Source organism: Cetorhinus maximus, chromosome 10 (genome assembly GCF_964194155.1).
Source record: "Cetorhinus maximus chromosome 10, sCetMax3.hap1.1, whole genome shotgun sequence".
Lineage (NCBI taxonomy): Eukaryota > Metazoa > Chordata > Chondrichthyes > Lamniformes > Cetorhinidae > Cetorhinus > Cetorhinus maximus.
In genome coordinates, this window is record NC_135888.1 from 54874354 (window position 1) to 54946442 (window position 72089).

The 72089-nt window shown below is 43.3% G+C and overlaps 1 protein-coding gene across 2 annotated transcripts; it reads left to right on the top strand.

The window, feature by feature from the left end:
* The first annotated feature begins 28200 nt into the window (after window positions 1–28200).
* LOC144685232 (T-cell leukemia homeobox protein 3-like) lies at window positions 28201–58333 on the top strand. Of its 2 annotated transcripts, XM_078549665.1 has the most exons (4): window positions 28201–28612; window positions 28787–28792; window positions 36469–36706; window positions 58123–58333. In XM_078549665.1, the coding sequence occupies exons 1-4, from the start codon at window positions 28201–28203 to the stop codon at window positions 58331–58333; spliced, it is 867 nt and encodes a 288-aa protein (XP_078405791.1). The 2 variants fall into 2 exon arrangements, with proteins under 2 accessions (XP_078405791.1, XP_078405790.1); XM_078549664.1 differs by lacking the exon at window positions 28787–28792.
* Window positions 58334–72089: the final 13756 nt, after the last annotated feature.

A 72089-nucleotide genomic window follows, 5' to 3' on the forward strand; every position in this document is an offset into this window, starting at 1 on the left:
ACTCTTCACATCACCCTTCTCCACAGGGTCACTTGCCAGAGAATTACTCTCCCTAAGATGACCCCCAAGAGGCTCACTCTCCACAGGACCACTTTCTGCAGAATTACTCTCCACAGAATCACACTTTATAGGATCACGCATCACATGATTACTTCCCACAGGATCACCCACCACAGAATCATTCTCCACAGCTTCACTCCACACACGATCACTCACCGCAGGGTCACTCTTCACAGGATCACTCACCACAGGATCATTCATTCGCCAGAGAATTGCTCTCCATAATATCACTCACCACTGGGCCGCTCTTCACATGATCACTCTCCACCGGATCACACTCCAAAGGGTCAGGCTTTGCAGGATCACATGCCACTGGATCACTGTCTATGGGACCATTCTCCACAGTGTTATTCACCAGAGAATCACACTGCACAGGATCAAACTCCACTGTCTAATTCACCACAGGAAACATCTTCACAGGATCACTCTCCACAGGATCACTCACCACGGAATCATTCTCCGCAGATTCACTCTCCACTGGATCACTCTCCACAGGGTCACTCTTCACAAGATAACTCACCACCAGGCCACTCACCACAGGATCACTCCCCACAGGGTCACTCTTCACAAGATAACTCACCACCAGGCCACTCACCACAGGATCACTCCCCACAGGGTCACTCTACACAGCATCTATCTCCACGGGGAAATTCTCAGAGGATCAGTTTCCACAGAAGCACTCTGCGTGTGGTCACTCTCCACAGGGTCACTCTTCACAGGATCACTCACCACAGGATCTTTCTCCATGGATCGCTCACAACAGGACCACAGTCGACCGGCTCCCTCTCCACTGGGTCTCTCTCCATAGGATCACTCTCTGCAGAGACACATCGCAAGATCACTCACCACAGGATCACTCTCCACTGGATCAATCTCCACCTGGCCAATATTCACATGATTACTCTCCACAGGATCACTCACCACAGGATCATTTCCAACAGGATCTTACTCCACTGGTTCATTCACCAGAGAATTTCTCTCCATAAGATCAGTCTCCACATGATCACTCTCCACAGGATCATTTACCACAGAGTCATTCTCCACAGACTCACTATTCACAGGATCACTCCCCACAGGGTCACTCTCCATGGGGTCATTCTCAGAGGATCACTTTCCACAGGAGCACTCTCTGCAGGAACATTCTCCATGTGGTTGCTCTCCACGGGATCATTCACCACAGGGTCACTCCTCACAGGATCCCTCTCCACAGGGTCATTCATCAGAGGATTGCTCTTCATAAGATCACTCTTCACAGGAACACCCTACAAAGAGTCACTCGACAGGGAATCACGTGCCAGCGGTCACTGTACACTGGATCACACTCCACAGGGCCATTCTTCACATGATCACTCACCACAGGATCACTCTCCATTGGACCATTTTCTGCCTGATCAATCACCAAAGGATCACTCTCCAGAGGATTACCTTCCCAAGGATCACTATCCATGTGGTCACTCTCCATAGGATCACTCACTAGAGGAACACGCTCCACAGGATCACTCTCCACAGTATAACTCACCACAGGATAATTCTTCGCAGGATCTCTCTCCATGGGGTCACACACTGGGGAAATGCTCTCCATAAGACCACTCACCACAGGATCACTCACCAGATGATCACTCTCCACAGAATCATTCTCCACAGGTTCACTCTGCACTGGATATCCCCACACAGGATCATTCTCCACATGAAAACTTTCCGCAGGATCACTCTCCACAAGGTGGCTCTTCACAGGACCACTCCCCACAGGATCACTCACCAAAGGATCACTCTCCACAGGATTACTCACCACATGGTCACCCTGCACAGGATCACCGCCCGCAGAATGTTTCTCCACAGGGTCACTCACCATGGCGTCACTTCCACAGGGAAACTCTCCACAGGGTCACTGTCCACCAAATCATTCACCACAGAATCACTCTCCAGACAATGATTCCCCACAGGACCGCTCTCCACAAAGCCATTCTTCACAAGATCACTCACTGCAGGATGATTCTCCAGAGGGTTACTCTCCACAGGATCATGCTCCACAGGATCACTCCCCAGAGAATCACTTACCACAGGGTCCCTTCCAGAGGATCAATCTTTATAGGATCCCTCTCCATGTGGTCACTCTCTATAGGTTCACTCTCCATAGGATCACTCACAAGAGGATCACATTCCACAGGATCACTTCCCGCCATGTCGCTCATCATAATATCGCTCTTCACAGGATCCCTCTGCACGGGGTCACGCAACAGAGAATTGCTCTCCATAAGATCACTATCCACAGAATCAATCTCCACAGGACAACTCAGCACGGAATCATTCTCCACAATATCACTCTCCACAGGGTCACTCTTCACAGGATCAATCACCACCAGGTCACTGTCCACAGGAGCACTCTCAACAGGATAATTTTCCACAGTATTAATCATCACAGGGCCGTTCTCCAGAGGATCATTTTACACAGGATCACTCTCCATGTGCTACAGTTATCTGTGATTAGCAAAGTTATCTGTGATGTGTACAGTGATCTGTGATTGATGCAGTGGCCTGTGGTGGGTACAGTTATCTGTGATGGTTACAGTTATCTGTGATGGGTACAGTTATCTGTGATTGATGCAGTTTTCTCTGATGGGTACAGTTATCTGTAATGGGTACAGTTATATGTGATGAATGCAATTATCTGTGATGGGTACAGCTATCTGATGGGTATAGCTATATGTGATGGGCACAATTATGTGTGATGGGTGCAGTTACCTGTGATGAGTACAGTTACCTGTGATGGATACAGTTATCTGTAATGGGTACAGGTTTCTGTGGTGGATACAGTTAGCTGTGATTGGTACAGGTTTCTGTGATGGGTACTGTAATCTGTGATGGGTATAGCTATATGTGATGGGCACAATTATGTGTGATGGGTGCAGTTACCTGTGATGAGTACAGTTATCTGTGATGGGTATAGTTATCTGTGATGAGTACAACTTTATGTGATGAATATTATTATCTGTGATTGGTAGAGTTATCTGTGATGGGTACAGATTTCTGTGATGGACAAAGTTATATGTGATCAATACTGTTATCTGTGATAGGCAGTTATCTCTGGTTGGTACAGTTACCTGTGATGGGTACAGTTATCTGTGATGTGTACAGTTATCTGTGGTGGGTACAGTTATATGTGATGAAAACAGTTATTTGTGATGGGTACAGTTTTCAGTTATGAGTACAGATATCGGTGATGTGTACAGTTATGTGTGATGAGCACAGTCATCTGTAATGGGTACAGTTATCTGAGATGAGTACAGTTATCTGTGGTGAGTACAGTTATCTGTAATGGGTACAGTTATATGTGATGAAAACAGTTATCTGTCATGGATACAGTTATATGTGATGGGTACAGTTATCTGTGGCGGGTACAGTTATATGTAGTTGGCCCAGTTTTCTGTGATGGATACAGCTATATGTGATGGGTACAGCTGTCTGTGATGTGTACAGTTATGTGTAGTTGGTACAGTTATCTGTGATGGATACAGTTATCTGTGATTGGTACAGTGCCCTGTGGTTAGCAGTCTTCTGTGATGAGTACAGTTATCTGTGATGTGTACAGTTATATGTAAAGTGTACAGTTACCTGCGATGGGTACAGTTATATATGATGAGTACAGGCATCTGTGATGGGTACAGTTATCTGTGATGAATACAGTTATATGTGATGGGTACAGTTATGTGTAGTTGGTACAGTTATCTGTGATGTTTGCACTTATCTGTAATGGATACAGTTATCTGTGATTGGTACAGTGATCTGTCTTTAGCACAATCTTCTGTGATGACTACAGTTATCTGTGATGTGTACAGTTATATGTGAATGATACAATTATCTGTGATGGGTACATGGGTACGTGGATAACTGTACCCATCACAGATAACTGTACCCATCACAGATAATTGTACTCATCACAGATAACTGTACCCATCACAGATAACTGTACCCATCACAGATAATTGTACTCATCACAGATAACTGTACCAATCACAGATAACTGTTCCCATCACATATAACTGTACTTATTATAGCTAACTGTATTCATCACATATAACTACATTGCTGTAGTGTTTCCATCCGTCCCTCCTCCTCAAACCAAAAAAGAAGAGAGAGAGGAAGAGGCAATGCCTTCAGGAGTTCACCAGACCTGCGAGGGACACTTTTCTGAAAGTGGATTTTAAAGAAAAAGCGGCTGATTGGTGAGTAAATACTGGAGAGTTTTTTTTTTCAATCTATTAAAGTTATTCATTGTTTAATACTGAGAGAGGAGCTAAAAAATAAGTATAGAGCAGTACTGTACAAGTACAATTAGTCGAGAAATAAGGTTCCAAGCTAACATAAATAAGGCCCCTAGCTAGCGTATTTTTTTTAAGGGAGTAACTAGCTAAATCGAGAGGGGCATCATGGCAGGAGATCTCAGACCCGTGACTCAGACTCCTCCTGCAGGATGTGGGAAATGAGTGACGCTTCCAGCATCCCTGTTGACCATGTGTGCGGAAAGTGTGTCCAAATGCAGCTTCTAGCTAAACGGATTTCGGAGCTGGAGCTGCGGATGGACTCATTGTGGAGCATCCGCGATGCTGAGCAAGTCGTGGATAGCACATTTAGTGAGATGGTCACACCGCAGGTGAAGATTACACAGGCAGAAAGGGAATGGGTGACCATCAGGAACAGGAAAAGACTCAGGAAGGTAGTGCAGGAGTCCCCTGTGGTCATCCCCCTCTCTAACAGCTATACCGCTTTGGATACTGTTGGGGGGGATGGCCTCTCAGGGGAAAGCAGCAACAGCCAAGTTCACGGCACCGTGGGTGGCTCTGCTGCTCAGAGGAGTGGGAGGAAAACAAGTGGTAGGGCTATAGTGATAGGGAATTCAATAGTTAGGGGCACAGACAGACGCTTCTGTGGCTGCAAATGTGAATCAAGGATGATATGTTGTCTCCCTGGTGCCAGGGTCCGGGATGTCATGGAATGGCTGCAGGACATTCTGGGGAGGGAAGGTAAGCAGCCAGTGGTCGTGGTACACATTGGTACCAACGACATAGGTAAACTAAGGGATGAGGACCTGCAAGCACAGTACAGGGTGTTAGGAGATAAATTAAAATGCAGGACCTCAAATGTAGTAATCTCAGGATTACTTCCAGTTCCATGTGCTAGCGAGAGCAGGAATAAGAGGATAGACCAAATGAACATGTGGCTGGAAAGATGGTGTAGCCGGGAGGGATTCAGATTCTTGAGGCACTGGGACTGGTTCTGGGGAAGGTGGGACCTTTACAAACTGGACGGGCTGCACCCAGGCAGAGCTGGGACCAGTGTCCTTGCGGGGGCTTTTGCTAGTTCTGTTGGGGAGTATTTAAACTAGTGTGGCAGGGGTAAGGGATCCCAGGAGTAGGATCAGATAGATCATATTCAGATCAGAAAAATGGAGGTAGAACATTAGCTAGGGACGTTGTGATAGACATGGAGTTACAGGAGAAGCAAAGTTTTCAAAGTGTCCAGCAAGGGAAATTGACGGGGTTAAACTGTTTATACTTCAATGCAAGGAGTATTACAAACAAGGTAGATGAGTTAAGGGCACAGGTAGACATATGGCAGCAGGATGTCATTGCTATAACGGAGACCTGGCTAAAGGAGAGACAAAACTGGCAGCTAAATATCCCTGGTTATAGAGTCTTCAGACAGGATAGAGTAGGAGATAAAAAAGGAGGGAGGTAGCACTAATGGTTAAAAAATCAATTCCAGTTGTGAGAAGGGATGATATACTAAATGGGTCAACAAATGAGGCTCTATGGATTGAGCTTAGAAATAAAAAAGGGGCAGTCCCACTACTGGGAGTATACTACAGACCCCCAAATAGTGAAAGGGAGATAGAAGAACAAATATGTAGGCAAATTTCTGCTTTTAAGAACAAGAGGGCAATAATAGTAGGAGACTTCAACTATCCTAATATCAACTGGGATTCAAACAATATAAGGGGCACTGAGGGAGAAAAATTCATGCAGTGTGTCCAGGAAAATGTTTTCAACCAATTAGTGACAAACCCAATGAGAGGAGATGCAATTCCAGACCTAGTCTTGGGGAACGAAGAAGGGCAAGTGGGTGAAGTGACAGTTGGCGACCAAATCGGGGACAATGATCACAATTCAGTCAGATCTAGCATTACCATGGTAAAGGACAGAGATAAGGCCAGAGTAGAAGTCTTGAACTGGGGGAAGGCAAATTTTGCAGAAATGAGAAGGTACTTGGCTAAGGTGGACTGGACAGCACTGCTGGAGGATAAAACAGTGGAAAACCAGTGGGAAGCAATAAAAAGCAAGATCCTAATTGTACAAAATAGACATGACTCCGACAAGAATAAGAGTGGTACTGCCAAATCTAGCCCTCCCTGGTCGTCTAGAGGAATACAGGGGAAGATCAAACAGAAAAATAAAGCGTACGATAGGCACAAAGAACCAAGTACTGCAGATAGCTGAGACGAATATAGGAAGTGCAAGGACGAAGTAAAAAAGGAAATAAGGAAATCAAAGAGAGGGCATGAAAAAAGATTAGCAAGTAAAGTTAAAGATAACCCAAAGATGTTTTACCAATACATTAATGCTAAAAGGTTAGTTAAGGAAAAAGTGGGACCTATCAGAGATGAAGATGGAAACTTGTGTGTAGATGCAGAGGCTGTGGGAAAGGTTTTGAATGAATATTTTGTCTCCGTATTTACAAAGGAAAGGGAGGATGTAGATATTGTAGTCAAGGAGGAACACTGCGAAACATTGGATGGGATAGTCATAAAGAAAGAGGAAGTACTCGAAGGGATGAAATCCTTGAAAGTTGATAAGTCACCAGGGCCAGATGGATTGTTTCCAAGGCTGCTGAAGGAAGTCAGGGAGGAGATAGCAGCTGCTCTGAGGATGATTTTCCAATCTTCACTAGATACAGGGGAGGTACCGGAGGACTGGAGAAATGTGAACGTAGTTCCATTGTTGAAAAAGGGATCAAAGGAAATGCCAAACAATTATAGGCCAGTTAGTCTTACATCGGTGGTGAGCAAATTAGTAGAATCAATCCTGAGAGATAGGATTAACTGTCATGTGGAAAGGCACGGGCTAGTCAGGGATGGTCAGCATGGATTTGTTAAAGGAAAGTCTTGCCTCACAAATTTGATTGAATTCTTTGAGGAAGTGACAAGAACGGTTGATGAAGGTAGTGCAGTGGATGTTGTGTACATGGATTTTAGCAAGGCGTTTGACAAGGTCCCACATGGCAATTGTCAGGAAAGTAAAAGCCCATGGGATTCAGAGTAATGTGGCAAACTGGATAAAATGTTGGCTTTGTAACAGGAAACAAAGGGTGATGGTCGATGGATGCCCTTGCGAATGGAAAGTTGTCCAAGTGGTGTTCCACAGGGCTCGGTGTTGGGACACTTGCTGTTTGTGTTATATATTAATGATTTGGACGTGAACATGGGGGGCATGATTGGGAAATTTGCAGATGACACAAAGATTAGCCAAGTAGTGGATAGTGTAGAGGATAGCCATAATCTCCAAAATGATATAGATGGGTTGCTGGAGTGGGCGGTAAAGTGGCAGATGGATTTTAACATAGAGAAGTGTGAGGTCATACATTTAGGGAGGTCAAACAGTTACAGGGATTTCAAAATAAATGAGAATATACTAAGAGGGGTAGATGAAGTGAGAGATCTTGGCGTACAAGTACACAGGTCCCTGAAGGCAGCAGTGCAATTAGACAAGGTTGTAAAGAAGGCATATGGAATGGTCTCCTTCATTGACAGAGGTATAGAATATAAAAGTAAGGATATAATGTTGGAATTGTATAAAACACTGGTAAGGCCACAACTAGAGTATTGTGTGCAGTTCTGGTCACCACATTACAGGAAGGACGTAATAGCTCTGGAGAGAGTGTGGAAGAGGTTTACAAGAATGTTGCCAGGGTTAGAAAAGTGTAGCTACGAGGAGAGGTTGGATAGGTTGGGGTTATTTTCCTTGGAACAAAGAAGGCTGAGAGGTGACTTGATTGAGGTGTACAAAATTATGAGGGGAATAGATAGAGTGGACAGCATAAAATTGTTTCCCTTGGAGGAGAATTCTAGAACCAGGGGACATAGATTCAAGATAAGTGGCAGAAGGTGTAGGGGGGACATGAGGAAGAACTTTTTTACACAGAGAGTAGTGGGTGTCTGGAATTCGCTGCCCAAGTTGGTGGTAGAGGCAGAAACTTTAAACTCTTTTAAAAAGTACCTGGATCTGCACCTAAAGTGCTGTAAGCTGCAGGGCTATGAGCCGGGTGCAGGAAGGTGGGATTAGCAAGGGCACCAGGGTGTCCTCGGGCTGCATGGACAAGATGGACCGAATGGCCTCCTTCTGTGCTGTAACTTTTCTATGGTTCTATGTTTCTAACTGTCGCTGTGACTAGCACTGTTACATGTGATGTGTACGTTTATCTGTGATGTATGCAGTTATCTCTGATGAGTACAGTTATATGTGATGAATACAGTTATCTGTGATGGTTATGGTTATTTGTGATTGGTACAGTTATCTGTGATGAATTCAGTTATCTGTGATGAGTACAGTTATCTGTGATGGGTACGGCTATCTGGGATGGGCACAGTTATCTGGTGGATACAGTTATCTCTGATGGGTGCAATTATATGTGATGAGTACAGTTATCTGTGATGGGTACAGCTATGTATAGTTGGTGCAGTTATCTGTGATGTGTACAGTTATCTGTGATGGATACAGTTATCTGTGATGGGTACAGCTACCTTTTATAGGTACAGATATCTGTGGTTAGTACACTTATCCCTGATGGGTGCAGTGATCTGTGATGGGTACAGTTATCTGTGGTGGATACAGTTATATGTGATGAGTACAGTTATCTGTAATGGATACAGTTGTTGGTGATGAATACAGTTATCTGTGATGGGTACAGTTGTTGGTGATGAATACAGTTATCTGTGATGGGTACAGTTATGTGTAGTTGGTACAGTTATCTGTGATGGATACAGCTACCTTTGATGGGTACAGTTAACTGTGGTTAGTACACTTATCTCTGATGGGTACAGAGATCTGAGATGGGTACAGTTATCTGTGGTGGATACAGTTATATGTAATGAATACAGTTATCTGTGATGGGTACAGTTACCTGTGATGAATACAGTTATATGTGATGGGCACAGTTATGTGTAGTTGGTACAGTTATCCGTGATGTGTACATTTATCTGTGATGGGTACAGCTACCTTTGATGGGTACAGTTATCTGTGATGAGTACAGTTCTATGTAGCTGGTACAGTTACCTGTGATCTGTACTAGTATATGTAATGGGTATGGTTATCTGTAATTGGTACAGTTATCTGTGATTAGCACAGTTATCTCTGATGTGTACCGTTATATGTGATAAATACAGTTACCTGTGATGTGTACAGTTATTTGTGATGAGTACAGTTGTGTTTAGTTGGTACAGCTATTTGTGATGTGTACAGTTAGCATTGATAGATACAGTTATCTGTGATGGGTACAGTTATCTCTGATGGGTAACGCTATATGTGATGAGTACAGTTACTTGTGATGGGTACAGCAATCAGTGGTGAGTACAGTTATCTGTGATGGATGCAGTTGTGTTTAGTTGGTACAATTATCTGTGTTATGTACAGTTATCTGTGATGGGTACAGTTATCTGTGGTTGGTACAGTTGTCGTTGATGCGTACAGTTATCTATGTTTAGTACACTTATCTCTGATGGGTACAGCGATCTGTGGTTAGCACAGTCATACATGATGAGCACAGTTATGTGTGATAGGTACAGTTTTCTGGGATTACCACAGTTATCTGTGATGAGTACAGTTATCTTTGTTGGGTACAGTTACCTGTGATGACTGCAATTATCTGTGATGGCTACAGTTATATGTGATGTCTGCAGTTATCTGTAATGGTACAGTTATATATGATGGATGCAGTTACCTGTGATGGATACAGTTACCTGTGATGAGTACAGTTATCTGTGATGAGTACAGTTCTGTGAAGCTGGTACAGTTATCTGTGGTGTGCACTGTTACATGTAATGGGCACAGTTATCTGTAATTGGTACAGTTACCTGTGAATAGCACAGTTATCTGTGATTTTTACAATTTTCTGTGATTGGTACAGCTATCTGTGATGGGTATAGTAATCTCTGATGTGTACCGTTATATGTGATAAATACAGTTATCTGTGATGTGTACAGTTATCTGTGATGGGTAAAGTTGTGTTTAGTTGGTACAGTTATTTGTGATGTGTACAGTAATCACTGATGGGTACAGTTATCTGTGATTGTACAGTTATCTGTGATGGGCAGTGTTATATGTGATGAATATAGTTATTTGTGATCGATTCAGTTACCTGTGATGAATACAGTTATAGTTGATGAATACAGTAATCAGTGATGAGTACAGTTATCTGTGATTGGTACAGTTAACTGTGATGTGTACAGTTATCTGTGATGGTTATGGTTATTTGTGATTGGTACAGTTATCTGTGATGAATTCAGTTATCTGTGATGAGTACAGTTATCTGTGATGGGTACAGCTATCTGGGATGGGCACAGTTATCTGGTGGATACAGTTATCTCTGATGGGTACAATTATATGTGATGAGTACAGTTATCTGTCATTGGTACAGCTATGTATAGTTGGTGCAGTTATCTGTGATGTGTACAGTTATCTGTGATGGATACAGTTATCTGTGATGGGTACAGCTACCTTTTATAGGTACAGATATCTGTGGTTAGTACACTTATCCCTGATGGGTGCAGTGATCTGTGATGGGTACAGTTATCTGTGGTGGATACAGTTATATGTGATGAGTACAGTTATCTGTAATGGGTACAGTTGTTGGTGATGAATACAGTTATCTGTGATGGGTACAGTTGTTGGTGATGAATACAGTTATCTGTGATGGGTACAGTTATGTGTAGTTGGTACAGTTATCTGTGATGTGTACAGTTATCTGTGATGGATACAGCTACCTTTGATGGGTACAGTTAACTGTGGTTAGTACACTTATCTCTGATGAGTACAGAGATCTGAGATGGGTACAGTTATCTGTGGTGGATACAGTTATATGTAATGAATACAGTTATCTGTGATGGGTACAGTTACCTGTGATGAATACAGTTATATGTGATGGGCACAGTTATGTGTAGTTGGTACAGTTATCCGTGATGTGTACATTTATCTGTGATGGGTACAGCTACCTTTGATGGGTACAGTTATCTGTGATGAGTACAGTTCTATGTAGCTGGTACAGTTACCTGTGATCTGTACTAGTATATGTAATGGGTATGGTTATCTGTAATTGGTACAGTTATCTGTGATTAGCACAGTTATCTCTGATGTGTACCGTTATATGTGATAAATACAGTTACCTGTGATGTGTATAGTTATTTGTGATGAGTACAGTTGTGTTTAGTTGGTACAGTTATTTGTGATGTGTACAGTTAGCATTGATAGATACAGTTATCTGTGATGGGTACAGTTATCTCTGATGGGTAACGCTATATGTGATGAATACAGTTACCTGTGATGGGTACAGCAATCAGTGGTGAGTACAGTTATCTGTGATGGATGCAGTTGTGTTTAGTTGGTACAATTATCTGTGTTATGTACAGTTATCTGTGATGGGTACAGTTATCTGTGGTTGGTACAGTTGTCGTTGATGCGTACAGTTATCTATGTTTAGTACACTTATCTCTGATGGGTACAGCGATCTGTGGTTAGCACAGTCATACATGATGAGCACAGTTATGTGTGATAGGTACAGTTTTCTGGGATTACCACAGTTATCTGTGATGAGTACAGTTATCTTTGTTGGGTACAGTTACCTGTGATGACTGCAATTATCTGTGATGGCTACAGTTATATGTGATGTCTGCAGTTATCTGTAATGGTACAGTTATATATGATGGATGCAGTTACCTGTGATGGATACAGTTACCTGTGATGAGTACAGTTATCTGTGATGAGTACAGTTCTGTGAAGCTGGTACAGTTATCTGTGGTGTGCACTGTTACATGTAATGGGCACAGTTATCTGTAATTGGTACAGTTACCTGTGAATAGCACAGTTATCTGTGATTTTTACAATTTTCTGTGATTGGTACAGCTATCTGTGATGGGTATAGTAATCTCTGATGTGTACCGTTATATGTGATAAATACAGTTATCTGTGATGTGTACAGTTATCTGTGATGGGTAAAGTTGTGTTTAGTTGGTACAGTTATTTGTGATGTGTACAGTAATCACTGATGGGTACAGTTATCTGTGATTGTACAGTTATCTGTGATGGGCAGTGTTATATGTGATGAATATAGTTATTTGTGATCGATTCAGTTACCTGTGATGAATACAGTTATAGTTGATGAATACAGTAATCAGTGATGAGTACAGTTATCTGTGATTGGTACAGTTAACTGTGATGTGTACAGTTATATGTGATGAATACAGTTATCTGTGATGGTTATGGTTATTTGTGATTGGTACAGTTATCTGTGATGAATTCAGTTATCTGTGATGAGTACAGTTATCTGTGATGGGTACAGCTATCTGGGATGGGCACAGTTATCTGGTGGATACAGTTATCTCTGATGGGTACAATTATATGTGATGAGTACAGTTATCTGTCATTGGTACAGCTATGTATAGTTGGTGCAGTTATCTGTGATGTGTACAGTTATCTGTGATGGATACAGTTATCTGTGATGGGTACAGCTACCTTTTATAGGTACAGATATCTGTGGTTAGTACACTTATCCCTGATGGGTGCAGTGATCTGTGATGGGTACAGTTATCTGTGGTGGATACAGTTATATGTGATGAGTACAGTTATCTGTAATGGGTACAGTTGTTGGTGATGAATACAGTTATCTGTGATGGGTACAGTTGTTGGTGATGAATACAGTTATCTGTGATGGGTACAGTTATGTGTAGTTGGTACAGTTATCTGTGATGTGTACAGTTATCTGTGATGGATACAGCTACCTTTGATGGGTACAGTTAACTGTGGTTAGTACACTTATCTCTGATGAGTACAGAGATCTGAGATGGGTACAGTTATCTGTGGTGGATACAGTTATATGTAATGAATACAGTTATCTGTGATGGGTACAGTTACCTGTGATGAATACAGTTATATGTGATGGGCACAGTTATGTGTAGTTGGTACAGTTATCCGTGATGTGTACATTTATCTGTGATGGGTACAGCTACCTTTGATGGGTACAGTTATCTGTGATGAGTACAGTTCTATGTAGCTGGTACAGTTACCTGTGATCTGTACTAGTATATGTAATGGGTATGGTTATCTGTAATTGGTACAGTTATCTGTGATTAGCACAGTTATCTCTGATGTGTACCGTTATATGTGATAAATACAGTTACCTGTGATGTGTATAGTTATTTGTGATGAGTACAGTTGTGTTTAGTTGGTACAGTTATTTGTGATGTGTACAGTTAGCATTGATAGATACAGTTATCTGTGATGGGTACAGTTATCTCTGATGGGTAACGCTATATGTGATGAATACAGTTACCTGTGATGGGTACAGCAATCAGTGGTGAGTACAGTTATCTGTGATGGATGCAGTTGTGTTTAGTTGGTACAATTATCTGTGTTATGTACAGTTATCTGTGATGGGTACAGTTATCTGTGGTTGGTACAGTTGTCGTTGATGCGTACAGTTATCTATGTTTAGTACACTTATCTCTGATGGGTACAGCGATCTGTGGTTAGCACAGTCATACATGATGAGCACAGTTATGTGTGATAGGTACAGTTTTCTGGGATTACCACAGTTATCTGTGATGAGTACAGTTATCTTTGTTGGGTACAGTTACCTGTGATGACTGCAATTATCTGTGATGGCTACAGTTATATGTGATGTCTGCAGTTATCTGTAATGGTACAGTTATATATGATGGATGCAGTTACCTGTGATGGATACAGTTACCTGTGATGAGTACAGTTATCTGTGATGAGTACAGTTCTGTGAAGCTGGTACAGTTATCTGTGGTGTGCACTGTTACATGTAATGGGCACAGTTATCTGTAATTGGTACAGTTACCTGTGAATAGCACAGTTATCTGTGATTTTTACAATTTTCTGTGATTGGTACAGCTATCTGTGATGGGTATAGTAATCTCTGATGTGTACCGTTATATGTGATAAATACAGTTATCTGTGATGTGTACAGTTATCTGTGATGGGTAAAGTTGTGTTTAGTTGGTACAGTTATTTGTGATGTGTACAGTAATCACTGATGGGTACAGTTATCTGTGATTGTACAGTTATCTGTGATGGGCAGTGTTATATGTGATGAATATAGTTATTTGTGATCGATTCAGTTACCTGTGATGAATACAGTTATAGTTGATGAATACAGTAATCAGTGATGAGTACAGTTATCTGTGATTGGTACAGTTAACTGTGATGTGTACAGTTATATGTGATGAATACAGTTATCTGTGATGGTTATGGTTATTTGTGATTGGTACAGTTATCTGTGATGAATTCAGTTATCTGTGATGAGTACAGTTATCTGTGATGGGTACAGCTATCTGGGATGGGCACAGTTATCTGGTGGATACAGTTATCTCTGATGGGTACAATTATATGTGATGAGTACAGTTATCTGTCATTGGTACAGCTATGTATAGTTGGTGCAGTTATCTGTGATGTGTACAGTTATCTGTGATGGATACAGTTATCTGTGATGGGTACAGCTACCTTTTATAGGTACAGATATCTGTGGTTAGTACACTTATCCCTGATGGGTGCAGTGATCTGTGATGGGTACAGTTATCTGTGGTGGATACAGTTATATGTGATGAGTACAGTTATCTGTAATGGGTACAGTTGTTGGTGATGAATACAGTTATCTGTGATGGGTACAGTTGTTGGTGATGAATACAGTTATCTGTGATGGGTACAGTTATGTGTAGTTGGTACAGTTATCTGTGATGTGTACAGTTATCTGTGATGGATACAGCTACCTTTGATGGGTACAGTTAACTGTGGTTAGTACACTTATCTCTGATGAGTACAGAGATCTGAGATGGGTACAGTTATCTGTGGTGGATACAGTTATATGTAATGAATACAGTTATCTGTGATGGGTACAGTTACCTGTGATGAATACAGTTATATGTGATGGGCACAGTTATGTGTAGTTGGTACAGTTATCCGTGATGTGTACATTTATCTGTGATGGGTACAGCTACCTTTGATGGGTACAGTTATCTGTGATGAGTACAGTTCTATGTAGCTGGTACAGTTACCTGTGATCTGTACTAGTATATGTAATGGGTATGGTTATCTGTAATTGGTACAGTTATCTGTGATTAGCACAGTTATCTCTGATGTGTACCGTTATATGTGATAAATACAGTTACCTGTGATGTGTATAGTTATTTGTGATGAGTACAGTTGTGTTTAGTTGGTACAGTTATTTGTGATGTGTACAGTTAGCATTGATAGATACAGTTATCTGTGATGGGTACAGTTATCTCTGATGGGTAACGCTATATGTGATGAATACAGTTACCTGTGATGGGTACAGCAATCAGTGGTGAGTACAGTTATCTGTGATGGATGCAGTTGTGTTTAGTTGGTACAATTATCTGTGTTATGTACAGTTATCTGTGATGGGTACAGTTATCTGTGGTTGGTACAGTTGTCGTTGATGCGTACAGTTATCTATGTTTAGTACACTTATCTCTGATGGGTACAGCGATCTGTGGTTAGCACAGTCATACATGATGAGCACAGTTATGTGTGATAGGTACAGTTTTCTGGGATTACCACAGTTATCTGTGATGAGTACAGTTATCTTTGTTGGGTACAGTTACCTGTGATGACTGCAATTATCTGTGATGGCTACAGTTATATGTGATGTCTGCAGTTATCTGTAATGGTACAGTTATATATGATGGATGCAGTTACCTGTGATGGATACAGTTACCTGTGATGAGTACAGTTATCTGTGATGAGTACAGTTCTGTGAAGCTGGTACAGTTATCTGTGGTGTGCACTGTTACATGTAATGGGCACAGTTATCTGTAATTGGTACAGTTACCTGTGAATAGCACAGTTATCTGTGATTTTTACAATTTTCTGTGATTGGTACAGCTATCTGTGATGGGTATAGTAATCTCTGATGTGTACCGTTATATGTGATAAATACAGTTATCTGTGATGTGTACAGTTATCTGTGATGGGTAAAGTTGTGTTTAGTTGGTACAGTTATTTGTGATGTGTACAGTAATCACTGATGGGTACAGTTATCTGTGATTGTACAGTTATCTGTGATGGGCAGTGTTATATGTGATGAATATAGTTATTTGTGATCGATTCAGTTACCTGTGATGAATACAGTTATAGTTGATGAATACAGTAATCAGTGATGAGTACAGTTATCTGTGATTGGTACAGTTAACTGTGATGTGTACAGTTATATGTGATGAATACAGTTATCTGTGATGGTTATGGTTATTTGTGATTGGTACAGTTATCTGTGATGAATTCAGTTATCTGTGATGAGTACAGTTATCTGTGATGGGTACAGCTATCTGGGATGGGCACAGTTATCTGGTGGATACAGTTATCTCTGATGGGTACAATTATATGTGATGAGTACAGTTATCTGTCATTGGTACAGCTATGTATAGTTGGTGCAGTTATCTGTGATGTGTACAGTTATCTGTGATGGATACAGTTATCTGTGATGGGTACAGCTACCTTTTATAGGTACAGATATCTGTGGTTAGTACACTTATCCCTGATGGGTGCAGTGATCTGTGATGGGTACAGTTATCTGTGGTGGATACAGTTATATGTGATGAGTACAGTTATCTGTAATGGGTACAGTTGTTGGTGATGAATACAGTTATCTGTGATGGGTACAGTTGTTGGTGATGAATACAGTTATCTGTGATGGGTACAGTTATGTGTAGTTGGTACAGTTATCTGTGATGTGTACAGTTATCTGTGATGGATACAGCTACCTTTGATGGGTACAGTTAACTGTGGTTAGTACACTTATCTCTGATGAGTACAGAGATCTGAGATGGGTACAGTTATCTGTGGTGGATACAGTTATATGTAATGAATACAGTTATCTGTGATGGGTACAGTTACCTGTGATGAATACAGTTATATGTGATGGGCACAGTTATGTGTAGTTGGTACAGTTATCCGTGATGTGTACATTTATCTGTGATGGGTACAGCTACCTTTGATGGGTACAGTTATCTGTGATGAGTACAGTTCTATGTAGCTGGTACAGTTACCTGTGATCTGTACTAGTATATGTAATGGGTATGGTTATCTGTAATTGGTACAGTTATCTGTGATTAGCACAGTTATCTCTGATGTGTACCGTTATATGTGATAAATACAGTTACCTGTGATGTGTATAGTTATTTGTGATGAGTACAGTTGTGTTTAGTTGGTACAGTTATTTGTGATGTGTACAGTTAGCATTGATAGATACAGTTATCTGTGATGGGTACAGTTATCTCTGATGGGTAACGCTATATGTGATGAATACAGTTACCTGTGATGGGTACAGCAATCAGTGGTGAGTACAGTTATCTGTGATGGATGCAGTTGTGTTTAGTTGGTACAATTATCTGTGTTATGTACAGTTATCTGTGATGGGTACAGTTATCTGTGGTTGGTACAGTTGTCGTTGATGCGTACAGTTATCTATGTTTAGTACACTTATCTCTGATGGGTACAGCGATCTGTGGTTAGCACAGTCATACATGATGAGCACAGTTATGTGTGATAGGTACAGTTTTCTGGGATTACCACAGTTATCTGTGATGAGTACAGTTATCTTTGTTGGGTACAGTTACCTGTGATGACTGCAATTATCTGTGATGGCTACAGTTATATGTGATGTCTGCAGTTATCTGTAATGGTACAGTTATATATGATGGATGCAGTTACCTGTGATGGATACAGTTACCTGTGATGAGTACAGTTATCTGTGATGAGTACAGTTCTGTGAAGCTGGTACAGTTATCTGTGGTGTGCACTGTTACATGTAATGGGCACAGTTATCTGTAATTGGTACAGTTACCTGTGAATAGCACAGTTATCTGTGATTTTTACAATTTTCTGTGATTGGTACAGCTATCTGTGATGGGTATAGTAATCTCTGATGTGTACCGTTATATGTGATAAATACAGTTATCTGTGATGTGTACAGTTATCTGTGATGGGTAAAGTTGTGTTTAGTTGGTACAGTTATTTGTGATGTGTACAGTAATCACTGATGGGTACAGTTATCTGTGATTGTACAGTTATCTGTGATGGGCAGTGTTATATGTGATGAATATAGTTATTTGTGATCGATTCAGTTACCTGTGATGAATACAGTTATAGTTGATGAATACAGTAATCAGTGATGAGTACAGTTATCTGTAATTGGTACAGTTACCTGTGAATAGCACAGTTATCTGTGATTTTTACAATTTTCTGTGATTGGTACAGCTATCTGTGATAGGTACAGTTATCTGTGATGGGTATAGTAATCTCTGGTGTGTACCGTTATATGTGATAAATACAGTTATCTGTGATGTGTACAGTTATCTGTGATGGGTAAAGTTGTGTTTAGTTGGTACAGTTATTTGTGATGTGTACAGTAATCACTGATGGGTACAGTTATCTGTGATTGTGCAGTTATCTGTGATGGGCAGTGTTATATGTGATGAATATAGTTATTTGTGATCGATTCAGTTACCTGTGATGAATACAGTTATAGTTGATGAATACAGTAATCAGTGATGAGTACAGTTATCTGTAATTGGTACAGTTACCTGTGAATAGCACAGTTATCTGTGATTTTTACAATTTTCTGTGATTGGTACAGCTATCTGTGATAGGTACAGTTATCTGTGATGGGTATAGTAATCTCTGGTGTGTACCGTTATATGTGATAAATACAGTTATCTGTGATGTGTACAGTTATCTGTGATGGGTAAAGTTGTGTTTAGTTGGTACAGTTATTTGTGATGTGTACAGTAATCACTGATGGGTACAGTTATCTGTGATTGTGCAGTTATCTGTGATGGGCAGTGTTATATGTGATGAATATAGTTATTTGTGATCGATTCAGTTACCTGTGATGAATACAGTTATAGTTGATGAATACAGTAATCAGTGATGAGTACAGTTATCTGTGATTGGTACAGTTAACTGTGATGCGTACAGTTATATGTGATGAAAACAAAAAGCTAAAAGCTACTGCGGATGCTGGAAATCCAAAACAAAAACAGAATTACCTGGAAAAACTCAGCAGGTCTGGCAGCATCGGTGGAGAAGAAATCTGTTAACGTTTCGAGCCTTCACGACCCCTTCTGCCGAAGGGTCGTGAAGGCTCGAAATGTTAACTGATTTCTTCTCCACCGATGCTGCCAGACCTGCTGAGTTTTTCCAGGTAATTCTGTTTTTGTTTTATATGTTATGAATATAGTTTCCTGTGATGGGCACAGTTATCTGTGATGGACTCAGTTATCTGTGGTGGGTACAGTTATCTGTGATGGATAGCGTTATCTGTGATGTATACAGTTATCTGTAATGGGTACAGCTATATGTGTTGAATGCAGTTATCAGTGATGAGTACAGTTATCTGTGATGGGTACAGTTATATGTGATGGATACAGTTATTTGTGATGGGTACAGTTACATTTGATGAATACAGTTATCTATTATGAGTAAATTTATCTCTGGTCTGTACAGTTATATGTGATGGATACAGTTATCTATGATGGGTACAGCTACATGTGATGGATATAGTTATCTGTCATAGGGACAGTGCCCTGTGATGGGTACAGTTATCCAAGATGGGTACAGTTATTGGTGATGAGTACTGTTATCTCTGAGGATTGGAAATGTAGCTTAGGCACTGTGATGATATTTTATGCAATGAAAGGTTGTAAGCTGTCATAGAAAGGGGTAAAAATAGCTCAGCGCTGAGCTGAGATACAACTTTCAGTTACTATGTCACAGACATGGTTTGGGGGGGGGGGTTGAATTCTGCTTCTACGTGCTCATGAAGTGGGATTATTTCCTCAGAGGCTGACGATTTCCAGACATTTTCAACAACGGACCATTTACAGAATAATACAGATATCAGCTTAAATATATTCCTAATAAAAACATACTAAAGTCACTTAAATATACTATTACTTACCGCTGCTTTTTGTGATATTGTGCAATAACTGACAATTTAAGATTCGTTTTAAAAGCACCTCATTTATTATTCAAGCCCCTCTTTGCATATCACTCGTAACGTCAGCTAGGCCAGTGTGAAATTTTACACAGTGAAAATTAATATCAACAGCCGCATGTAATAAAAATATAGCCCTGGGCAGCATCCCACCATTAAACATGTGCCCGCCTGTGCTCGCTCCAATTATCTCGAACAAAACCTCTTCTTTCTGGAGGCTGTCTATTTTTGTTTGCTCTCTGTTATTTGGGTACTTCGAGGGCTGGAGCCAGAGCCCCGAGGCTGGGTTAGGGGTCCTTTCTGAAGGCAGGGACCACCGGCTGCTCGGCGGCAGGTTGCTGCTACCCTGACAATCCAATTAGCTGCAGTTGGTGGTAACTAAAAACCAATGACCCGGCGCCTCAGACACGCAATAAGGCGAGCGGGGCAAATCGAATGAGCGCCCGGGGTGCTATTGAACATTTGTGGGCGAGGGTTTAACAGCACTGACCACTCCTAAGGTGTGGTTTCTCACATTCGCCCTGTCTTCTCTATAACATTCTCCAGCACGTCGTGCAATTTACAATTATGTTATAATATAAAATGTAATCGTTTTATGGTTATAAAAGTAATTGCATTCGGCCAGTGTGAAGTCACATGTGTACGTTACAGGAATCTCGCGGAAAGTGGATTGAACTGGTATAGAAAACGGATCATATGAATGAATGTACAGTGTCCAGCAGCTCACTCATTCATGCTCAGGGGATGAAAGCGAGAGGTGGGAAGGGTGAAAATCTCTTTTCAAAACCACACACCTACTCAAATTCACACAGTCTGACACTCAACACTTTAATCATATACACTTTCATTCAGTCTTTCACACACACTCTCTGAAACCCTCACCTCCTCGCGCTCTTATTCATTCTTTTACTCAAACACTTGCAGTCACACTGTCCCTCATTTTCCCACTCCTTTATCATTCACGCTCTCAATCCCACTCCTGGTTCACTCATTCGCTCCGGCCTTCATTTAGTAACTTCCCTTTTACTTACACAATCAATTACTTTCACACTCATTCATGCACACCCTCTCACTCATTCTCATCCTCTCACGCTTATTCACTCTCACCCTCTCACACACTCCCGTCCATTTAGGCTCACTCACTCTCACCCAGCCTCACACTCACTCATTCTCACCCAGTCTCACACTTACTCTCACAAATTCACTCTCGCCCAGTCTCACACTCACTCACTCTCATCACCCATTCACACTCACTCACTCCCACCCAGTCTTACACTTATTCACTCTCAACCACTCACACTCATTCATTCATTCACTCTCACCCAGTCTCACACTCAGTCACTCTCACCTTCTCGCACTCACTCACTCAGACGCAGTCTCACACTCACACACTCTCGAACATTCACTCTCACCCAGTCTCACACTCACTCACTCTCATCACCCATTCACACTCACTCACTCTCACCCAGTCTTACACTTACTTACTCTCAACCACTCACACTCATTCACGCTCAGTCTCACACTCACTCAGACGCAATCTCACACTCACGCACTCACACACTCTCATGCATTCACTCTCACTCAGTCTCACACCCATTCACTCACTCTCTAACACTCATTCACCCAATATCTAACACTCATCCACTCTCACCCAGCCTCACACTCACTCATTCTCACTCTCACACTCATTCACTCTCTCCCTCTCACATTCGCCCTCTCCCTCTCACATTCACTCCCACACATTCACTCGCACTCTCACTCACTCACTCTCACCCATTCTTGCACTTACTCAATTTATATTTATTCACACGCCCCGCTCTCATTCACTCAGTAACTCCAAGGTGAAGCGAGAACCGTGTGGTGAAGGCTAGGGAAGAATGTACTCTTCTCCCCGGGGTTGTACACCTACTCATTCGCTTTTTCTCTCTCCTGTCCCCTCCCGACACAATTCCAATCTCTTTTTGCCCTTTCGTTCCATGGGGACCCCAGGGACAGAACCTACACTCAGTTACAGTCCAGGACGTCTGTGCCCGGAATCAGTGGCTGAAGTTGGGCCAGAGCGGCGGGACTGGCTCGCTGCTGGGAGTGGTGGGGGGCGGGGGGGGGAGTCTCACCCCTTTCCCCACCACCTCACCCTCCCCCCTCCCCCCCCCCCCACCCCGCGCCACTGGGCCGGCGAGCGGGTGAATCTCTATTTTCCCAAACACAACCCTCACTTTCCCTCTGGCAATGCAAAGGCCGGCTGGCTAAACCATTCACATATCAGGATTCTAAAGGTAACTCGTGGTTCAGTTATTGGGATCTTAGCCCCTGTTTTCTGTGCTTTACTCGAATGGAGCGGCGAATCCCACAAGTAGATTGAAAAAGTTTGGCCAGAGCTGGAGCTAATTGTAAAAGTGAAATGCACAATAACGGAAAAGATGTAACAGCTGCTGTTTCTGTTCACAGAGCTCCGCTCGGCTGTCCCAGTCCTTCACTGTCGCATTACAGCTCCCAGTGCCTGTCTCTCTTTCCATCTCTGGCTGGTGTCCTGCTCGGAGTCTGGCCCCTTCATCACAGGGCGGTCAATAAAATACCACCTGAAACAAAAACACAAGGAATGTAGCTTTCATCTGCCCATGTAAAATCGTTTCTAATCTATGAATTTGTTATAAAATGACCCCGAACCAGGGTAGGGATTAACTCTCTCTGGTGATGGTGCTGTGTAACTTGCTAAATTTCGCGGTGAGATTTGTTCCCGTTAGCCGGCGTCTATTTGCTGTTATCCGCCCTAGTGACGCGGTTCATTTCTCCAAACTCTCCTACAACAAACGAGTGAGTTTCGTTGTAACTTTTTTTAAAAAAACCTTTTTTTTTGTAATAAATGTCGAGGTGAGCGCCCGCGCCGCTCTCGCCTTTCTCTTTAACGCAAGCTCTGGCTCGTATCCGTTCTTTTCGTTCCTGCCCACTCCTCCTCTCAGTTTCTTTATAAATAAGGCAGATTCCTCACTTCTGGAAAGAATAATAAAAAGTAAACTACCAGCGCTGCACCCTCGGAGTAGTGTCGGTAAATAAGTGGGTTCTTATTCTGCAGCTGCCATCTCGCCTGACTAAATGTATTTAATACATGTTAAATATTATGGTGCAGCTGGGACGGCTAACGGAGAATGATGTGCGAAAAACTCAGATTCATCCTTATAGATCAACAGTAGGAAAGTACTTATAAAATCGCGCAGATATTCGGGGATTCCAGACAGCGAAACGTTTTGCTCAAACCATAACTGTATTAAATAAATATAATTTAATAATTTAAATTAACCATTCAAACCTTTGCACAAACGACCGAGCACAGTTTGTACATGGCACAGTATATTAATATTAACAAATATACATTGCATGTGTTGTCTGTGTAAATGCCGTGCCCTTGGTACGTGCAAATGTACAAAGCATCATCTGTAACTCTGCGAAAAAATTAAACATTCACGTTGTGTACTAATTTATATATCTGGAAAGTTGAATAGACTCGCGCTATGCAAAATCGTACATGTGTAGACAATCAGAGGTAGTGTTTGTATTTATTCAACACTAAATTATATTACATTCCATCCCGTGGCTGTACTTAAATGTACAAAATCAAATATACGATATAATGCTGTTTATACGCGCTAAATTAAATATACACCGTGGCTGTATGTAATTGTACAAAATTATATATATATATAGTGTAGTTTGCAAATTGTAAATTAAATGTATGTACTATACATGGTGTTTGGATATATATGCAATCTTAAATGTACAAAATAGGTAGTATTTATGTATACAAATTTATAAATCGATCGTAAATATTGTTTGCTTATTTGTATAAAAAGAAATCGACACTATGTAGCGTTTGTATATATATATATACAAAGATTAATTTGTACTATAAGCAGTGTTTGTATATAATTACAATATATATGGTTTGTAAAAAAAAATCAGACTATGAAGTTTCATACGATGTGGAGTGTTTGTTACATAAGTACACTATGTATATATTATGTCCATATATTATTAAACATTATGCAATTGCTCCACAAGTAACATCACTTCATATAAGATTATATAAAATGTAAGTGTATCAAACGTTATACATACGACATGTATCTGTCCATGGGCAATTCTTGTCGCGTAAATAACATCCAATTTACACTTTATACAAAGTGAAACGTACAGTGATCTGCTGGAAGGATATCATCCCGAAATTTTATTCTGCTTATTTCGCAATTTTAAATCAATCGCGGCAGCACGGGGTGTCGCTGCTCATTTCAGCTTAGTGTGCTTAAACTTCCGTGAGTTGAGTGATCAAATTTGCGTTACGCCCCATTACATAGTTTAATTAATCTTCCTTCACAAAGTGAAGAAGACGGGTTTAGTTTACTTAAAGGATTTGGGCGGTCTCAATGTTTGTGAATCGCTCTCTCTAACTGATCAGGTTCACAACAAACATATCGCTTATTGATATACCCCCATCATTTTATTTAATATTGGGTCGAGATATTCTCCGTTCAGTGATATTAAAGTCCTCTCTCTGTGAAGGGCCCTTGGTAGCTGAGTGAGGAATAATCTCTCAGCAAAACTCCATTAGAAATGAGAAAGTGAGACAGACAGAGAGAGAGAGAGGGAGAGAGAGAGAGAGAGATCTCCCCTCTCCCTCCTAGCTGGTGTCAGTAGATGAGCGATCCCTATCCTTAGGCTATAAATCCATCATATGTTCAACATCAGTCTCTTTTCTTTATAGCCTAAACCAAAGTCCTAGTATCAACACACGGATCACAAAAGAGTTGCTGTTTGGTTTTTTTTTGTGTGTGTCCCGCTTTAGAGGGGAATTAAACTCTTTGATTGCCAGTGCTCCGATCAAGTCTTTTATTAAAACAGCCCCAGGGCTCCGCAGATTCTACTCACACTGCCTCCGTGGAAGGTGCAACTATTTATCTAAATGGTTGGTCCGGGGTATCTCCTGGACATTTGTGAAAACGAATATAGATTTGTTATAATCCAGCGCTGTTTGTCCACTCGGCGTGGCCTTCGGTTTTTACCCTGACAATCTCTTTCATTCAACGCAGGAAAAAATATTCAGACAGATATCACCCCTCTGAAATCTGTCGGGCCGGGGGAGATAATTTGAGAACAGAAATCGGGGCGAATGTTCCCCCTGAAATTCACCGCCATATTTTACTCTGTCTCAATATAAGCCGGCTTGATGTATATTTTTATATATGCTCTTTTTAGTGTATAATTAATTCGTACATTTATACACATTCTGCATTAACTGTACATGTTTTAATAGTGTACATATACACAGACACTTCGTATTTATTATTGTACAGATACAGACACAGTTTATAATGTTTATTTAACTTTGTACAAATATGCAAACACTTTAGAATGTATAATTTTGTACATGTAAATACCACATATACCGTATATTTAATATTGCGCACATATACGAACACTAGATATAGTGTGTATTTAACTTTGTGTATGTATAGTATTTAAGTTTGTATATACAGATATCGTGTATTTTATCTTTAACACTGGGGAGTTAAGATTTAGCTGTTGTTAATAGTACGTATATCTATGGTTAATACACAAAACAATAAGAAGTGTTGTTTTAATTCTGTACGTATATGAGAGAAAGAGAAAGAATAAGGTTATTCCTTCCCAGTAAAGGAGTTTACTTTAATCAGTCTTAAATACTTCCCCGTTGGGCCCGTTTTAAAGCATCGCGTAGAGCCGTTTACACTTACAACACTGTTCATGTGGATTTCATATTGTAAAGTGTGTATTTCATTAAACAGCTCTGTGAATGTATTTTAATATTCCGTCATGCTTTTATTGTGCCGGCTTCGTGATCAGAAACGGAAAACCGTTTTAAATAAAGGACCCTCACATATCTGTTTAAAATGTAGGAGAAATGACTCATTCTGAAAGGAGTATTTTAAATAGATTCGAAGCAAATACAGATCAATTTCTGAAAAACGAATAAACACTAAATGTCTTAATTAATTTAATTAAATGTATAATGAAAAATTGCAGTTTAAAATTCCTTGAAAGGGAATTAATTCTTGTTAAGAAGAGCCTTTCAGTTGTAAAGTTTGGAGGCAGTCTATCTGAGGACTGTTATCTGTTTCAATTTTTGTTAAGTGCTCAGCATTTCATCCAACTAATTTTTAAAAACAGTCGGAAAGCACTGGCCCTGACATTTCAGGACCACTTAACCAGTTCCGATGCATATTCCAAACAGCAATCAACAAATTACACAGATCGGTTCTGAAGCCGCCTGTTTTGCGCCGTTTTTATTGCGGTCATTTAAATTATTCAGCGTGTTTGTGTAATTGAATAGGAAGCCTCTGAAAAACTAATAACCATCGCCTTGTTACTGGTTTTATAAAATCACCAAATGGTTTCTAACACGCTGATAAAATGCTGATTGTATTAATGTAAAATTGTGTTCCCCTTTTCATTCCTCTTATAAAGAGATAAGTGACTACATGGGTAAGAGCGTGACAATCTAACCTTGTTTGATTCCCAACACTTTGAGTGTTTATTGGACTGGGCGTGGCTAGGGAGTGTTGCTAAATGCCAACTTGTTTTAAACAAACTTTCCATATAAAACCTCAGTAAATTGGCTTTCCAGCGGGAAATTGGTATGATTCAGGAGTAGAACGTTTCCTTCTCACATCCACCGGCTCATTTAGAAAATGGGGAATTAACCCTTTGCTCGTTCGTCACTCCAAACCTCCTGACACAAACCCCTACAAGCAGGGTCTTCCCCCCCACCTTCTCCTGCCCTGTCCCCCGCCATTGCAAGTTTCCCATGTAGGCAAAGAGGGGAGATTTTAACGGGAAACTGTTGAGAGGTTCAAAACGCGCTCTGTGTTTTCAAATGGGTTGTTTTTTATTGGTTGTATTTATTTATAAACGGACGAAGACGAAACAATACGAACAATACGAACAAGACGAAGCAGTGTAAAAACCGAGAGAAGCCAAAGCTTATTTTGGGAACAGTTGAATAGAATTGTCCGCTTGTGGTTTATTTTGGAATCCGGGACTGTTGCAGCTTTTCAGTACAAGGTTCGAGCCTGTTAAAGGGGACGGTTATTTATTACCTTCGGTGGGTTAGTAATTAATGTACATTTTAAAAATAATAGTAAACTTTAAAAAAAACAGAACGACATATTAAACTTAACTTCTGAGATCAACTACTCCCTGAAAGTGTTTGTAAGGTTTGCCTTAGGAAGAATATAGCAGCAGAGTTGCGGACGCCAAGTCTAAGACTGAAGCCTTTTAACTAAAATCTAATAGGATTCCAGGAATTTAAATTAATGTGGCCGCTATATCGTCGCTGATCAACTCCAGCAGACCGACACACGTCAATGTCGAGGGAAATCCGTGGGACACACAATGAACTTCATGTTGTCCACAGTCGCTCCATTTAACAATCGGGCCGCTGAATAAAACGCTTCATTTTAATAGTTTTCGTTATCAATTGTTTTGCATTGAATTCTCTAGTTAACATTCTTGACAAATCCACACGGCCCCTTAGCTCCCCCTTCCCGTGGATTTGCCAGGAGTTAGCCAATAACAGATGAAGAGCTCTTCGTTTTCAGCCAGTGAGAGGAGTTGTGTGACTGAAGGAACAGAAAGCTAGGAGGAAGCTCCAAGAGTAATGACAGCTCCCTCTCAAAGCCCACCTGCTCCGTCCAACCTTCGCAAAGTCCAACTAGGGAGCATGCTTCGTGGACCAGCTGTACTGCCCAGGCGCTACTCTTAAAAGATTGCCTTTTCTTTGAGGGGAGCAGATATTGCTCGGCTGGGAGGCACAGCATGGATCAGTCGGGAACCACGCAGACACAGCCTCAACACGAGCCCATCAGCTTCGGCATCGACCAAATCCTGAGTGGGTCCGACCAGGAGAACTGCCTGCAATCCAGCGCCAGAGTTTCCGAGGCAGGTTACCTCGCCAGCCCAGTCAGCGGTGCCTACCCCACCCTCGCCACTGCCTATCCGGCCATGGGGGCAACATACGAGGACAGTGTGTCCGGATCTTACAGTGTGAACCTGAGTATGAATGTCAACGGCTTGGCTTCGGCCGGGGTGATCAGAGTGCCGGCTCATCGCCCGGTCCCACAGACTGCCGTACCGACTGTGCCCAGCATAGGCAGCGTGGCTGGGCTGAGTGGCCTGAACTTCCCCTGGATGGAGAGCAGCAGGAGGTTTGCTAAAGACAGGCTGACAGGTAGGGGAAATCAGTTCTGTTTAAATATACCTTAAATCGGGCGGTGGGGGAACGTGGAGGTGATACCGAGGGTCCAGGGTTGGCACATTCCGATGTTACAAAACCTCACATCAATTCTGCTTTTAAATCGCCCGATTTTAATGATCTGCCGATAACGCCAGTCCCCTGCTCGAGCTGCTGGTAAAGTTTATGGACTTCTCGAATTAACAGCCTAACTTTACCACGCCTCTCTCCTTCACACATTTTAAAATTGGTGGCATTTTAAAATTCCTCTGATTTCGAAGTCAATTGTAATCTCTAAAGTTCCTGTCCGCCTGAATGGAATTCCGCTGTGCGAACACATTTGCACCTAAAGAGGTGGGGAAATGGTACTGAGCTCAGAAAAGAAATCGACTTTTTTAAGAAGTAGCTTTAAATATTTAACTGTTTCTTTTTTTTTGCAAAACTGATGAAAGTTTAAAACGGCCAGTCAGGCCCAGACGATAATTTCAAACTGATCTTAAAGAGAATGGTAAGAAGACCACTACACACATCGACACGGCGGAAAGAAATCATCCGGATATCATTTACCCACAAAGATAAATATATATAAAATGGAGTACACTGAAATCATACACATACGGACATTAAAAATGGACTAAGTCAAAGCAGAGAATAAATTCCTCATTATCGCCGTCTTAAATGGGAAGCCCCTTATTTTGAAACTGTGTCACACTAGTTATAAATTCCCCCACCAGAGGAAACATCCTCCCAGCATCGACCCTGTCTGAGCCTCTAAAATCACCCCTCATTCTTCTAAACTCCAATGGGTACAGGCCCAATCTGTCCAACCTTTCTTTATAAGATCTGAGGAAACAGCCTAGTATCCAGTCCCAGCCCAGAGAGAACAGTCCCGGGCCCAGAGAGAACAGTCCCAGCCCAGAGAGAACAGTCACAGACAAGAGAGAACAGTCACAGACAAGAGAGAACAGTCACAGCCCAGAGAGAACAGTCCCAGCCCAGAGAGAACAGTCCCCGGCCCAGAGAGAACAGTCCTCGGCCCAGAGAGAACAGTCCCAGCCCAGAGAGAACAGTCCCAGCCCAGAGAGAACAGTCCCAGCCCAGAGAGAACAGTCACAGACAAGAGAGAACAGTCACAGACAAGAGAGAACAGTCACAGCCCAGAGAGAACAGTCCCAGCCCAGAGAGAACAGTCCCCGGCCCAGAGAGAACAGTCCTCGGCCCAGAGAGAACAGTCCCAGCCCAGAGAGAACAGTCCCAGCCCAGAGAGAACAGTCACAGACAAGAGAGAACAGTCCCAGCCCAGAGAGTACACTCCCAGCCCAGAGAGAACAGTCCCAGCCCAGAGAGAACAGTCCCAGCCCAGAGAGAACAGTCACAGACAAGAGAGAACAGTCACAGACAAGAGAAAACAGTCACAGCGCGGAGAGAACAGTCCTGACCCAGAGAAAACAGTCACAGCCCAGAGAGAACACTCCCAGCCCAGAGAGAACAGTCCCAGCCCAGAGAGAACAGTCCCAGCCCAGAGAGAACAGTCACAGACAAGAGAGAACAGTCACAGACAAGAGAGAACTGTCACAGACAAGAGAAAACAGTAACAGCGCGGAGTGAAGAGTCCTGACCCAGAGAAAACAGTCACAGCCCAGAGAGAACAGTCGCAGCCCAGTGAGAATAGCCCCAGCCCAGAGAGAACAGTTCAGACCCAGAGAAAACAGTTGCAGCCCAGAGAGAATAGCCCCAGCTCAGACAGAACAGTCACCGGCCCAGGGAGAACAGACCCAGCCCAGAGAGAACAGTCACCGGCCCAGAGAGAACAGTCCCAGCCCAGAGAGAACGGTCACCGGCCCAGGGAGAACAGTCACAGACAAGAGAGAACAGTCCAAGCCCAGAGAGAACAGTCCCAGCCCAGAGAGAACAGTCCCAGCCCAGAGAGAACAGACCCAGCCCAGAGAGAACAGTCACAGCCCAGAGAGAACAGACCCAGCCCAGAGAGAACAATCACCGGCCCAGAGAGAACGGTCACCGGCCCAGGGAGAACAGTCACAGACAAGAGAGAACAGTCCAAGCCCAGAGATAACAGTCCCAGCCCAGAGAGAACAGTCACAGCCCAGAGAGAACAGACCCAGCCCAGAGAGAACAGTCACAGCCCAGAGAGAACAGACCCAGCCCAGAGAGAACAGTCACCGGCCCAGAGAGAACAGTCCAAGCCCAGAGAGAACACTTGCAGCCCAGGGAGAACAGTCCAAGTCCAGAGAGAACAGACCCAGCCCAGAGAGAACAGTCGCAGCCCAGAGAGAACAGTCCCTGCACAGAGAGAACAGTCCCTGCACAGAGAGAACAGTCCCTGCACAGAGAGAACAGTCGCAGCCCAGAGAGAACAGTCGCAGCCCAGAGAGAACAGTCGCAGCCCAGAGAGAACAGTCGCAGCCCAGAGAGAACAGTCCCAGCCCAGAGAGAACAGTCCCCGGCCCAGAGAGAACAGTCCCCGGCCCAGAGAGAACAGTCCCAGCCCAGAGAAAACAGTCCCCAGCCCAGAGATAACAGTCCCAGCCCAGAGAGAACAGTCCAAGTCCAGAGAGAACAGACCCAGCACAGAGACAACACTTGCAACCAAGAGAGAACAGTCACCGGCCCAGAGAGAACAGTCGCAGCCCAGATAGAACAGACCCAGCCCAGATAGAACAGACCCAGCCCAGAGAAAACAGTTCCCAGCCCAGAGAGAACAGTCCCAGCCCAGAGAAAACAGTCCCCAGCCCAGAGATAACAGTCCCAGCCCAGAGAGAACAGTCCAAGTCCAGAGAGAACAGACCCAGCACAGAGACAACACTTGCAACCAAGAGAGAACAGTCACCGGCCCAGAGAGAACAGTCGCAGCCCAGATAGAACAGACCCAGCCCAGAGAAAACAGTCTCCAGCCCAGAGAGAACAGTCCCAGCCCAGAGAAAACAGTCCCCAGCCCAGAGATAACAGTCACAGACAAGAGAGAACATTCACAGCCTGGAGAGAACAGTCCCCAGCCCCGAGAGTACACTCCCAGCCCAGAGAGAACAGTCCCAGCCCAGAGAGATCAGTCACCGGCCCAGAGAGAAAAGGCACAGCCCAGAGAGAACAGTCCCAGCCCAGAGAGAACAGTCCCCGGACCAGAGAGAACAGGCCCCAGCCCAGAGAGAACAGTCACAGCCCAGAGAGAACAGGCCCCAGCCCTGAAAGTACACTCCCAGCCCAGAGTGATCAGTTGCAGCCCAGAGAGAAATATTCCCAGCCCAGAGAGAACAGTCACAACACAGAGAGAGCAGTTGCAGCCCAGCAAGAAACAGTCCCAGCCCAGAGAGAACAGTCCCAGCCCAGAGAGAACAGTCCCAGCCCAGAGAGAACAGTCCCAGCCCAGAGAGAACAGTCCCAGCCCAGAGAGAACAGGCCCAGCCCAGAGAGACCAGTCCCCGGCCCAGAGAGACCAGTCGCAGCCCAGAGAGACCAGTCCCAGCCCAGAGAGAACAGTCGCAGCCCAGAGAGACCAGTCCCCAGCCGAGAGAGAACAGTCGCAGCCCAGAGGGAACAGTCATCGGCACAGAGGGAACAGTCGCAGCCCAGAGAGAACAGTCCCAAGCCAGAGTCAACAGTCCCAGCCCAGAGAGAACAGTCCCAGCCCAGAGAGAACAGTCCCAGCCCAGAGAGAACAGTCACCGGCCCAGAGAGAACAGTCGTATCCCATAGAGAGCAACTGCAGCCCAGAGAGAACAGTCCCTGCACAGAGAGAACAGTCCCAGCCCAGAGAGAACAGTCCCAGCCCAGAGAGAACAGTCCCAGCCCAGAGAGAACAGTCGCAGCCCAGAGAGAACAGTCCCAGCCCAGAGAGAACAGTCCCAGCCCAGAGAGAACAGTCCCAGCCCAGAGAGAACAGTCCCAGCCCAGAGAGAACAGTCCCAGCCCAGAGAGAACAGTCCCAGCCCAGAGAGAACAGTCGCAGCCCAGAGAGAAAAGTCGCAGCCCAGAGAGAACAGTCCCAGCCCAGAGAGAACAGTCCCAGCCCAGGGAGAACAGTCCCAGCCCAGAGAGAACAGTCCCAGCCCAGAGAGAACAGTCGCAGCCCAGAGAGAACAGTCGCAGCCCAGAGAGACCAGTCCCCGGCCCAGAGAGAACAGTCGCAGCCCAGAGGGAACAGTCATCGGCACAGAGGGAACAGTCGCAGCCCAGAGAGAACAGTCCCAAGCCAGAGTCAACAGTCACAGCCCAGAGAGAACAGTCCCAGCCCAGAGAGAACAGTCACCGGCCCAGGGAGAACAGTCGTATCCCATAGAGAGCAACTGCAGCCCAGAGAGAACAGTTCCTGCACAGAGAGAACAGTCCCAGCCCAGAGAGAACAGTCCCAGCCCAGAGAGAACAGTCCCAGCCCAGAGAGAACAGTCCCAGCCCAGAGAGAACAGTCCCCGGACCAGAGAGAACAGGCCCCAGCCCAGAGAGAACAGTCACAGCCCAGAGAGAACAGGCCCCAGCCCTGAAAGTACACTCCCAGCCCAGAGTGATCAGTTGCAGCCCAGAGAGAAATATTCCCAGCCCAGAGAGAACAGTCACAACACAGAGAGAGCAGTTGCAGCCCAGCAAGAAACAGTCCCAGCCCAGAGAGAACAGTCCCAGCCCAGAGAGAACAGTCCCAGCCCAGAGAGAACAGTCCCAGCCCAGAGAGAACAGTCCCAGCCCAGAGAGACCAGACCCCGGCCCAGAGAGACCAGTCGCAGCCCAGAGAGACCAGTCCCAGCCCAGAGAGAACAGTCGCAGCCCAGAGAGACCAGTCCCCGGCCCAAGGAGAACAGTCGCAGCCCAGAGGGAACAGTCATCGGCACAGAGGGAACAGTCGCAGCCCAGAGAGAACAGTCCCAAGCCAGAGTCAACAGTCACAGCCCAGAGAGAACAGTCCCAGCCCAGAGAGAACAGTCACCGGCCCAGAGAGAACAGTCGTATCCCATAGAGAGCAACTGCAGCCCAGAGAGAACAGTCCCTGCACAGAGAGAACAGTCCCAGCCCAGAGAGAACAGTCCCAGCCCAGAGAGAACAGTCCCAGCCCAGAGAGAACAGTCCCAGCCCAGAGAGAACAGTCCCAGCCCAGAGAGAACAGTCGCAGCCCAGAGAGAACAGTCCCAGCCCAGAGAGAACAGTCCCAGCCCAGGGAGAACAGTCCCAGCCCAGGGAGAACAGTCCCAGCCCAGAGAGAACAGTCGCAGCCCAGAGAGAACAGTCGCAGCCCAGAGAGACCAGTCCCCGGCCCAGAGAGAACAGTCGCAGCCCAGAGGGAACAGTCATCGGCACAGAGGGAACAGTCGCAGCCCAGAGAGAACAGTCCCAAGCCAGAGTCAACAGTCACAGCCCAGAGAGAACAGTCCCAGCCCAGAGAGAACAGTCACCGGCCCAGAGAGAACAGTCGTATCCCATAGAGAGCAACTGCAGCCCAGAGAGAACAGTCCCTGCACAGAGAGAACAGTCCCAGCCCAGAGAGAACAGTCCCAGCCCAGAGAGAACAGTCCCAGCCCAGAGAGAACAGTCGCAGCCCAGAGAGAACAGTCCCAGCCCAGAGAGAACAGTCCCAGCCCAGAGAGAACAGTCCCAGCCCAGAGAGAACACTCCCAGCCCAGAGAGACCAGTCGCAGCCCAGAGAGTACACTCCCAGCCCAGAGAGACCAGTCGCAGCCCAGAGAGAGCAGTCCCAGCCCAGAGAGACCAGTCGCAGCCCAGAGAGAACAGTCCCAGCCCAGAGAGAGCAGTCACAGCCCAGAGAGAGCAGTCCCAGCCCAGAGAGAGCAGTCCCAGCCCAGAGAGAACAGTCTCAGCCCAGAGAGAACAGTCGCAGCCCAGAGAGAACAGTCTCAGCCCAGAGAGAACAGTCCCAGGCCGGAGAGAACAGTCCCAGCCCAGAGAAAACAGTCCCAGCCCAGAGATAACTGTCCCAGGCCGGAGAGAACAGTCCCAGCCCAGAGAAAACAGTCCTAGTCCAGAGAGACCAGGGCCCTGATATGCTTTTTTTTCAAATTAGAAGCAACAATCTTTTTTATAGTTTGCTTTTCCATTCTGGACCAAATTTTAAAAGCTGCAACATTTAAACATCCCCTGTGTGGTTGACTGCAATGAGTACTATATAACTCGATGGGTCTTTTTTACAATACATTAAACAAAAGCCTCAAGAATCAACACAAATTAAATTTCGACGTGAGCAGAGATTGGAAGCATTCCTGCGCTCTGCTAAAATACACTTTAAACATCTGATTCATTATTCATTATCATTTGGCCTTTTTGAGGTTTAATGCCAGGGAAATGGCCGCTCACACCTTCCTCTCGTTACACTTTCTCATTTATCTCCTTTCAATTCTTGGCTGGAGATTTTTGGTCTGAACTGTGTTGTGGACAACCTGCTCCCAGCGCCACTGGATCAGAGTGTGACTGCTCGCAGTAACACCATTCATAATGTTTGATTTTTAAAATATATTTAATTAATCAAACAAGTTGTTTTTGCCATCTTCAAATGAAACCTAATCGATAAAGAATCCATTTTAGCGATTAAATTAATAAAAACTATTGATTGTGAGAACATTTGAACAGATTTCCCAGGCACAGAAAGCAACAAGCAGCAGTGCCGATATAAAGAGACAAAGTGAATCCAAATGGAAATCATTGGCTCCTCTGTCTGCCTTACTGAATATGAAATTAACTCCAAATTATAACTACAAAACTCTAAATATTATTTTTATTTTCATAAATCTGATGAGTTGAAATACGAATGACTTGGAATCACTTGCCAGTTAGTGTATGTGTCATTATGATTCAGTATGACCATGAGTTAGCACGTGGTTTTTGTGTGATTGTATTTCTGTATGTGTGTATGAGTGTGACTGTGTATTTTGTGCGTGTGAGTGTGAATGTGTGTTTCAGGGTGTTTGTGTGTGAGACCTTATCTATGAGTGTCTATGTGTATTTGTGTGTGTGTGAGAGAGACCATATCTGTATGTCTGTGTGTGTCTCTGTTTGTGTGTGTATGTGTGTGTGTGAGAGAGACCATATCTGTATGTCTGTGTGTGTCTCCGTGTGTGTGTGTATATGTGTCTGTGTGTATGTGAGACCATGTCTGTGTGTGCATGTGTGTGTCTGTGTTTGTGCATGCGTGTGTGTTTGTGTCTGGGTGTATGTGAGACCATGTGTGTGTGTGTGTGTTTGTCTCTGGGTGTGTGCATGTATAAGTGTGTATGCCTGTGTATGTGTCTATAAATCTGCCTGTGTGTATGTATGTATGTATGTGTGTGTGTTTGTGTCTGCATGTGTGTGTGTGTGACCATGTGTGTGTTTGTTTGTGTCTGGGTGTGTGTGTCTGTGAGATTGCCTATGTGTGTTCATGTTTGTGTGTATTTATATCTGTGGCTGTGTCTTGTGAGTCTGTCTGTGTCTATGCATGTATGTGTGTGTGTTTGTGTGTGTGTCTGTAAGGCTGTCTGTGCCTATGCATGTATATGTGTGTGTGTGTATGTGTTTGTGAGTCTGTCTGTATCTATGCATGTATGTTTGTATGTGTGTATGTGACTCTGTCTGTATCTATGCATGTATGCGTGTGTGTTTGTCTGCGAGTCTGTCTGTGACTATGCATGTATCTGTGTGTCTGCCTATGTTTGTATGAGTACGTTTAAAGTTTGTTCCTTATGTGCTTTTTCTTGTCCTGGAAGATGAAAGTCTTTATTCCCACAGGGGAAAGGGACAGGAGTTAAATGTGAATAATATTCAAAAGGAACATTTATTTTAGAAATGAAGCCGCTTTTCGCTCTCCCCAATCCTGCTGGAGATCACTGAGCTACCTGCCTTGTTCTCTTTTCTCCTCTTAGCTGCCCTGACCCCTTTCACAGTGACACGGCGGATCGGTCACCCTTACCAGAACAGGACCCCTCCAAAACGGAAGAAACCCCGAACCTCCTTCACCAGGATCCAGATATGTGAGCTGGAGAAGAGATTCCACCGGCAGAAGTATCTGGCCTCGGCTGAAAGAGCGGCGCTCGCAAAGTCCCTCAAAATGACGGACGCTCAAGTCAAAACTTGGTTCCAGAACAGGCGAACTAAATGGAGGTGGGTGAAAGCTGACTGGAGCAAAATGTGCAGGGTACAGGGAGTGGGGTACAGAGAGAGTGGGGCACAGAGAGACAGGGGAGTGGAGTACAGAGGTACAGAGAGAGTGGGTCACAGAGAGACAGGGGAGTGGAGTACAGAGAGACAGAGTGAGGTACAGAGAGAATGGGGTACAAAGAGATTGGGGTACAGAGCGACAGAGAGATTGGAGTACAGAGAGACAGGAGAGTGGGGTACAAAGAGAAAGAGTGGGGTACAGAGAGAGACAGAGTGGGGTACAGAGAGACAGAGAGAGTGGGGTACAGAGAGAGAGAGAGGTACAGAGAGAGACAGAGTGGGGTACAGAGAGTGGGGTACAGAGAGAGAGAGAGTGAGGTACAGAGAGAGACAGAGTGGGGTACAAAGAGATAGAGAGAGTGGGGTACAGAGAGAGTGGGGTACACAGAGAGAGAGTGAGGTACAGAGAGAGACAGAGAGAGTGGGGTACAGAGAGACAGAATGGTGTACAGAGAGAGTGGGGTACACAGAGAGAGAGAGTGAGGTACAGAGAGAGACAGAGAGAGGTGTACAGAGAAACAGGGGGGTGCGGTACAGAGAGATAGAGTAGGCTACAGAGAGAGTGGGGTACAGAGAGAGAGTGGGATACAGAGAGACAGGAAGAGTAAAATTAGTACACCACCAAGGACGGACAGACAGACAGCGAGTATTTATTATTAATAGTATATTAAATTAGTACATTAAAAAATATAGGGAGTAACAAGAAATTGTCTTTGAATGTTTTTGAGAAAAGGGAGAGAAAGATTGAGTTAAATTAATGAACATAAGAGCAGAAGTGCAATAGGGAGGGACAATTAACAATTAAATATTAACATTCGGAGGGAGTGACAAAGAACTAACTTTAAATGAATATATTTCAAATGAAATAGCAAAATACAACGTATGCTGGAAAGCTGAAATAGAAACAGAAACTGTCGCAAATACCGCACAGGTCAGATTGTGTCTGTAATAGAGTGCAGAAATAGAGTTCACGTGGCCTGACCTGGCATTCCCAGCATTTTCTGTTTCTATTTTATATTTAAAAATACAGTTTAATGATAAGGAGATCGATTATAAATATATATTAAAATGTGCGAAAGTAAAACAGAGCGCGGTGACAAGGAGCAAAAAAGTAGTCAAAATATTTAAACGTACAGCGTAGTATTAGAGAAAGAGAGAGAGAGACTGACATTGATAGAATTAAACAGAGCAGTGCGAGAGAGAGAAAGAGAGAGAGAGAATAACATTAATAGAATATCACAGGGTGGTGTGTGTGTGTGTGTGTGAGAGAGAGAGGGGATAACAGTTGTAGAATGAAACGGTAGTGAGTGGGAGAGAATAGCTTTGATAGAATTACACAGGGTAATGAGAGAGGGAGAGAAAGAGAGAGAGGATAACATTGATAGAATTAAACAGGGTAGTGTGAGAAAGAGCGAAAATTACATTGATAGAACTAAATGGTGGGGAAACATGGGGGGGGCGGGGGGGGCAGAAGGAAAGTTAACATTAAGAGGTAATTGAAATAAAGAGAAGTGACACATGAGAATAAATGAATAAAAGTTAAATACAAGTCTAGAGAGTAAAATATCTCCAATACAATACAGGATTGAAAACAGGGTAAAATTATGACATTTAAAATACAGACATAGGGAGTGAAATAATATATTTAAAATATAGGGATAGGGAGTACAATCAATAGGAGTAAAATATATAGATAGTAAAATTAATTCATTTACAATACGGTGAGAGAGAGTAAATTAATAAATTTACAATACAGGGATAGAGAGTAAAATTAATACATTTACAATACAGGATGAGAGAGTAAATTGATACATTTACAATACAGGGGGACAGAGAGTAAATTTTTACATTTACAATACAGGGGGACAGAGAGTAAATTTTTACATTTACAATATGGGGGATACGGGGGATAGAGAGTAAAATTTACTCTCTATCTCTAATTGTAAATGTACTAATTTACTCTCTATATTAATACATTCCTCTCTCTATATTTCAATACAGGGACAGAGAGTAAAATTAGTATATTTACAATACGGGGGATAGAGAGTAAAATTTACTCTCTATCTCTAATTGTAAATGTACTAATTTACTTTCTCAATATTAATACATTCCTCTCTCTATATTACAATACAGGGACAGAGAGTAAAATTAGTATATTTACAATACGGGGGATAGAGAGTAAAATTTACTCTCTATCTCTAATTGTAAATGTACTAATTTACTTTCTCAATATTAATACATTCCTCTCTCTATATTACAATACAGGGGTAGAGAGTAAATTTTATGCATTTACAATACAGGGATAGAAAGTAAATTAATACATTTCAGTACGGGGGATAAAGAGTAAATTAATACATTTACAATATAGGGATAGAAAGTAAATTAATAGAATTACTATACAGAAATGTGGAATAAAATTGATATATTTACAATACAGAGATAGAGAGTAAAATTAATACATTTCCAATACAGGGGGATAGAGAGTAAATTAATACATTTACAATACAAGGATAGACAGTAAATTAATAGAATTACTATACAGAAATGTGGAATAAAATTAATATATTTACAATCCAGAGATTGAGAGTAAATTAATACATTCACAATACAGGACAAGAGAGTAAATTAATACATTCACAATAAAGGGATAGAGAGTAAATTAATACATTTTACAATACAGAGAAAGAGAGCATATTAATACATTTACAATACAGGGATAGAGAGTCAAATTAATAAAATTATTATACAGAGATAAAGACTGAAATTAAAACATTTACAATACGGGGATATAGAGTAAAATGAATACAATTACAATACAGGGATATTGAGTAAATTAATAGAATTACTATACAGAAATGTGGAGTAAAATTAATATGTTTACAATACAGAAATGGAGAGTAAATTTATATATTCACAATACAGGCATAGAGAGTAAATTAATACACTTTTACAATACAGGGTTGTAGAGCGTATAAATACATTTACAATGAGAGATGGAGAGTAAATTAATACATTTACAATACAGGGATAGAGAGTAAATTAATATATTTATAATCCAGGGATAGAGAGTAAATTAATACATTTACAATAAGGGATAGAGAGTAAAATTAATACATTTACAATACAGGGAGAGAGAGTAAATTAATACATTTACAATACAGGGGGAGAGAGTAAATTAATACATTTACAATAAAGGGATAGAGAGTAAATTAATACATTTACAATAAGGGACAGAGAGTAAATTAATACATTTACAATACAGGAAGAGAGAATAAAATTAATACATTTACAATAAAAGATAGAGAATAAAATTAATACATTTATAAAAGGAGATAGAGATTAAATTATTACATTTTTAAAATACAGGGATAGAGAGTAAAGTAATACATTTACAATACAGGGAGAGAGAGTAAATTATTAAATTTATAATACAGGGGGAGAGAGTAAATTAATACATTTACAATACAAGGATAGAGAGTAAATTAATACATTTACAGTACAGGGACAGAGAGTAAATTAATACATTTACAATACAGGGAGAGAGTAAATTAATACATTTACAATACAGTGAGAGAGAGAGTAAATTAATACATTTACAATACAGTGAGAGAGAGAGAATCAATTAATACATTTACAATACAGTGAGCGAGAGAGTCAATTAATATATTTACAATACAGGGAGAGAGAGTAAATTAATACATTTACAATACAGGGAGAGAGAGTAAATTAATACATTTTCAATACAGGGAGAGAGAGTAAATTAATACATTTTCAATACAGGGGGAGAGAGTAAATTAATACATTTACAATACAGGGATAGAGAGTAAATTAATACATTTACAATACAGGGAGAGAGAGTAAATTAATACATTTTCAATACGGGGGAGAGAGTAAATTAATACATTTACAATACAGGGATAGAGAGTAAATTAATACATTTACAATACAGGGAGAGAGAGTAAATTAATACATTTTCAATACGGGGGAGAGAGTAAATTAATACATTTACAATACAGGGATAGAGAGTAAATTAATACATTTACAATACAGGGGGATAGAGAGTAAATTAATACATTTACAATACAGGGATAGGGAGTAAATTAATACATTTACAATACAGGGAGAGAGAGTAAATTAATACATTTACAATACAGGGAGAGAGAGTATATTAATACATTTTCAATACAGGGGGAGAGAGTAAATTAATACATTTACAATACAGGGGGAGTAAAATTAACACATTTTTACAATACAGAGAGAGAGTATATTAATACACTTACAATACAGGGAGAGAGAGTAAATTAATACACTTACAATACAGGGAGAGAGAATAAATTAATACATTTACAATACAGGGATAGAGAGTAAAGTAATACATTTTTACAATACAGGGAGAGAGAGTAAAGTAATACATTTACAATACAGGGACAGAGAGTAACTTAATACATTTACAATACAGGGAGAGAGAATAAATTAATACATTTACAATACAGGGAGAGAGTAAATTAATACATTTTTACAATACAGGGATAGAGAGTAAATTAATACATTTACAATACAGGGGGAGAGAGTAAATTAGTACACTTACAATACAGGGAGAAAGAATAAATTAATACATTTACAATACAGGGACAGAGAGTAACTTAATACATTTACAATACAGGGAGAGAGAATAAATTAATACATTTACAATACAGAGAGAGAGTAAATTAATACATTTACAATACAGGGGGAGAGAGTAAATTAATACATTTACAATACAGGGAGAGAGTAAATTAATACATTTACAATACAGAGAGTAAATTAATACATTTACAATACAGGGATAGAGAGTAAAGTAATACATTTACAATACAGGGAGAGATAGTAAATTAATACATTTACAATACAGGGAGAGAGAGTAAATTAATACATTTACAATACAGGGAGAGAGAATAAATTAATAACATTTACAATACAGGGAGAGAGAATAAATTAATACATTTACAATACAGGGAGAGAGAATAAATTAATAACATTTACAATACAGGGAGAGAGAATAAATTAATACATTTACAATACAAGGAATAGAGAGTAAAATTTACTCTATCTCTAATTGTAAATGTACTAATTTACTCTCTCTCTATTAATACATTACTCTGTCTATAATTACAATACAGGGACAGAGAGTAAATTAATACATTTTTACAATACAGGGATAGAGAGTAAATTAATACATTTACAGGGACAGAGAATAAAATTAATACATTTACAATACAAGGGGATAGAGAGTAAATTACATATTTACAATAGAGTGAGAAAATTAATACATTTACAATACAGGGGGAGTACAATTAACACATTTTTACAATACAGGGATAGAGAGTAAAGTAATACATTTACAATACAGTGAGAGAGTAAATTAATACATTTACAATACAGTGAGAGAGTAAATTAATACATTTACAATACAGGGAGAGAGTAAATTAATACATTTACAATACAGTGAGAGAGTAAATACATTTACAATACAGGGAGAGTAAATTAATACATTTACAATACAGTGAGAGAGTAAATTAATACATTTACAATACAGTGAGAGAGTAAATTAATACATTTACAATACAGGGAGAGAGAGTAAATTAATAACATTTACAATACAGTGAGAGAGTAAATGAATACATTTACAATAAAGTGAGAGAGTAAATGAATACATTTACAATACAGTGAGAGAGAGAGACAATTAATACATTTTTACAATACAGGGATAGAGAATAAATTAATACATTTACAGTACAGTGAGAGAGAGAGTAAATTAATACATTTTTACAATACAGTGAGAGAGTCAATTAATACATTTACAATACAGGGATAGAGAGTAAATTAATACATTTTCAATAAGGGATAGGGGGTAAATTAATAGTATTACTATACAAGGATAAAGAGCAAATTAAAACATTTAAAATCCAGGAAGCGAGGGTAAAATTAATAGAATTAAAATACTAGGAAGTGAAACGTGGTGAAACTTTAGCGGTGTTACAATGTGGAGAGTGAAATTAATGTCTTTAAAATAGAGAGAGTGATGAAGAGTACAATTAGCAAATTTAAAAGACAGGTAAATGATGTGCAGAGGGTGTAACATTAACAAACTTAGGGTGTGAGAATGAACTAAAAGCATTTTAAATACACTGAAGTTGATGCAGAGGTAGTGAAGTTAACACGTTTTTAATACAGTGAGTGACAGCGAGAGAGAGAAAAATTAATAGAGTTAAGATGCAAGGAAGTGATGTGGAGAGAGGGGCTTAATATGAATATATTTAAAAGTACGGAGAAGTGACAGTGCCTAACATTAATGCGTTTCAATATACAGAGAGTGAGATAGTAAAATAGAATTAAAAATATAGAGGCTGACGGGGGAAGAGAGTAACACTAACATAATTAAGTGACGAGGAGATTGATAAAATACCAGATTTTAAAATCACATCCCAAAGAATTCAAATTGGACAAGAAATGATTTCGTGTTTTAGCCGAAGAGTTTTCAAAATACTTCTTTATCCGTTACAATACAGTGGCATTGCTGAATCCGGAGCTGGGGTTTGTTGCGAGGTTCTGTTCTTTTTCATCAAGTCGGATTTGGGGCTGTGGGCTCTGTGGAGTATAGGGAAGCCATGCTGAAGAAAAGCTCGATCATTCTGTTTCCAGTTCTGTAATTTGCCCCCAAAAAACCCAGCGTGGTTCAGTTTGTTCGCTGGTGAATCCGCGATCAAGATTGTGAGGGATCTGAAGGGAAGGAGAATGTGTGTGTCTGTGTGTGTGTGTGTGAGAGAGAGAGAGAAATACTGCACACATCTGAGCTGCTCGATAAAAGATCCCCATTTACTAATCTTTTCGGCATAGGGCGGGGGAAACTGCAACTGTTCTGAGTTTTTTTTGTAGAAGTTTTTTTTATGTATGTAATTTTCAATTTATTGAATAATTAAGTAAGACTCAGCTGTCTGTAAAATCAAGCTTTGCACCGTAGGGCTGTTTTAATTAACTTTCTCACAAGTAATAACCCCTCTTTGATGGGGAAACTATTACTTTCCAGGAACGCGAATAAGAATGTGAAGACATGGGCTGTATAACACGGTAAATGTGTGAGCTGCAGCCCCGAGAAATGGGGAGGAGGAGGAATATCCTACAATGCAACTAAAAGAGATAAATAAAACCAATTAAGGAAAGTTTCATTATTTTAAGTAACAGCATCGCCCTCAGCTCTTGTTCAAAGTTATCGTTAGACCCCGTTGTAAACAGGTCTGTTTCCAGTGATTGTGAAATGTCCTTCTCTCTCCCAGATATTCCGTCTGTGAAAATGTTATTGAATAATAAATGCAACGCTATAATTTGTTCGGCTGTTAGAAGGGGCCTGAATATGGACGCGCCAAGCCCTGGAAAGTGTAATTAGAAATGTTGAAAGCCGAATATAGCTGGGATCCGCCAGCTGATTTTGAATATAGCTGGGATCCGCCAGCTGATTTTGTTTTTGTTGCAGGAATTTGTTTCTCGAGAATTAGGAATTTGCTTGGACATATAGAAGGTACTTGTACATGCGGAGATTGACACTAATGGCTCGTTAGTGGGGATTGACCCATTTACAGCTCTCTGTCAAATATAATAGATTCTGGACAAGATGATAGCATTCGTAATAACATCAGTAAACAGCAGCAACAGTGTTATTGGACAATCTGTTATCGAAACTGACTGCAGCTCCCGCCGCCAAACAGGGAACTGTGAATAAAGGGATAGTGTTTATTCCGCCGTCTCTCCCACTGTTATAAATCTGAAGGTCAGGGGAGATCTAAAGGGTGAGTGATGGCAGCAATGCACATTTGGATTTCTCTTTCTCTCTGAAATGGGGAAGTCGCCCTTGGTGAATTAGATGATGGAGGTGCGAGTGCGGCATCTTAAATCAGTGCTAAGTATTCCAATACATTTTGTTGTGGAAATACTGCAGGCCGGCTGCGTTAGATTTGTGACTCATTATTAAAAACTGAACAGAACAAGCCTGTAAAATGAATTAAAAACAGAAAGTGCCGGAAAAACTCAGCAAGTACTCAGCTCCTTGAGAAATTGAGCCATATTCCACTCGAAACGTTAACTCTGTTTCTCTCTCCACAGATGCTGTCAGACCTGCTGAGTTTTTCCAGCATTTTCTGTTTTCATTTCAGATTTCAGCATCCGTAGTGTTTTGCTTTTGTTACTATGTGTTTAAAATGTTAGCATGTGCGTGTTAGTGTGTGTGAGAGACAGTGGGTGTTCGATTGTGTGTGTGTGAGTGGGCGTGTTAGATTGTGTGTGAGAGAATGTGTGTGTTAGAGTGGGTGCGTGAGAGTGGGTATATTAGAGTGTGTGTTAGAGTGTGCCTGAGATAGGTGTGTTTAAGTTTGTGTGAGAGAGTGTGTGAGAGAGAGGGTGTGTGAATGTGTGTGTTAGAGTATGTGTGTGAATGTGGGTGTATTACAGTGTGTGTGATTGTGTGTTTATGAGTGTGAGTGCATGTGTGTGTTTGTGAGTGTGAGTGCATGTGTGTATTTGAGTGTTTGTGTGTGTACATTGTATGGGTGCATGTGTGTGTGAGAATGTGTATGTATTTGAGTTGGTGTGTGAGACTGGGTATATTAGGGTGTGTTAGAGTGTGTGTGTGAGTATGGGTATGCTCGAGAGGGTGTATTTGAGTGAGTGTATGTGCTAGAGTGTGTCTGAGAGTGGGTGTGTTTGAGCCTGTTTGTGAGTGAGTGTGTTGGAGTGTGTATGTTTGAGTGGGTTTAAAAATGTGTGTGAGAGTATGTGTGTGCGTGAGAGAGTGGGTGCGTGAGAGTTGGTGAATAAGAGTGGGTATGTTAGAGTGTGTCTGAGAGAGTGTGTGTGAGAGCGTGCATGTGAGAGAGTGTGTGTGTGTGACTATGGGTGTGTTTGAGTGTGTGTTAGACTGTGTGTGTGTTACGTGTGTGTGTGTTATGTGTTTGTGTTACAGTGTGTATTACAGTGTGCTTGTGTGAGAATGCGATTGTGTTTGTGTGTGTGTGCATGCATGTGTGAGTGCATGTGTGTCAGTGTGTGTGAGAATGTGTATGTGTTTGAGTTGATGTGTGGGACTGGGTATATTAGAGTGTGTGTTAGAGTGGGTCTGTTAGAGTGAGTGTGGATGTGTTCGAGTGGGTGTATTTGAGTATGTGCATTAGAGTGTGCATGTGAGTGCATGTGTGAGTGGGTGTATTTGAATGTGTGTGTTAGAATGTGTGTGTGAGAGACTGGGTGTGTTAGAGTATGTGTGTGTGTGAGAATGGGTGTGTTAGAATGTGTGTGAGTGTAGGTGTGTTTAACTGGGCATGTTAGAGCGTGTGTCTTAGAGTGTGTGAGAGAGTGGGTGTGTTTGAGTAGGCATATGAGAGGTTCTGTGTTTGAGTGGTTGTGTAAGAGTAGGTGTGTGAGAGTGTGTGAGAGACTGTGTGTTAAAGAGCATGTCAGAGTGTGTGTGTTAGAGAGTGTGTGATTGTGGGTTTGTTAGAGCTGGTGTGTTAGAGTGCGTGTGACTGTATGTGTGTCAGAGCGGGCATATTAGGGTCATTGTATTAAAGTGTGTGTGTGTGAATTTGTGTTAGAGTAGGTGCGTGAGAATCTGTGTTAGTGTGTGTGAGAGTGGGTGTGTTTGAGTAGATGTGTGAGAGTGGGTATGTTAAAGTGGATGTGTTAGAGTGTTGGTGTTTGAGTGTCCATGTGTGTTAAAAGTATGTGCATAATCTTGAGCGTGAAAGCGTATGTAAGAATATGTCTGAGAATGTCAGAGTGGGTGTGTTCATGTGTGTGTTAGTGCGTGTGTGAGCTTGGGTGTATAAAAGTGTGTGGTTGGGATTTTCTGGCCCTGTCGCGGGTGGGACCCGCCGCAGTGAGGCGGTGCCCCAGCCAGGAGTCCATTAACTTGCGGCGGGACCGGACGATCCCAGCGGCCGGCAGGTGGCTGCAGAAAATCCCGCCCAATATGTGTTAGAATGGCCATGTTAAAGCATGTATATTAGAGGAGTATGTGTGTGGCTTTGTGTCTGTGTGTGTGTGTGGGAGAGTGTAAGTTAAATGTTGTGTGTTTGAGAGGATGAGTTTGCCTACTTGTGTGTGAGAATGTTTGTTTGTGAGGTGTGTGTGCCTGTTTCAATAGACTGCAATGAATCATCACTTTTTTCCTGTTCTATTTCAACGTTGAACGATTAAACTGTAAACAACATGATTGTCAAACCATATTCATACAGTAGAGTACCAAAATCCATTCTTCCCTCTACACCGTCCGCCTGCCCTATATCATGCACATGGGCCAGAATTTTCCCTGCGTTGGGTAGGCTCGGCAGGAGCGGGTGGGGGCAGTCACGGAGCCGACTGTCCACCGCGATTGGCTCCGCGCCGCCATTTTATGTTGGACGGGCCAAGTAAGGCCTGTCCAGTGTAATTTGCAAGTGGTAGTGCTCAGCGCTACCTGTGCGGGCGGGGAGAGGAGGGAGACTCGGGCCAGTGCCCTTTCACACATGCACACGAAAGAGTGCAGAAATCTCCCCGAGGCACGGAGCTGCCGCAGGGAGATTGAAGCGGTTTTGTAAAAACATTTTTACAGAAATTAAAAATTTAATGAGACATGTCCCCATGTGACTGTGTCACATGAGATGGGACATGTTTTTATTTTTCATATAAAAACTTTATTTAAGTAGTAAAAGCTATAGGAAACCTCATTCCACTCATAATTTAATCGTAACTAATCTGTTTAAAGATGATACTATCGCCTTATGTCTAATCAGAGTTGTAGACCTACCAAACTCTGAATGTACGGATGTATCATTCAGACGAGAGGAGTTTCTAATGAGTTAACAGATGGCATTTGGAATGTGCTAGAGGTTTAATAAAAGTAGAGTGGGCAGACTGGTGCATGGCAGAGTTGGAGAAAATTGCACTGACTTGTGTACATTGCACAGTACACCTGTGACAATGTGAGCACTGCAGGTTGTGTTCAGGGTGAAGGTGCTTTCTTCAGAGGATTACACTTCACTGTGAGGTGAAACCATCAGCAATTTTGCAGATCATGAAGGGACTGCAGAAAATGGTAGAGACATTAAAATTATCCATTTGACAACATGCACACTCCAATATCCACCAACCTGCCTTATTAATATGACACTGCCAGGAGTCCATTTGGAGAAATCGCCCTCTCTGTTATATAATTTAATTGAATAATTAAGCTTCATATATGACAGGTGTAATTTTAATATTCACTGACCTGACCTTGTACTCTCTTTCCTAACCAGTGCAGATCTTGCACTCTTGTTATTTGCAAATTAAAACTTCAAAATATTTTGTATTTCATTCGCCAACACAACCCTTCCCTCATCCCAAATTACTGACCATCCCTTCCCCTCACACCCTCACTCCATCCCCAATTACTGACCATCCCCTCCCCTCACTCCATCCCCAATTACTGACCATCCCATCCCCTCACACCCTCACTCCATCCCCAATTACTGACCATCCCCTCCTCTCACACCCTCACTCCATCCCCAATTACTGACCATCCCCACCCCTCACTCCATCCCCAATTACTGACCATCCCATCCCCTCACACCCTCACTCCATCCCCAATTACTAACCATCCCCTCCCCTTACACCCTCACTCCATCCCCAATTACTGACCATCCCATCCCCCCACACCCTCACTCCATCCCCAATTACTGACCATCCCCTCCCCTCACTCCATCCCCAATTACTGACCATCCCATCCCCTCACACCCTCACTCCATCCCCAATTACTGACCATCCCCTCCTCTCACACCCTCACTCCATCCCCAATTACTGACCATCCCCTCCCCTCACACCCTCACTCCATCCCCAATTACTGACCATCCCATCCCCCCACACCCTCACTCCATCCCCAATTACTGACCATCCCCTCCCCTCACTCCATCCCCATTTACTGACCATCCCCTCCCCTCACACCCTCACTCCATCCCCAATTACTGACCATCCTCTCCCCTCACACCCCAACTCCATCCCCAATTACTGACCATCCCCTCCCCTCACACCCTCACTCCATCCCCATTTACTGACCATCTCATCCCCTCACACTCTCACTCCATCCCGAATTACTGACCATCCCCTCCCCTCACACCCTCACTCCATCCCCATTTACTGACCATCTCATCCCCTCACACCCCAACTCCATCCCCAATTACTGACCATCCCATTCCCTCACACCCTCACTCCATCCCCATTTACTGACCATCTCATCCCCTCACACCCTCACTCCATCCCCAATTACTGACCATCCCTGCCCCTCACACCCTCACTCCATCCCCAATTACTGACCATCCCCTCCCCTCACACCCTCACTCCATCCCCAATTACTGATCATCACACCCCCCCAATCCATCCCCAATTACTGACCACCCCTCCCATCACACCCCCAATCCACCCCAGTTACTGACCATCCCATCCCCTCACACCCCCAATCCACCCCAATTACCGATCATCCCATCCCCTGACACCCTCACTCCATCCCCAATTACTGATCATCACACTCCCAATCTGCCCCAGTTACTGATCATCCCATCCCCCCTCACCCCCTCACTCCATCCCCAATTACTGACCATCCCCTCCCCTCACACCCCCCCAGTCCATCCCCAATTACTGACCATCCCCTCCCCTCACACCCCTCCAATCCATCCCCAATTACTGACCATCCCATCCCCTCAGACCCTCACTCCATCCCCAACTACTGACCATCCCCTCCCCTCACACCTTCAGTCCATCCCCAGTTACTGACCATCCCCTCCCCTCACACCCCTCCAATCCATCCCCAATTACTGACCATCCCCTCCCCTCCCAGCCCCTAATCCACCCCAATTACTGATCATCCCATCCCCTGACATCCCCACTCCATCCCCAATTACTGACCATCCCCTCCTCTCACACCCTCACTCCATCCCCAATTACTGACCATCCCATTCCCCTCACACCCTCACTCCAACCCCAATTACTGACCATCCTATCCCCTTACACCCTCACTCCATCCCCAATTACTGGCCATCCCATCCCCATCACAACCTCACTCCATCCCCAATTACTGACCATCCCATCCTCTCAAACCCTCACTCCATCCCCAATTACTGACCATCCAATCCCTTCACACCCTCACTCCATCTCCAATTATGGACCATCCCCCTCCCCTCACACCTCGACTCCATCCCCAATTACTGACCATCCCATCCCCTCACACCCCCAATCCACCCCAATTACTGATCATCCCATCCCCTGACACCCTCACTCCATCCCCAATTACTGATCATCACACCCCCCCAGTTCATCCCCAATTACTGACCACCCCTCCCATCACACCCCCAATCCACCCCAGTTACTGATCATCCCATCCCCTGACACCCTCACTCCATCCCCAATTACTGATCATCACACCCCCAATCCGCCCCAGTTACTGATCATCCCATCCCCTCACACCCCCTCACTCCATCCCCAATTACTGACCATCCCCTCCCCTCACACCTTCAGTCCATTCCCAGTTACTGACCATCCCCTCCCCTCACACCCCTCCAATCCATCCCCAATTACTGACCATCCCCTCCCCTCTCATCCTTACTCCATCCCCAATTACTGACCATCCCATTCCCCTCACACCCTCACTCCAACTCCAATTACTGACCATCCCCTCCCCTCACACCCTCACTCCATCCCCAATTACTGACCATCCTATCCCCTTACACCCTCACTCCATCCCCAATTACTGGCCATCCCATCCCCATCACAACCTCACTCCATCCCCAATTACTGACCATCCCATCCCCTTCACACTCTCCAATCCACCCCAATTACTGATAATCCCACCCCCTCCCAGCCCCTACTCCACCCCAATTACTGATCATCCCATCCCCTGACATCCTCACTCCATCCCCAATTACTGACCATCCCCTCCTCTCACACCCTCACTCCATCCCCAATTACTGACCATCCCCTCCTCTCACACCCTCACTCCATCCCCAATTACTGACCATCCCCTCCTCTCAAACCCTCACTCCATCCCCAATTACTGACCATCCAATCCCCTCACACCCTCACTCCATCTCCAATTACGGACCATCCCCCTCCCCTCACACCCCGACTCCATCCCCAACTACTGACCATCCCATCGCCTCACACCCTCACTCCATCCCCAATTACTGACCATCCCCTCCATTCACACCCACTGCTCCATCCCCAATTACTGACCATTCCTTCCCCCTTACACCCCCACTCCATCCCCAATTACTGACCATCCCATCCCCAATCCACCCCAATTACTGACCATCTCATCCCCTCACATCCTCACTCCAGGGCAGGATTTTGCCCTTGGCGCGGGTGCTCGGTGGGGGCGGTTAGGCAGCTGCCTGCCATCGGCTCCACACCACGATTTCATTCGGATGGGCCAATTAAGGCCCACCGTTCGTGGATCGCGAGCAGCACCTTGGAGGGAGAGCGGGCCTGGTGCGCAGTTCACGCATGCGCGAAAGAGCATTTCAATCTCCATGAGACACAGAGCTGCCTCAGGGAGATTGAAGCACTTTTTAAAAAAATTAATAAAGACAGTAAAATGTAATAAAACACGTCCCCTCATGTGACTCTGTCACATTAGATGGGACATGTTTTTAATTCCGAAATAAAGTTTTTATTTAATGTTTATTTGCTTTAGGAAACCTCATCCCGCTGGAGGATGAGGTTTCCTGAAAAATGTAAAGGCCGCTTGGCCTTTTCGCCTGCCCACCAACCGTAAGGTTGGATGGGCAGCGTAAATTTGAATTTAATTAGCTTGTTAATGCCCTAAATAGGCCTTTTTATTATTGGCAGGTGCGCAGCGACTCCAGTGTGTGCCCGCCAAATGAAATATTGCGTGAGTGTGCGATGATGTCGGGATGCACACCCTACGTCATCACGCGTCATTTTATGCTCGGGTGTGTCGGGCGCGCACCCGCATGCTGAGTGTAAAATTCTGCCCATGCAAATAAAACACAGGGGAGACGGTAGCATAGTGGTAACGTCACTTGGTCAGTAATCCAGAGGCCCAGGCTAATGCTCTGGGGACACTGTTCAAATCCCACCATGGCAGCTGATAGAATTTAAATTCAATTTGGGATATAAAGCTAGTATCAGTAACAGTGACCATGAAACTATCATCGATTGTTGTAAAAACCCACCTGGCTCACTAATTCCCTTTAGGGAAGGAAATCTGCTGTTCTTATCTGGTCTGACCTACATGTGACTCCAGACCCACAGCAATGTGGTTGACTCTTAACTGTCCTCTGAAATAGCCTAGCCAGTTCAGTTCAATGGCAATTAGGGATTGACAACAAATGCTGGTCTTGCCAGCGACACCCACATCCCATGAAAGAATAAAGGGAAATAGTAAAAGGATAGTCAAAGACAGGACATGGCTGATTAGAGATAGAAATGGAGATCTTCTTGTGGAGGCAAAGGGCATGTTTGAGGTGAATGCTGTGCCCCCACCTTTACTCTAAAAGAGAATGTTGCCAATATAGCAGTAAAGGAAGAGGCTCTTTAGGATAAAAAAAGATAAAGAGGAAGTACTTAAAAGTACTCCTCAAAGTAGAAAGGTCACTTGGTCCAGGTGAGAAGCTTCCTAGTGCTATTGTGGGAAGTAAGGGTGGAGATAATGAAAGTTCCTGACACAATTTTCCAATCATTTTTGGATTTGGGGGTGGTCCCAGAGGTCTAGTGGATTGTAGCTCTGTTCAAAAAGAGGGGAGATGGGTAAACCTAACAACTACAAGCTAGTCAGCCAATCAACATACTTTAGAGGAAACTTTTCGAGACATTAGTCCAGGAGGAAATTAATTGTCATTTAGAAAGATGGGATAATCAATGACAGTCCACGGATTTGTTAAAGGTAAATTGTGTTTGGCTAACTTGATCAAGTTCTTTGATGAAGTACTAGAGAGGATTGATGAGAGTGATGCACTTGATGATGTGTATATGGACTTTCAAAAGGGATTTGGCAAAGTACCACATAATAACCTTGTTAGCAAAATGAAAGCCCACGGGATTAAAGGGACAGAGGCACATAGTTTCATAAGTGGCTAAGGAACAGAAGGCAGAAAGTAATGGTGAATGGTTGTTTTTCAAATTGGAGGGAAATGTACACTGGTGTTCCTCAGAGGTTAGTATTAAGAACACTATTTTTTGATATATATTAATGATGTGGATTTGGGTATACAGAGCATAATTTCAAAGTTTAATAATTATACGAAATTCAGAAATGTTACAGACTTCAGGGGGACAGAGACTGGTGAAGTGGGCAGATAAATAGCGGATTGAATTTAAATATCCAAGTGTGAAGCAAGACATTTTGCTGGGAAGAATGAGGAGAGACAATATAAACTAAATGATTCAATTTTAAAGGAGGCGCAGGTACCTGCACCTGGAGACATATGTACACAAATCTTTGAAGGTGGCAGGGCAAATGGAGAGAGCTGTTTAAAAAGCAGACAGGCCAATGTTCCCTGTAAGCTGTGTGACCCCAGGCCAAAAGCTTCAGTGTAGGTCGCACATGAGTTGACCTCTTTAAGTTTCTGCACCTGTGCAGCCACAAAAAAAAAGTTAAAGGGGCCAAACACTTAAATAAATCACCCAGCGTTAAAAAAAAGGAAGAGATGGAATGTGATTATGGACCCTGAGCTTTATAAATGACAGAATAGAGTACAAAAGCAAGGGAGTAAGGCTAAGCTTTGTGAAATACTGGTTAGGCATCAGCTGGAGTTTTGTGTTCAGTTCTGGGCGCCTCACTTGAGGAAGGATGTCAGAGCTTTTGAGAGGGTTCAGAAGAGATTTACAACAATAGAACCAGGGTTGAAGGTCTTCAGTTATTTGGAGAGAGCAGTAAAGATGGAGTTGTTCTTCCTAGAACAGAGAAAGTTAAGCAGAGATTTGACAGAGATGTTCAAAATAATGATTTTTTTGTCAAGTAGGTAAGAGGAACTGTTTCTAGTGGCAGAACAGTCAGTAGCCAGAGGACAAAAAGACCAGGATTTTCCAGCCCTGTTGGCATTGGGCATCATGGTGGGTGGGGGGACAATATGACGAGAAGGCCAAAAATCAGCATCACACCATCGTGAAACCAGTTTGCAGTTGTCCGCTCCACCCATCAGCCATGGGCCTTGTTTCCCACTGCCACACATCGGGACCTAATTTCAATACTTTAGGATCTCATTAGAAGCCCAGCTCCCCAGGATCATGCCCCCTCATGCTAGATCATCCGGGCACGTCAATGTGATTGCACGCCGACGTGTCTCACAACTGAACATTAGTGACGTGCACCTGGGGGAGCTGCACTTCACTCAGGTCTTTGAGGTTTGTTTGCCTACCTTGCTTCGTGCAGCGCTCATGGTCATCAGTGCCAGGCTCCGTGGGCAGCACCGCATCACTTTTAGGGGAGCTCACAGGCCGGTCTCTATCAACCAGACCAGCCATAAGGCTTTTCAATGGCTGCAGGGCTAGGGCTTGCTTTGGGAATGGGGAGAAGGGGCCTCAGGCAAGGGAAGAGGCAGCAGGATGAGAGCTGTACTGGGGAAGGAGGGTATCCCAGGGTGTGTGTGGGGCACATGTTGATCTGTGTAAGTGGCCTCAAGGTGGTAAGGGCTGAGGAGGCAGTCTCCAGAGGAGATGAGGCCAGATGGAGATGTGAGGGTGTGTGTGAGAGAGTAAGTGGTGATGTCCCTTGAGCTGGCAGTGAGTGAGATGCCAGTGAATGTGTGATGGCCTTGTGAGTGTGTGAGTTTAGAGTGATGAGATGGTTCCCTTATCCTGGCAGCACGAATGAGATCATTCATCCTCTTTTTGCACTGGATGGCCACCTTCTGCTGTGCAACATTGACACTGATCACCACTGCCACCACCTCCCAAGTTGGGATGGTGATACTGATAGGCCTCTTGCAGCCAGAGCGGGGGTAGAGGACATCACAACAGGCCTCCACAGTGTCCAGGGATGCATCACTGAATCAGGGGGCTGAACTCTTCTTGGCTTTTGGGGCCATGTCTTCACTGGAGTAGTCCTGGGCTGCAAGCATTGAGAAGTGTGCGCGTGGTTGCAGTTTAAGTATGGTGCCTGGCGTGGGGAAACAGTGAGGTAATGGAGTGGTAGGCAAATCAGAAGTCGCCCGCCAGAGAGACAGCGTGTTTTCTGTGGCTGCATAATTAATGACATGGGAATGGGACGATTACAGTGTGAAAACCTGCCATTGTGGCTGGCGGGTAAAACAACTATTTTCCTGCCCGCTACCACACTTTGTGCAAATCTAGGATGATTCTGCCCAAATTTAAGATTGACAAAGGAAACCAGAGATGGCATGAGGAAACTTTTCTCTCCACAGTAAGTTGTGATCCGGAACGCGCTGCCTGAGAGGGTGGTGGAAGCAGATTCAATTGTTACTTTCAAAAAAGAATTGGAAAATGAAGGGAAAACATACTCAGGACCATGGGGAACGAGCAGTGAATTGGGATCAGTTGGATCCCTCTGTCAAAGAACTAGCACTTGCACAGTGGATCACATGCTTCCCTGTGTTGTATGGGTCTATGTTTCTATGACCTCTCACCCTCTCCCAGTCACCCCATCCCATTCGAGCCTAATTACTGACCATCTTTATACCAGCAAATAACAATCCACATATAACTGAAGTCACGTTTCAATATAAAGAACAAGAGAGAGAAGCAGCCAATTTTTTCACACCTTATCCTCAGAACGGCCCAAAATGTTTTACGGTGGAGACAATTTCAGAAGAGTAGTCAGGGCGTGGTGGGGGGGGGGGGGGGGGGGTGGGGTGGAGGGTAAGTGGTTTAATTTAAGTAGAAATACACCTGTTCATTTTACAGTCATTTCTATTTCAATAGATTTGTATTGAACGGGGGAAGGAAGGTTTTTAATAATATTGTCACAAACAGGATTGTCAGTGATATGCAAAATCCCAGTTCCGGGATAAAGCAGAATTCCTGTGTTTGTGTTTGAATCGATGAAAGGGAACCCGGTTAAAGGTAGTCTGTGGGGAAATGGTATGTCAGTAATTCATATTAAAACAAGAAATGTGGGTTTAATAATACATTACCTATAGCGGACTGTCCCTAAGAAACTCCCTAATTGCCTGATTTTTATAAATATATATATATTATAGTTGGCGAGAATTTCTCTGGTCAGATTGCAAGATGACAGCGGAGTTTAAAACGAAGCGAGCAGAGTGAAAGTGGGAAGAGTTTATTAACACTGAACCCGCCGGCAGCTCTGTGAATACAATGTCACCGGGCAGTGCGGCAACTTCTGTTCCAAACTGTCGGAATGTTCACACTCGTCCACCTTGCGCTTCCCCCCCTTTCAAACCAGGGCACGGATACAGTATCCGCTGTGTCACCATGCTGAGGAAAGAGGCAGGGAGAATGAGTCCGAACACTCAGAATGACGGGTGCATAATACAAAGGAAAATGTCGACTTTTTTACTCATTCATTGGAGCTGGGGGGTTTCAGGCAGTTTCTGTTTTCCATTTCCGGTACTTTGAGTTTGTTTTTTAAAAGACAGCTTGATATTGCAAGTTTCGATCTGTCTCTCCCCAGGTCCCTACAGCCCAAATGTTAACCTACTGACTGACCCACTTTGCATTCCCAGCATCTCCCGCACTCTGCGCCTTAGAACAGAGCCCGTTTTCCGTCATGTGGTGAGTTACAGGTGTTTAACGCAAGGTGTGGATCTGCCACAACACGGCTACGCACCAAGCTCTTGTTGAAATCATCTGCTGTTTTTTTGTTACAGATTGGGGCGGTGCTGGGGGGAGAATGTTCTCTAGTTAGAATTTCAGAGCGATTCCTTTTCACAATATTTCAGGGCTTGTTCGGAGATTGCCAAAGTGACTCCGCTGGTGGGAGAGTCGCTGGGGATTTGACTAAAGTCAGAATCCCGGGTTGTAGCCTGAGCTGTCCTTCCAGAGGGGAGGGTTGACGCAGGCACTATTTCATCTTCTAAAACAGCAATATTGTAATCTGAGGAAGAAGCGGGGTTGTGTGTGTGTGTGTGTGTGGGGAGACAGCCGTGGCACTGGGTTTAGGTAGGGTTTTCTTTAAGTAAAAAGACAGCAATCCGGCACTTGCGGATCTATAGCAGAGCTCCCTCTGTGTGCCTCACACCAGTCACACACATGGACATCGCCACCTCGGCTCGTCAATTCTTCAATCGCTCAGCAGCCCGTGTGCCCTCTCTCTGGAGCTCCTCCTGCTACAATTTCACAGCCCTGTCCAACACACTCACAGGTTTAGTGTGAGGCCGTCACCTGCCCATAGCTCATCAAATGCACAGGAATCAATAGACATGCCTCACTTCACGATGCTTCAACTTCCTGTCCCTGTCTTCCACACTAATTGAGTATATTTCGATGTGATGACAGTGTTGGTGTGGAAAGCTGGTCTATCCTCCCGCACCGGAGATTAACCGCTCTTCCTATTTGAACCCACACGTGTTGGCCTGAATCTGAGTTTAACTCAAGTTGCAGATTCATTATTTTTTGTCAATTGGAAAATTTCTCCAGCTGTCGATGGGTGGGGTGGGGGAGACGCGGGAGGCGGGTTAATAAACAGAACGAATTAAACAGGTTGTAAAGTGACAATACGGAGCAGGCTGGATGCAGAAATAAAAACAGAAAATGCTGGAAAAGCTCAGCAGGTCTGACAGTATCTGTGGAGAGAGAAACAGAGTTAACGTTTCGAGTTTCAGGGCTGGATGATAGAGGAACTGGATGAAGAAGTGTCATACTGACTCGAAACGTTAACTCTGTTTCTCTCTCCACAGATACTGTCAGACCTGCTGAGCTTTTCCAGCATTTCCTGTTTTTATTTCTGATTTCCAACATCCACAGTGTTTTGCTTTCATCAGACTGGATGCCAGAGTTGGCCACAACCTGGGATAAGCTGGCTTCTTTAAAACGGGACCTGGACAGGGGAGAGTGGGTGGAACAGATTTCCAACCCCTGAGCAGGAGTGCGAGAACCTGGATTATTCCCGATGATTATTGGATTCCTTCCCTGTCTTGTACAGTTATCAAAAGGACTTGCATTATTAGAATTGATTTCAGTCTGTTTGAGATATTGAACCGGTCGCTCCTGGAGGCTTTGGAAACATTGCTTCACACTACCTCGCTCTTACTGATGGGCCCTGTGCAAAGTGTCCAGCTGAGTAACCTAGTGATCAAGGAGTGCAGGGTCCTATTGACTAGGCCCAAGGTGTGAAGAGGTGGCCTCTGATTGTAACGGAGTTGTTTTGTGTTTACCTCACCCAGGCGGCAGACAGCAGAAGAGAGAGAGGCCGAGAGACAACAAGCCAATAGACTGATGCTACAGCTGCAACATGATGCCTTCCAGAAATCCCTCAACGATTCCATCCAGCCCGACCCTCTGTGCCTGCATAACTCGTCTCTGTACGCACTGCAGAACCTGCAGCCCTGGGCTGAGGATAATGGCAAAATCCCAGTGGTCACATCTTTAGTGTGAGCCTAAAAGGGGTGAGCACCAATCAGAGCCGGACTCTCCAGGATATTTATTTCTGTGTTTTTTTCCCCCTCCCCTTTAAAAGTTGAGTTGTAGGTGAGAAATGAAACAGAGAATCTCGTCAAGGGTAAGGAACCAAGTGGGGTACAGACTCTGTGTGGAACAGTGCTTGCAGCCGGCGGTGCCTAAGCGACAAGGCATCTCCGAGAAACATTTAAACAGCAAAATTAATTATAAAAGACTCCTTAAAGATTGGGAAATTGGAGAGAGGAATTACTGGCGACAGACTCGCTATTTACTCTGCAGTAAACCTGAATCCTGAGAGGTGAGCTGCTGTCAAATCTTCCAGAAGATCGAGTTCTTTTTGTTAATAATTATATATTTTTAAATAACCCCTCGGGAAAAAAAGGAGAATTTCGAAAGGAAACTTTTGCTGACTCGAAGCACAGGAAGGCTGGACTTTGAAAATATTAAAATAATTTCTCCTTCTGAGTGTTGCTGGTCACAGAGTAGTTTATATGCTGTGACACAAACTCAACCTCTTGTGGGTAATGAAACTGTTAAATTTATCATCCCTTCTGATTGGGTGGCGCACAGGAAGATGCCGCACGGATTGAGGACTGCACCCTCTCAGCACAGTTCACTGCAGCTCCCGAGCGGATCAGGAGCCTCTGTGAGAGAGGAAAGGGACAAGGGAGGGAATCCTGACCCCGACATCTCATTGGACAATGTGGGAATTCAAGGGACTTTATTAATGTACTTTCTTCACCGAGGACAACAGCACACTTCAATTTCTGTTATTATTGCTAAATCTTGTCTTTATTTAAATCCCCTCTTGTCCACTGCAATCCAGCTTCCAGCCCATCGCCTGGTACAGGAGCTGTTAATTCATCTTTGCGTGAGAGCATGCGCCAGAGCATTTTTTAAATGTATGGATTCATATAACGCCATGGATTATAGGTTTGATTAAGGTAATATAATGTATATAACAAGCACCCTGTACACTATTAATTTGTACTTACAAAATGTGTAAATAAAGGTCGGTTTTCTTTACAAAAATGATCTTTATCGTTCTGAGCCCACATCCCAAATATCACACCATTATTACTAAGCTCCAGTATACAGAACTCTAACCCTAAAAAGGTTCTCTGCTCCGGTGTTCTCAATATTCAATCAGACTCTCAATAATATTTTAGTCTACATAAAACATTCAAGATAAATACACAATCCTACACGTTATTCCTCATTATTCTCACAGTCTTGAAACAAAAAAAGGATTTCGATTGTGAATTTTACGCCCTCAGGATGTCTCAAAGGCAATGAAATCCTTCGAAGTGAATGTAGAAATGTAGTCAATGATTTGCACATAGCAAGATTCCATAAACAGCAATAGGATCATTATGAATATTGTGATGATGTTGGCTGAGGGATAACAATTGCCCAGGTACCGAGATGACCTCCCCATCTCTTCTCCTGTGCTATTTGATTAACACCCCAGAGAGTAAGCAGGATTGACCATCCCATTGGAAAGACTGCCCCTCAAGCAATGCAGTTTTATGAGGAAAGGTTGGGCCTGTACTTACTGGGAATTTGGAAGCATAAGTGATGATCTTGTTGAAATATGTAAGATTCTGAGGGGTCTTGACAGAGTCAATGCTGAGAGGAAGCTCTCCCCCGCCCCCTCCCCCGCCATGGGAGAATTTATAACTGGGGGCACAGTTTAAAAATAAAGGGTCTCCCATTTAAGACGGAAATGAGGAGGAATTCTCTTCCCCAGAGAGTAGTGGAGGCTGGGTCATTGATAAATTCAAGCTGAGTTAGACAGATTGTTGATCAACAAGAGAGTCAAGGGCTATGGTTCAGGCAGGAAGGCCATCATCAGATCAGCCATGACCTTATTGAAAGGGGAGTAGGTTCGATGGGCAGAATGGTCCTGCTTCTATTTGTCACGTTTTATGTATTGTCAGCCTGGATTATGTGCTCAAAGCCATGGAGTGGGATGTGAACCCCGGATGTTTTGCAAAGCGGAAAGTGACACCAGCTAAGCCAGGTCTGCCCAGCTCGTGCCTTTTCTCCTGAGTGTGAAGCTCTTCACCTCCTTCCATCCCCAGTCTTTCCCAATCCCGGCCAAGTCCAATCACCAGCGCTTTCCTCATCTTCAGAACACCCTACATTATGACACCTTACCAAATAATAAAGCGACCAAAATGCCGAAGTTCGTTCAGTGAGGAATAGTTTTGTTTCATGGACAGCCTCGCACCTGGTCCACAGTAGCTCAGCTCCGGAGCTCTCTTCCAGTCCCCGGCTCTGACACTCGGCCTGCTACCAGCCTCTCCGCCCGCCACCTCGGTACCTCCTCACTTCCACTGTCAGGAAATTTTACAGCCGGTCAGCCAATGACTGAAAAGAAAATACAAGGGGAACAGAAATTCAACAAAACCAGACAGTATATAACAATGGACTTCAAATCACCCTTATCACTCCTCCTGGCACCACGTGGACTAGATTGGTCCATGAGTTTGCTGTTGCCTCCTGCGGTATTACTGACCGGGAAACTCTCCCACTTTTACCCAAATGAAACCACTTCCCTTGGCTGAATAGCTTTGAGGGGGGACTCGAACCCAGGACCTCTAGCCCAGAGGTAGGGACGTTAACGATTGCACCAACAGACCTCCTTCTGTAACTGCTACTAGGACACCAGTAATAATTACTTATGTCGCGCTTAACAGCTATTTCGCGACCATTTTGGGACGATTTTAAGTACCTGTTTTCATTGGTCGGGGATTTTGTTAAAATCAATCATTTGCGCTAAATTGTGGCATTTCACTTGAAATTTTATCTTCACTTCCGAATCACCAATTACAATCACCAATGCATATAATTTTTGTGTGAGAAAGGGTTCCTAATTTGGAAACCGGAATACCTTAGATCGCGGCTTCAGTCCAAGTGATTACTCTCCACGGCCGGGGATCCTCCGGGACAGAAACTAAACTGAACTGAACCAATAATAAATGACTGTAATAATCCGACAGGCAAAGAGCAGGTGAGACTGGGATTAGCCCAGAACCAACTGACTGTCAGAGTTACTGGAGCAGAGGGACGAGATTTATGACTGAACTTTCCTTTCTCAATATTTTAAAAGAGGGGATAAATCGCTGGGATCTTTCAGGAGGAGTATGCATCCAGATGGGGCATGTTTTAGGGCGCGGTTATGGGGCACCGGACTTGTGTGGGCGCTGCAGTTTGGGACCCGCACCCCATGGCCCTCCCTCCTCGGGGCGAAAGGGATTCAGGATGCTCTCGCAACACAGCGACCACAGTGTCCCGGTCAAGCACAATCCGCTGCTGTGTAAATGACCCCAGCCATCCCTCCCCATCCAGGCTCAGGTACCCCCGCGCTGCTAGCCTCAATGGTCGCTCATTCATTTGCAAATTCAGAAGCAGCTCGCAGAAATAACTAATGCTGGTGAAAGCGCTAGAAACAATGCAAGGCAACACTCCGGACTGGTACAATTAAAACTTGCTCTTGGATAGTGACTTTCACCACCAGGTCACAGCCAATGAGGTAGATGTGAGGTGTTTTAATAAGGAAACACAGCAGCCAATCCGCACACAGCAAACTTCCACACAGGGTGATGACTGATTTTGTTGAACCAAGAGGCTGGCCGCTGACCCCCAACAAAACTATCCATAAAGATCCCTGTAGCGTGGATTTGTCTCTTCCCGAATCTGGCTCCGAGTCCCGGAAATGCCCTGGCTGCAGGAGCAGCAGCAGCCCTGGCAGAAAGCAGGTAGGCAGCCAATCAAACTGAAGTATTCACACAGACAGCAAACCAGGAGATTTTAAAAATCCTCACTTTTAATTTTCCAGATAGTAAAATATGATTGCATTCAGACAGAAGCTATGATAAAGTTCAACAGACTTTAAAAAAAAGTATTTTAAAATATGTGGAATTTTTTAATCATTGTAGAAAAAATTGACTTTTATCACAGAATGGTTACAACACAGGGGGCCATTGGCCTGTTGTCTCTCTGCTGCTCTTTCCAAGAGAATTTCACCTAGTCCCACACTTCTGCTTTTTCCTCATACCCTACAAGTATCTCTTCTTCAGATAATGATCCAAGCCTCTTTTGAAAGCCATGATTGAACTGTCTCTACCACACTCTCAGGCATTGCATTCCACATCCTAACCACTCGCTGTGTGAAAAAGTTTTTCCTCATGTCACCATTGCTTCTTTAGCCAATTACTTTAAATCAGTGCCCCCCGGTTCTCGACCTTTCCACCAATGGGAACAGTTTTTCTCCATCTACTCTGTCCAGACCCCTCATGATTTTGCAAACCTCTATCAAATCTCCTCTCAAACTTACCCTTGATTTTTCAGGGCCAGTGAGGGCGTTTACCAATCATTATGAAGTTGGTACATCATCAAAAATCCAGTTAGACCTCTTTTCAAAGGGTGTGACTTTTTCAAGGCTTTTTACAGCAAAACTAACAGAAGTGGAAGTTTTTTGTCAAATCATGAAGAGAAAGGGGTTTGCAGCCTGTGGAAATCTCTAAAGTGCACCCTCTGGAGGAACAGAGACACACAGACAGCAACTTTGAGATTTCCTTGTTATTCTGGACTCCTGAAATTGTCAGTTTCAGTGGAGCAGTGCTGAGCAACACTGGCAGTTTCTCCGTTATTACCATTCCAAAATCTGGGTCATCTGCTTTTAGTATTAATACTGCACTATTATGGTGATGGTGAATATAATAACTCTTCCTCATAGCATTGCTATAGTGATTACCACCATACAGTAACAATTGCATAATAATTAATACTATCATAATACTTGTTGCTACTATTAATCATATGTTTTAAAACAAAACAGGTGGACAATTTGGTTGGGTTAGAGGTTAAATGATCAAACTTTTTTTTATTCTTTCATGGGTTGTGGACATCACTGGCAAGGCCAGCATTTGTTGCCATCTCTAATTGCCCTTGCTCAGCCATTTCAGAGAGCAGTTCAGAGTCAACCACATTGCTATGGATCTGGAGTCACATGTAGGTCAGACTGGGTAAGGAGGGAAGATTTCCTTCCCTAATGGGACATTAGTGAACCAGATGGGTTTTTATAATAATTGATGGTTCACTATCATGGTCACTGTTACTGAGACTAGCTTTATATTCCAGATTTTTATTAATGAAATTTAAATTCCACCAGCTGTCATAGTGGGGTTTGAAATTAGGTCATAGAGCATTAGCCAGGGTCTCTAGATTACTAGCCCAGTAACATTACCACTATGCTACTATCTCCCCTATCTCTATCATTCAGGAGTACTACCTGTGATCAGAAATTCTTTCTACTGGAAGTGATATGGAAACTGTAAACATGGTGAATCCAAAACAAGAGAGGAACAGAATGCACCAAATGAGTGGGAGACATCTGAAAGATTAATACTGTTCAGACACCCTTTCCCCCCTCTGATCACGTGTTCTGCAGCCATCCAGTTAAGAGTTAACCAAAATTTTCATTGCAAGAATTTTTTTTTTGGAAGTGAATGTTGGTTATTTATTTTAAAAAAATTACATGAAACAAACTCCCTCCCTAACAGCACTGTGAGTGCACCTACACCACATGGATTGCAGTGGTTCAATAAGGTGGCCTACCATCACCTTCTTAAGGGCAATCAGCCAGCAATGCCCACATCCCATGAATGAATAAAAAGAAAAAATTCTTTAGACAAACCCCTTCACGAGATGGAGTTTTATTAATAAGTCATTCACTTAAAAAGAGATGGGCTGAATGGCCTCCTTCTGTGTGATAACAATTCTATGATTCTCTAAGTCAACTTTTACCAGCTGGCTAATTCAGATGACCAAGGCCTGTTTCCAGTGATACTGACAGGAATATTCGCCTTTAACACATTCACAAACCTCCATACCTCAGCAATAACTTGCACTGGAAGAAATAGGCCTTCCAAAGGATTCAGCCTCTATAAGTCCTTCTACATGTTCCTGGGTCAGTACTGGGTTACAGTGGATTTCGGTAGATAGTGTTAGCTTTAGTTCATCCAATCATTGGTTGCAATGGACAGTGAGCATTGAATGTAACTATTTATTTTAATTTACCTACCCACTTTTCTGTTAGCTTACTTACAGAACTTGTATTTACATAGTGCCAACATTACCTCAGATTGTCCCAAAGCGCTTAACACCTACTGAAGTGTAAGTGAAGTGAAGTGTCTGTTGTAAGGTAGGAAACATGGCAGCCAATTTCTACACAATAAACTCCCAAAAACAGAATGATATGATGACCTGACAATCCTTCTCAGTCTCTTCAAATTGTACCATCTGAGAAAGTTTGATGTTCCATCCAAAATCAGCACCTCCAACTGCGTGGACTCAGGTTATATGCCCAGGTCTCTACAAAGAACCCATAACCCTTCTGCCTGACAATGCCTTGATTTTAAAATTCTCATCCTTGTTTTCCAGTCCCTCCATGCCCCTCCCTACCTCTGTAACCCTCTTCCAGATTTCTGCATTCCTCTGATTCTGGCCTCTTGAGAATTCCCGACTTTCATTGCCCCACCATTGGCAATCATGCCTTCAGCTGCCTCGCCCTCAGCTCTGGAATTCACCACATAAACCTCTCCACCACTCCAACTCTCTTTTCTCCTTTAAAATTCTCCTTTAAAAAACTATCTGTTTGACCAACCCTTTGATGACCTGACTGAATATATGCTAATGTGGCTCGGTCAGATTTTATTTGATAATTGCCCCTGAGAGATGCCTTGGGACATTTTATGACAGTCAAGGTGCTATATAAATGCAAATTGTTGTTGATAGAGAGCAAACATTTCTAGCACTGAGCCAAATCTGAAATCTGCCATTAAAACAGAAAGTGCTGGAATAACTCCACAGGTCTGGCAGCATCTGTGGCGAGCGAAACAGAGTTAACATTTCAAGTCCGTATGACTCTTCTTTGGAACTGAAACCTGCCAGTCGATCTAACTCTATAGTCTCGCAGATTGAGAAAAAGCAGATGCCATGCCAGAATTACAGAAAACAGGCAACTAAAACCTTGAGAATGTTCACACAAAGGGTAACAAAATTCTGGAATTCTCTCCTCCAAAAGGCTAAGGATGCTGGATAATTGGAGCTTATAAATCAGAGATTGATGGGTTTTTTTCTGTAGGTAAAGGATCGAAAGAAAATGGACCAATGACAGAAATAAATTAATATGAAATGTCTGAACAGGCTCAAGGGGCAGAATGATCTACTCCTGTTCTGAGGTAGTCATTTGCCTCAGATTAAGGAAGCAACACAAAGCAGTTCAGTGATACTGAAATTGGATGTGGCTGAGCTACATTGGGACTGGATGTATTTGAGTAATATTGGTACATGGTGCAGTTTAATGATAATGGGATTGGGTAAATGGAATGATATTGGATCTAGGTGCAACTGAATGATAGTGGGACTGGGTGCAGTTGGGAGATATTAGGATTGGGTGAAGTTGAATGATATTGCGGCTGGGAGCAGTGCAATGTAATTGGGACTGGGTGCTGTTGAATGACATTGGAACTGGGTGCAATTGAATGTTATTGGGACTATTGTAGTGCAATAATATTGGGACTGGGTGTAGTTGAATGAGATGGAAGCCAGGATTTTGTTATTCGTTCCTGGAATGTGATTATCACTATGAATGCATGGATTTGGTTCCCATCCCTAATTGCCTTTGTGAAGGTTGTGGTGAGCTGCCATCTTGAACCATTGTGGCCTATCTTGCATAGGTACACCCACAGAGCTGTTAGGGAGGGAGTTCCAGGTTTTGACCCAGTGAGAGCGAAGGAACGGTAATATAATTCCAAGTCAGGATGGTGAGTGGCTTGGGAGGGAACTTGCACAAGGTGATGTTCCCATGTGTCTGTTGCCCTGGTTCTCCCAGATGGTAATGGTCACAGCTTGGAAGGTGCTGTTGAAGGGACCTTGGTGAGTTGCTGCTGTGCATCCTGTTGATGGTATACACTGCTATTACTATGCAGTGGTGATGGAGGGAGTGAATGTTTAAGGTAGTGGATGGGGTGCCATCAAGCAGGCTGCATTGATCCAGATGGTGTCGAGCTTCTTGAGTATTGTTGGAGCTGCATTCATCCAGGCAAGTGGAGAGTATTCCATCACACTCCTGACTTGTGCTTTGTAAATGGTGGACAGGCTTTGGGGAGTCAGGAAGTGAGTTACTCGCTTCAGAATTCCCAACATCTGACCTGCTCTTGTAGCCACAGTATTTCTATGGCTAGTCCAGTTCAGTTTCTAGTCAATGGCAACCCCCAGGATGATGATAGTGGGAGATTCAGCAATGGTAATACCATTGAATGTCAAGGAGCGATTGTTAGATTCTTTATTGTTGGTCATGGTCATTGCCTAGCACTTGTGTGGTGTGAATGTTATTTGCCGCTTATCATCCCAAACCTGAAAGTTGTCCAGGTTTTGCTGCATGCAAGAGTTTTCCCCCAATTCCCATTGACTTCAATTTGCTAGGGCTCCTTGATGCCACGCTTGGTTAAATGTTGCTTTGATGTCAAGGGCAGTCACTCTCACCTCACTTCTGGTCTTCAGTTCTTCTGTCAATTTGTTTTTTTATTCATTTGCATGATGTGGGTGTCGCTGGCTAGGCCAGCATTTATTGCCCATCCCTAATTGCCCTTGAGAAGATGGTTTGGAACAAAGCTGTCACGAGGCCTGGAGCCGAGTAGTCCTTGTGGAACTCAAACTGGACGTCAGTGAGCAGGTTATTGCTGAGTAAGTACTGCTAGATCAGACTATCGACGGCCCCTTCCACCAGTTTACTGATGATCGAGGGCAGACTGATGGGGCGGTAATTGGCCAGGTTGGATTTGTCCTACTTTTTGTGGATGGGAGATACTGGGTAATTTTCCATATTGCCGGTTAGATGCCAGTGTTGTAGCTGTACTGGAACAGCAGAATGATATTGGGACTGGGTGAAGTGGCACGTTGTTGTGAATGGGTCAGTTTAATTTTGTGGTGAATTGGTGTTGATAAACTGTTTTAAAATTTGCTGCTGTTGTGGCTTTGCCATGTTACTCACATCTAAAGCACAAAGTGATTTATTCCATCATTTTAACAACATCAAGACTGATTTGTGAACTCAGCTTTTTAATTTTATTCCTTGGAAACAGGTTTTAATTTTTCTATTTGAGTATGTTTCAGGGAACCATGGATTGACGAAGCGTATTGACTGGAATGAAGGGATAGGGCTGTGGAGTAGCAGTGAATAAGTCATGTGTCAGTTCTTTCACAAATTATACAAATTTGATTTCTGAAATGCATTTGCGTAGCCAGAACTGGTTGGCAAAGTGCACCCACATCCTTCAAATCAAGATCAGTCAAAATTAAAACAGTATTTTATTTCTGATGGAGGGCTGCGCAATGATTATTAGCAAATTAATAAGATGGACTACAAGCCATTTCCCGTGACTCTAATGACAGGTTCTGATCTGAACCAGAAGAAAACCACATCTGCTGCTTCCCATTTGCGCCACATCCTCGAATGGTACTGAAGAATTACCCAACTTTAAAACACAAGTTTAATAGAATCAAATTGAAGATAAGGCCATTTGTTTAAAGTACTAAGACAGAGCTTTGTAAAGGTTGTTAAAAGCATCACAAAGATTTGATGTTAAAAGTGGTTGTGAATTATAACTCCATTTATCATCTCTCAAGTCCAGAACAGATTTTAATGACTATTATAATTCAAATTCTCCTAAATCCCCTTGGACCTCAGGGTACTAATGATTAACACAGGGACATTTAAATGTGTTTTAGAATAACCTATTATTGCCCATTATTTGAAGGAAAATGTCAGCATTTTGGGCCATTAGTAATAGAAGTTGATGCAAGATTGTTGGATCTTTCCCTCATTGATGTGACTCGATGTAATTGCTATAATGCCCTCCAGTTAAAATGGCAATATCCGATTTTAAAAGGCATTTTTTAAAACTCTGCGTTTTAAACATCAGAATTAGGCACAAGTTAAATTAAATTATGGCCTGAAACTTAATTTACATGTGCCACCGTGTCTAGCGTTTAGAACCAATGCAACAGTGGTGAGGGATTCTCAGAGAGACCAGACCATGACAGGGTCCAGACAGTAACAGGGTCCAGACTGTAACAGGGTCCAGACCGTGACAGGGTCCAGACAGTAACAGGGTCCAGACTGTAACAGGGTCCAGACCGTGACAGGGTCCAGACTGTAACAGGGTCCAGACCGTGACAGGGTCCAGACTGTAACAGGGTCCAGACTGTAACAGGGTCCAGACCATGACAGGGTCCAGACTGTAACAGGGTCCAGACTGTAACAGGGTCCAGACCGTGACAGGGTCCAGACTGTAACAGGGTCCAGACTGTAACAGGGTCCAGACCGTGACAGGGTCCAGACTATAACAGGGTCCAGACTGTAACAGGGTCCAGGTAGAATATCGAGTCTCATGGGAACGAAGGCATGGATCAGACTTTTAGGTGCCGATGTGCTGAGACAGGGATGACTGGATGTGAAAATGGGCGGTCTCAGTGATGGGATGAATATGAGGTTGGAAGCTCATCTCAGGGTCAAATGTGACACCAAGGTTGCAGACAGACTGGCTTAATCTCACTGTTCCCAGGGAAAGGGATGGAGTCAGGAGTTAGGGAACAGATTTTGGAGTGGAGACTGAAAACAATGGAATCAGTCTTCCCAATATTTAGTTAGAAAAATTTGGAGGGAATTCATCCAGTACTGGATGTTGGATAAGGAGGCTGATAATTTAGATACAGTGGAGGAGTCGAGAGAGAGTGGTGCTGGTGAGGTATTGCTGGCTGTCGTCAGTGTGAAAACGAAGGCTGTGCCTTTGGATGATATCGCCAAGGGACAGCCTGTAAATGAGAAATAGGAGGGGCCAGGGATAGATCCCTGGCGAACCCCAGAGGTAACATTGTGGGAACAGGGAGAGAAGCCATTGCAATTGATTCTCTGGCTATGATTAGGGAGATAAGATTGGAACCAGGTGAGAGCAGTTCCACTCAGCTGGACAACAGTGGAGAGGTGTTGGAGGAGGATGGGGTGGTCACTGTGTCAAAGGCTGCAGACAGGTCGAGAAGGATGAGGAGGGAAAGTTTCCCTTTGCCACAGTCACACAGGATGTCATTTGTGACTGTGTTAAGAGCTGGTTTGGTATGGTGGCAGGGGTGGAAACCTAACTGGAGGCATTCAAATATGGAGTTCCAGGAAAAATGGGAGTGGATTTGGGAGGTGACAATGTGTTCAAGGACTTTGGAGAGGAAAGGGAGGTTGGAGATAGGATGGCAATTTGCGAGGGTGGTGGGGTCAAGGGTTTTTTTTGAGAAGTGGGTGATGATGGCAGATTTAAAGGAGAGAGACAATACATGAAGAGAGAGAACCATTAACAATATTGACTAACATGTTGGTCAGGAGGAGATGTTGGGTGGTCAGGAGTTTAGTGGAAACAGGATCGAGGGAACAGGAAATGGGTCTCATGGACTAGTTTGTGACAGGTCACAAGCTTTGCCAGGATACCAGACTGTGAAAGGCCTACAGCTTGTAAAAGTTGACCAAATCGTGCCAGACCTGACTGTGATATGGCTGTAGTCTTTGAACTGGGACTAGATTGTGGCAGTGACTGGACGGTGAGAGGGAGCAGACTCTGAGAGATCTTCGCAGCCTGAGAGATCTCCACACTGTGAGGGATCTGCACACCATGAGAGATCTGCAGACTGTGAGAGGTCTCCAGACTGTGAGAGATCACCACACTGTGGGAGATCTCCGCACTGCGAGTTATCTCTGCACTGAGAGATCTCCATATTCAGAGGAATCTCCACACTCAGGGTATCTCTGCACAGTGAGAGATCTGCACACTGTGAGGGATCTCTGCACTGTGAGGGATCTCCACACCATGAAATCTCCATGCTGTAATACCTCCAGACTCTGAGAGATCTCCAGGTATGTGTGTCTCATTCCCTGTGTGTACATGTCTGAGTGTGTGTATGTGTACATGTCAGTGTGTGTGTGTGTTTGTGTGTGTGTGTGTGCTGGGATGCATCTGTCTGTGTGTGTCAGAGCCTGTGTTTTGACGAGTGTGTGTTGTGAAAAGTGTATGTACGTGTGTGTCTGTTGTGATGAGTGTGTTGTGATGAGTGTGTGAGTGTGTGTATATTTTGATGAATGTGTCTGTTGTGATGAATGTGTGCGTATGTGTATTGTGGTGAGTGTGTCTGCTGTGATGAGTGTGTGTATGTGTGTTGTGCTGACTGTGTTGTGTTTAGTGTGTGTGTGTATTGTGATGTGTGTATGTGTTGCGATGTGTGTGTGTGTTCTGATGAAATTATCTGTGTGTTGTGATTAGTGTGTGTTTATGTTGTGATGAGTGTGTGTGTGTTGTGATCAGTGTGTGATTGTGTGTGTGTGTCTTTGTGTTGATGTGTGTTGTGTGGGTTTTGCGGTGTGTGTTTGAGTGTATTGTGATGAGTGTGTGTGTTGTGATGAGTGCGTGTGTTGTGATGAGTGCATGTGTTGTGATGAGTGCGTGTGTTGTGATGAGTGTGTGTGTTGTGATGAGTGCGTGTGTTGTGATGAGTGCGTGTGTTGTGATGAGTGCGTGTGTTGTGATGAGTGCGTGTGTTGTGATGAGTGCGTGTGTTGTGATGAGTGCGTGCGTTGTGATGAGTGTCTGTGTTGTGATAGAAACATAGAAACATAGAAACTAGGAGCAGGAGTAGGCCATTCGGCACTTCGAGCCTGCTCCGCCACTCATTATGATCATAGCTGATCATCCAACTCAATAGCCTGCTCCCGCTTTCTCCCCATACCCTTTGATCCCTTTCGCCCCAAGAGCTTTATCTAACTCCTTCTTGAAAGCATATAATGTTTTGGTCTCAACTACTTTCTGTGGTAACGAATTCCACAGGCTCACCACTCTGTGGGTGAAGAAATTTCTCCTCATCTCAGTCCTAAATGGTTTACCCCATATCCTCAGGCTGTGACCCCTGGTTCTGGACTCCCCCACCATCGGGAACATCCTTCCTGCATCTACCCTGTCTAGTCCTGTTAGAATTTTATAGGTTTCTATGAGATCCCCCCTCATTTTTCTGAACTCCAGCGAATATAATCCTAATCTACTCAATCTCTCCTCATATGTCAGTCATGCCATCCCAGGAATCAGTCTGGTAAACCTTTGCTGCACTCCCTCTATAGCAAGAACATCCTTCCTCAGATATGGAGACCAAAACTGCACACAATATTCCAGGTGTGATCTCACCAAGGCCCTGTACAATTGCAGCAAGACATCCCTGTTCCTGTATTCGAATCCTCTGGCTATGAAGGCCTTCTTTACCGCCTGCTGCACCTACATGCTTACCTTCAGCGACTGGTGTACAAGGACACCCAGGTTTCGTTGCACATTCCCCTCTCTCAATTTATAGCCATTCAGATAATAATCTGCCTTCCTGTTTTTGCTACCAAAATGGATAATCTCACATTTATCCACATTATACTGCATCTGCCATGCATTTTCCCACTCACTCAGCTTGTCCAAATTACACTGAAGCATCTCTGCATCCTCCTCACAGCTCACCCTCCCACCCAGCTTTGTGTCATCTGCAAATTTGGAGATATTACATTTAATTCCCTCATCTAAATCATTAATATATATTGTGAATAGCTGGGGTCCCAGCATCAATCCCTGCGGTACCCCACTAGTCACTG

Excerpts from the sequence above, each read along its gene's own strand:
- LOC144685232 (XM_078549665.1), top strand. The coding sequence starts at position 28,201 with ATGGATCAGTCGGGAACCACGCAGACACAGCCTCAACACGAGCCCATC. Across the intron at positions 36,707-58,122 it reads AACAGGCGAACTAAATGGAG|GCGGCAGACAGCAGAAGAGA; the intron begins GTGGGTGAAAGC and ends TACCTCACCCAG.